At 43.1% G+C, this 72,089-nt stretch overlaps 1 protein-coding gene across 2 annotated transcripts; it reads left to right on the top strand.

Annotated features, from left to right (window-relative positions):
- The first annotated feature begins 16,039 nt into the window (after window positions 1–16,039).
- midn (midnolin) lies at window positions 16,040–44,977 on the top strand. Of its 2 annotated transcripts, none has more exons than XM_041205245.1 (8): window positions 16,040–16,219; window positions 17,900–18,461; window positions 18,735–18,822; window positions 18,947–19,009; window positions 31,565–31,951; window positions 33,484–33,601; window positions 34,036–34,320; window positions 41,887–44,977. In XM_041205245.1, exons 2-8 carry the CDS (start codon window positions 18,250–18,252, stop codon window positions 42,147–42,149), a joined length of 1,416 nt encoding a protein of 471 aa, XP_041061179.1. In that variant the 5' UTR covers window positions 16,040–16,219; window positions 17,900–18,249; the 3' UTR covers window positions 42,150–44,977. The 2 variants fall into 2 exon arrangements, with proteins under 2 accessions (XP_041061179.1, XP_041061180.1); XM_041205246.1 differs by lacking the exon at window positions 16,040–16,219 and adding an exon at window positions 17,620–17,635.
- The last annotated feature ends 27,112 nt before the right edge of the window (window positions 44,978–72,089 follow it).

The raw sequence follows: 72,089 nt of genomic DNA, 5'->3' as shown, positions 1-72,089 counted from the left end.
GTAACTACACAATTGACCATCCCCCAATCACATGCCACCACCTCCCTCACTCCCCGGTCCCTGACTACCCCCCAATCCGACTACCCTCCTGACTTGACCGAGCATCTGATGACCCCCAGATCCAACTCAACAACACCCTGACCTGACCACCACCACCCCCCCCGACGATTACCTGACAACCCGCCCGACCCGTCAAGCCACTGACCACTATGACTGTCCCCCTAACACAACCATCCACTTACCCACCTACCGACCTACCACCCCACCCACTCTATCCACTTACCCAACCTACCCATTCATCCACCTACACCCCTACCCACCCCACCCATTCACCCGCTTACCTACCTACATACCCTCCCTGCCCATCTACCCACCTACCCACCCTACCCACTCCCCCATCTACTCACTTACCCATTCACTCACTCACCCACTCACTCATTCATCCACTCACCCATTCACTGATATGCAAAGACTGGACCGTTAAACTTACCATACGGCAGCAAGTTGTGACAAAAGGGGCTGCGTCTTCTCTCCCCCTGACTCTACTCTGCTCATAAGATCCCAGAAGAAATGCGCAGCTGCATTGGGTCGTGAGAATCGTCAAGCTTGGTGGCAATCTGCTCATCATTGCTGCTGCTTGGAAGATTCAGGCCTATGGTTTTCAAATCCTCAACATAAAGTCAGCCCTCCTTTTTTTGCCGTGACATGCTATACTCGCATTAGTAGTCAGCCTCAATTTTTCATCCCACAAATGTATGTTTTACTCACCGGTACCTTATAACTGGGCATAAGGGATCAAGCGGGTGACACAGTATGTGTTGCGAAGCTGCGCGGGACTTTAAGGTATAACCACTGTTTGCATAGGATACTGGTGACATTTCAAAATGGGGACCACCCAAACCATTTTATATGTGGTGTATGTGAACATACAAACATAAGAACAAGGAGCAGGAGTAGGCCATTCAGCCCCTCGAGCCTGCTCCGCCGTTTAAATAGATCATGGCTGATCTGACAGTAACCTGAAATCTGCATCCTGCTACCCCCGATAACATATCACCCCCTAGAATCTATCCACCTCTGCCTTAAAAATATTCAAAGACTCTGCTTCCACCACCTTTTCAGGAAGAGAGTTCCAAAGACTCAAAGCCCCCTGAGTGAAAGAAGTTCTCACCTCTTGTCTTAAATGGGCAACCCCTTATTTTTAAACAGTGACCCCCTAGTTCTAGATTCTCCCACAAGAGGAAACATCCTCTCCACATCCACCCTGTCAAACCCTCTCAGGATCTTATATGTTCCAATCAAGTTGCCTCTTACTCTTCTAAACTCCAGTGGATACAAGCCGGGCCTGTCCAACCTTTCCTCGTAAGGCAACCCACCCATTCCAGGTATTAGACTGGTAAACCTTCTCTGAACTGCTTCCAATGGCATTTACATCCTTCCTTAAATAAGTCGACCCTCCCCCTGTTTTTGGAGTAATTTTCCAAGGCTTCAAAGGTCGACTTTAATATGTCAACACCTATAGTCGTTAAAATTTCACCAGTTTTAAAAGCTGGTAAGCAGTTATCCAAGCACTTGAGTTAATAGATACAGGTATAATAGACACAGGTGTAATAGATACAGGTATACATCTCAAATCCTCTTGCAACCCTGTGTTTAGGAAGGTGCGAGCAGGCATGCGATTGCAGCAACTTGTTCTTGCCTCTTAAATGCTGCCAGCACTTCTCTGGATGCTGCAGTGTAAAGGCAGGATTAGTGATGTCCCTCCCTCGACTATTTATTTTTGTGGTGCCAGAGTTAATAAGAAGTTTATTGCTAAATATGTATTAAAATAAAATTGAGACTCATGTGTCACCATTACTTTCATGTTTATATTTTGGTAAGGATTCCAGAAAAATACGGAAGCTTTATTTCACATGTGTTGATTTTTCTTTAAACGTTCTCCTGTAGCCGCCTGCTGTCTTTTGGTTTACATGCTTCACATTTGAACTTTATTAAGAAGCTGAGGCGTACAGGTTATTTTGGGGTCAGTGGTTGTACCTTGGTTTCATTTGGAATGAATCAGTTTTGGCGGCGAATTGGTGGGTGTAGGATGATTTTGGTGTCAGATTAGTGCTCATCACTGACAAGTAAAGCAATTAGTGAAGAATTGAAGATATCCGTGAGAGAACCTGATCAGTTGGCAGTTAGAACACTACTACACTAATGTCCATGAACCCAATGGCACCTTTGTGTGCGTAGCCCCTTTTTCATGACCTCTGAATGATTTTGTTTGTTCGTGTTAGAGAATAGAAGAGTTGCAAAAGTCAAAAAAAAATTGAAATACACATTACACGATGTCCATTCCTACATTACAACAGTGTCTGCACTTCACAAGTACTTCATTGGCTGTAAAGTGCTTTGGGAGCTTCTGAGGTGTGAAAGGTGCCATATAAATACAAGTCTTTTGCTTTCTTTTAATACGTTAGCTGAAATGTGTATTTGTGGGTTGCAAGTGTATATAAATATATCAAAAAACATGTGATATATATGCATTTATACATAAAGTGGCCTTCAGAAAATTTCAGAGATCAGGAAGGGCAGAAACTGAGATTGCGGAAAGCAAAGGCCCAGATTAAGTTGGTGAAGCAAAGCTGTGGTGATTGGTGGGGCTGTAGCAGTGGCAGTATGTGTAGGGTGGAGGGTTGTGGGGTGGGGTGTAGGGGTGCAAAGTGGTGGCCAGTATCAGCTCTTTGAATGTGGAGTTGAGAGGAACATTCCTGCTCCTCCCATTATATGTTCAGGTGAGTATATTTAAAGAATTTACCTTCTTGGTTCCAGCCTGTAATGATCCTCTAAGAACTACTTGGTAGGCTGCATGTAGACCTGGTTTTCTGAGTGCAGCCAGTAGTCAGGCCTTAACTCTTGCTTCAGAGATGGGCCCAAACCGAGATTTTTGGCCTTTTCCAATATGATGGGTAGTGTACATCTAGCTCGTAATGAGATAAAATAGTCTTCCTGCCTATCATATTAGTATCTTAGGTGATTGTTAGTGCCTGAATTCCTGGGCTGTTATGCCACCAGCATCTTAACTCAAATAGATCTTCAGGTTATTTTAGGATACACACTGGTCACGTGTAAATGGGACAGAGGTAATAAAAATTACTTGGGACTTCCCTTTGTCCTTGCAGGTGCCTAAGTGGCTTCAGTTATACTCATCTGATCCACCTCCTGGCCGGACTTTTCTGTCACAAGTAAGAATATTCTACATAAAATCCCATAAGCGTCTGTCAAAATGAGGAAATGGTTATTTTTGTTGAATATAACATTTCCTCCCTTTGAATCTCACAGTGGTTGGGAAATATTGTAACATGTTTTAGCTTGGTTGATTTTCTCTCTTGTAATGTTTAAGTCAATAGTTTTATTCTGACGTCGTAGTAATAATTTATTTATGAACACCAGGCTTGAAATTCCTCAGTGTGCTATATTTAACACACCGGGTATCACATTTGCGTCAAACTTGTCTTTACACTGTGTTAACAAAGCCATTTGCTGGTTTAAAATGAGAAAAGGGTAGAGAAACAGACTGGCAGTTTTACATCCTTTTGGTTTTAGGCTGTGTTTACTAAAGGTATAAATAATGACTCAGCTTAGACACCATTCCTTAATAAAATATTTGTTAAATGAAATATCAAGTATAACACGCATTAAATGCTTCAGTTAAAATTAATGAGCTGAAGAGCAATCACGTCATAGTGCATAGATCTACACTAATTAATGCCGGTGAGGCATAGTCATCTGTCAGTGACATGAGCACACAATAAAAGCCGTACGCTAAAGGGGCTAAAATAAAAGCAGAATACTGCAGACTCTGGGAATCTGAAATAAGTGCTGGAAGTACGCAGCAGGCTTGGCAGCATCTGAGGAGAGAGAAATGGATTTAATGTTTCGAGTCGAATATGATTCTTCTTCAATGAAGAAGAGTTGTATTTGACTCAAAACACTAACTTTATTTCTCTCTCAATAGCTGCTGCCAGACCTGCTGAGTATTTCCAGCACTTTCTGTTTTTATTACACTGTAAAGACTGTTGCCCACTGACACGATGAAGCAGAGTCTAGCCCGCCTGAATGCTCGCCAAATGAGGGAAAGGTTTTCTTTGTTTCAATTGGATCTAGCCCAAGTGCGTTATAAAGTAAAACTAATACAGGCTGCATTTTTTTGGCTCGTCAAGCTGCACCACTCAAAGTTACAGAAGTGACTGTGATTGCACACCAGCATCATTAACCTTTGAGCACAGATATCATGTCAGCCTTTTTCTCCTAGTGCGTAATGACAGTCTGCTGGGCCAGCCAAAGAAGGATTTCTCAAAGTCGTCTGTTATTATCAATGCCTCGGGCAGGATTTTGACCTCGTCGGGCGGGTCCGAGAGCGGCCGTGAGTCGGACCGCCGGCCACGATTGGGCCCTGACTGCGATTTTACGCTGGCTGCCCAATTAACGGCCAGCCAGCGTGAATTGCGCGCTGCAACGCTCAGTGCTGCCTGGGTTGGGGGGGTGGAGGGGTGGGGGGGGGGAGGCGGGGGGTGGGGGTGGGGGGGAGGAGGACGAGCTTGGAAGTCAGCCTATACAGGAAGCTCCCTGAAGGCGCAGGGCTGCCTCAGGGAGCTGAAGATTTTTAACATTAAAAATAAACATTTGAAAAATAAGGTAAACATGTCCCCTCATGTGACTCGTGAGCAGGGACATGTTAAAAATGGGTTTTGAAAGTTTTTAATTTGTTTTTAATCGCTGATCAGAAGCTCATCCTGCCCGAAGATGAAGCTTTGCAAAAAATGCAAAGGCTGCTTGAATTATTCGCCTGATTGCCAACTGAATGGTTGGAAGGGCAGTGAAATATTCCATTCAATTAACTAATTGGCTAAGGGCCTTAAAAGGCCTCTTAATTGTCCGCCGGACCTTCTGCCTCTCGCGTGCACCCTAATTCTGCCCATGATGTGCTCCTGGCTCCTGTTGGGCACGGTGCTTGGAGTTCAGCCTATCGGCTAGTCGGAGCTATTGGGAGAGGGCGTAAAGATGGGAAAATTCACCCGTTCATTAGCCTTTCAAAACAGCAGCCAAAATTTAATGGAATGTGGCCACCTATGTATGAATGCATTCAGAGGGGAGCAAGAATGATTTCAGCCAAGACGTTCCAAGTGTGTAAGGAAGTGAAATTTAGTTTCCAGCCTTTCCAAAGCCAAAAGTTTTTAAAATTTTGTGTAAAAAATGTAAGATATAAATGCAATTTTTTTTTTGTTAAAGGCACATAATACATTACATGTCAGTCAGTGCCTGTAAAGACAGATCGACGATCAGGTCACATTAACCTACCTTTGCAGATGATGACAGACTACTGGGTATTTCCAGCAATTTCTATTTTTATCCTTTAAAAGACTTGATTTGAAACCTTTTATCTTTACTCTCCCCTTTTTTGGTAAAACTGAACAGCATTCTAAATTTATTACAATTTAGCATTTCACTGTAGATGTATGATTTATCGTAATGCCAACATTCAGCACCTTTTCGTTTGGACATTTGGATCATAAAGCTATGATGCATCAAAAATATGAGCAGAGGATGTGTAATCGACAAATGTGTAATATGTTGTTTTTCAATGACAAAGACAGTGAATAATTGAGAAATACAGACAGGTATTGTGTAAGCAATCCTAAGCGGTGACTAGGGTGCCACCTTTTACCAAATCCAAAACAGGAGACAGGGTGACTAAGTGAGAATTAGGAAAAGACCTATTTAAAAATTGAATCAAAGCACAAATTATTTCAATTGTGGTGTGTTAAACGCATTCAGGGATAAGACATATTGCAATACAAGCCTTTCCTTGCTGGGCAGAATGAACTTTACTTCTCCGCTTAAGCTCTGGGAACGATTCACATCAGTCTGATTTTGGTGTTTTAATACAAACTTTACCATATAGGATGGTAAAAAGCATTGGGGAACCAAGCTGAAAGCTAATGTTGCCTTTTTCACATGATCATTTAAAAGAACACTGTACCGGCTCAAAGAAAGTGGATTGTGCAATTGAAACTTGAACCTATGGTAACCCTATCAGTGAAACTGAATTATTAATAAATTAAAAATCTTATATCTGTATGCATTTCCTATCAACCTTCTTCCCCATCATAAATTCTTATGCCCTCACTGAAACTGGAAACCTGCCATACTGTAATTACAGCCTTTCGTCACTGAAGGTGCTACTGCACCAACAGTGGCATGAGAGTGCAATAACAGTATAATATGTTTAGATAGGCAGTTTTATTACAATTATGGGCATATGAATTTAAAATGGAAATTTATAATAATAAGGACAGAATGTATGACTTTAAAATTAATTTAGTTGAAGTAACATTTGTGCCATGCAAGTGCTAGGCGATCATCTGGACCATCTCCAGCAAGAAATAATCTAACCATCTCCCCTTGATATTCAATGGCATTACCATCGCTGAATTCCCACAATCAATGCCTGGGGGCGGGGGTGGGGGGGGTGGGGGCGCGCGGTGGGGTGGTTACCATTGACCAGAAACTGAACTGGGCTAGCCATATGAATACTGTGGCTACAAGGGCAGATCAGAGACTAGGAATCCTGCGGCGAGTAACTCACTTTCTGACTCTCCAAAGCCTGTCTACCATCTACAAGGCACATGTCAGGAGTGTGATGGAATACTCTCTACTTTGCCTGGATGAGTGCATCCCCAACAACACTAAAGAAGCTTGACACCATTCAGGATAAAGCAGCCCACTTGATTGGTACCCCATCCACAAACACTCCCTCTACCACTGACGCACGCACAGTGGCAACAGTGTGTACCATCTACAAGATGCACTACAGGAACTCACCAAGCCTCCTTAGACAGCATCTTCCAAACCCACGATCACTACCATCTAGAAGGACAAGGGCAGCAGATACATGGAAACACACCATCTGGAAGTTCTCCTCCAATCCACTCACCATCCTGACTTGGAAAAATATCGCCATTCCTTCACTGTCATTGGGTCAAAATCCTGGAACTCCCTCCCTAACAGCACTGTGAGTGTACCTACACCACATGGACTACAGCTGTTTAAGAAGGCAGTTCATCGCCACCTTCTCAAGGGCAATTAGAGATGGCCTAGCCAGTGATGCCCACATCGCATGAATAATAATAAAAGAACTCTGTGTGTATATCCCCCTCTAACACAATTTCATCTGAAGACTACACTTGTTCTCTCCCTGTGTGCTGTGTGACAAGAGATTGATTACTATAAATGGATTTTGAACATTTCTTCATTACCTATTCTAATTGTATCACCAGGAAGTAAAACTTTTAAGGAAAACTATTCTAATTATTATCTTGATTGGCACAATGAAGGTAGATAAACTGCTTTATAATGAGGAAGCTATTGCAATCTCAAAACAGTTAAGAAACAATAAATAACAGTCAAATGATTTGTTTATATTTCATCGAAACAGTATCACTTGTGGTAAGAAGAACATGATAGAAGAGAAAGTATTGCTGCATTTATTTTACTATTGTGGCTTCTCACATTCAGACCTCCTCTGATTCTAGCCTTCAGCCTATGATGACATCAAAGCCTCCATTAATTGCCTGCAAACTGTCTCACCTCTTGCACTGACACCTTTACCCTCAGATCACAGATAGTCTCCCACCCCTGCAGCTCCCCAGGACAACAGCCAGCTCTGTAGTCTCAAACCTTGTGCATTTGGTGAGCAATTGACTTTTGACCAAACCAGCAATACCTTTATTTTAAAATTCTCATCCTTGTTTTAATATCCCTCCAAAGCCTCACCCTCCCGAGTCTGTAACCTCCTCCAGCCCTGCAACCTTCCGAGATCTTGGCATTCCTCCAATTCTGGCCTTTTGCGAGAGTCGGATTTATATTGCTGCACCATTGTCAGCGATGCCTTCAACTGCCTGAGCCCCAAGCTCTGAAATTCCCTTGCTTAATTTCTCAATCCCCTTCTCCTCCTTTAAGATGCTTTTTTAAAACCTACTTACCTTTTGATCGCCTGTCCTAATGTTTCCTTATGTAGCTCGGTGTCAAATTCTGTTTGATAATTGTTCCTGTGAAGCCTCTTGGGATGTTTTTCTATGTTAAAGGTGCTTAAAAAAATGCAAGTTGTTTATGTCAAATATGGCTTGACCACCACGTCCCTTAATTTCCATTAGCCAAATTCTCAGCTTATCCTAAAATTATCCTGGAAAAAAGAAATAGCTCCAAACTCTTCTACAATTAACTATGTATCTGACTCTGTGCAAGGACCTTATGAAATTCTTTGTCTACAGATTTGAAATGATCCAATCCATTGCCTCTTCTGATTATCGTTTTTGATCTCAGCTCTCCTCCTGACCAACTGTCCACCTCTTTTACACTTTTAACCCTGAATGATGCCAACTTGATCAGGGATTGCTTCAGAGATTTTCTGGATTTGATTTCCTTAAATTGTTATTGGCATTCATTGTTAGCAGTTTATTTACTACCCGAGTTGTTGAACATTTGAATGCTTCAAAGGCTTTGTTTGAAGAACTTCACTTTTAGATTTTATTTGTCATCTGGAAAAATCTGTGCCAAAGCATCAATATTCTATGATAAGTGCATAGATAAACACTTTATGTTGATTAACATGTGACTACCACCATTCATCTTGTCAAAAGCTTCCCCATGACAATTCAGTGTAGCAGCATTGTGGTAAAATTAATATTCAAAAACCCTCATCACCCTGTGGGCAAATGCACAGAACACCATGTGCTCAATTACATAAGCCAGGAAAGTTTGAGGTTTTATCTTTGGGATATATTGAACTTACTATCTCGAGAAGCTACTATAAATGCTCCCTGGATTAGGGAGGGGAAGTGTCATTGCCCCAGCCTGAAATACACAAATGTGGATCATGGGGCTGGCTGGCATCCATAAGGTATGTAATAAGGCAAAAATCTTGATTTTAATTCTCACCAATTAAGTCATTTTGACCGCCATAGTGTGAGCCTTACAAGACGGAAGGCTGCCACCAAAAGAAAAAGATTTTAACAACAAATTGCCTTCAATGGAGTGAAATGTCGCAAGGTGCTTTCTAAAATGGAAGCTTGTCTGCAACAATTCAAGGGAGAAGCATTAGATGGCCAAAAGCAGCATCGGGGAAAAAGGTTCTGTAAAGGCTTTCTATAGCAGATATACCAAAGTTTAGGAAGATATCTGCTGAGTGCAGAAGTGAATTGGCTGAAGGCTGTGTCACCAATGTAGAGCAAAGAAAGGGCAAATATACTGTGGATCACAAACTGTGAGCAAAAATGTACCACTCAAGGATGTTGGAAAGGTAGAGTAGAATGACACTATAGACTCCTGGAGCCTTTGTAAAAGAGGATGGGGATTTTGAAATCTGCATGGTGGGAGGGGAGCCATGGGAGGACGATACGAAGAGAGTACTAGGCGAGCAGGACTTATTGTGCAATTGGATGCAAGCAGCAGAATCCTGGATGAGATGGAGTTTATGTACATTGGAGATCAGGAGGCCACCATGGAAAGCATTGGGAAAGTTGAACCTAGAGATGACAAAGGTGTAGATGAGGCTTTTGGTGGCAGTGAGATGAGGCTGGTTTGGAGCTGATTAATAATTTAAAGATGGCGATGAGCAGTCTTCGTGATGGGATTTAAAGCTCAGCTCAGGATCAAATAGGGCATTGAAATTGTGAATCATCACCTGAGTAAGCAATGGAGAAGGTAAAGTGCAATGGCAGAAACACAACACGATAGCCTGGATTTTGCTTTCAAGAATGAAATAATGGTTTCTATTGTTCATCTTGCATAAAGTTGCCACCGACTTTTTATTTAAAAAAAATCTGCAACATTAATTTTCTTCTCAGGGAATAAGACTCCTAACTAGTAAAATTAATTTTTCAGGTCTGGAGAGGTTGTTCAGCAATAATGATTTCATAGGATTACATGAAATAGGCAACACAGATCAGGCAGTTTGGTCCACCCAGTTCATGCTGGCATTTTTGCTTCACCCACGGCTTCTTCCATCCTTCCTAATCTCACTGTATCAACATACCTCCCTTATATGCTCATTTAGCCTTCCCTTAAATGCATCTCTACTATTTGCCTCAACCTCTCAGTGTCATAGTTTGTTTTGCATTCTCCACTCCCTGGGTAACAAAGTTTCTTTTGAATTCTCTATTTGATTTCTTGTGATTAACTTATATTGATGGCCTCTAATTTTGCTCTTCTCTACAAATGGAAACAATCTCACTGTGTCCACTTCATCAGAGCCTTTTGTAATTTTAAAGACCTCTATTAGATTATCTCTCAGCCTTCCCTTTTCAGGAGAAAAGAGACCCAGGCTGTTCATCCTTTCCTGATAGGTATGATCCTGCAGTTCTGCTATCATCCTTATAAAACTTTACTGCAACTTCTCAAGTGCCCCTATATCCTTTATTTAAATGGAGACCAGAACTGTGCACAATACTCCAAGTGCGGTCTAACTAAAGTCTGATGCAGGCTTAGCATAACGTTTCTACTTTTCAAATCTATTCTTCAAGAAATAAACCTTGGTTTATGTTTGTACGACCTTATTGACCTGAATCACAATTTTCAAGGATTTGTGTATTATCAATCCTCTACTTCTCTTCTTTATTCCTCTAACCCATTTAGATTTTTAATTTCCAAGTAATATGCAACCTCCTAATTCTTCTTAACAAGATGTAATACCTCAAACTTATCTATGGTGAAATTCACTTGCCAGTTATATGACTGGTTGATTAATGTCTGCTTGTAATTTGTTGCAGTCCTCTTCAGCGTTGACTATCCTTTTCAATTTGGCATTTGGTCTCAAATTTAAAAATTAGATTCTAAAGTCTAAATCGTTAATATAAATTGTGAGTAACATTGGTTCCAGTACTCATCCTTTCCACTATCTGCCACTCTGAATAGCTACAATTCACCCCTATGCTCAGTAACTATTTGCACTTATTATGCCATTAAAAACTCCCTTACACCTAAATGCACCAGCACTAAACTTTTCAGTTGTTATTGTAGAACCAGTGATTAAGTGTCCGAAACCCATGCCATTACCAGGATTTCAGCACCTGGCCTATTAGCAAAGACTGCAATAGTGCACCCTGTGCAGGAATGAGATATCTCTGACAGCAACCTTTGGATTTCTGCATTTAACAGCACTTTTGCTGATGCCAGATGTTGCTGTCAGATTTATCCTATAATAATAGCTGCATTATTAGCATTGCTGTTATTGTTACAGCATAATCCGGACCACTAACTTTGGTCTTGCTAGTGTTAACTAAGTTTTGGCTCGTGCACAACTTGGCATTGGAAACCAAAAGCACAGTAATAGTTGTTACAACTGACCTCCAGGCAGAATCCCCCAATTTGTTATGATCCCGGACATGATACCCTACATTGTTATGCTCCCGGGTGAGAAGTGATGAACTGACTCCCCTTCTTTATTCAACCCCCTTGGGCGGTTGCAACAACATTAATTTAAAAAGGATTCCATCCCTTGTGCATACCTTTTTCTAGTCCAAATGTATTTATGTTTTAGAAGGAGCTAATTTAACCAGGCTTTCTTGAATCAAAGAAAGAGTAAGTTTTTTAGTCACTAAAAACCTGAGAAAGAATAATAGAAAGTAATACACATACACACAGATTAGAAATGATAAGTTGAGTCCAAAAGTAAAAGTTAAAGAAAATAAATGCATCAGTCTTTGGCTTGTTCATGAGGACTAGATGATGAAACGTTGCGGCCGTAAAGTTGGGTGATTCTGGTAGAGATGACTTTGGCAGTTGTGCAGTTGGTTTGGAGACATTTTTTTCTGCTGGTTAGCTGAAGGAGTTGTCCTGTTTCCTTTTTGACTGTGGCTTTGCTGACTTGTGACTTGCCTCCAACAACAGAGAGAGAGACTTCCTTTTACCTGGAAGTTTCAGGGATGCTTAGTTGATGTTCTTCAGCTGTGACCTTCACAGCACACCAAAACTAGAACACCAGAACTAACACACACAGACCAGGTTTGCAGCTGCATTAACGCCTTTTCTTGTGTATTCCTGGCAGGGAAAAAACAAACATGTCTTTCGCCCAGAATCTGTTTTCTTTCAGCTCAGATCATGTCCATATTCTGGGATATAATTCAACAGGGCATGGTTTCTGCTGAACTGGTAATCTGTCTTCATTGTCCCTGCAACCACAGGAAATTAGAGTTTAGCCTTTTGCATTGCATATCTCTTTTGAAGTGTTTCTGTCTGTAATAGGCATTGACACCTTTTTAGGTGCAACATTCCATTCTCTCTGGACTAGTCAGTCAAGTGTAATCCACATAGAAATTTTCCAACAAGTGATTGCTTTACATTCTGAGCCAATTTTTGCTTGTAGGTCTTTTAAAAAAAAACATCTTCCTTAAAAATGTCCAATATGCTTGTAAGTAATTCGAGGCTGTGATCTGCTGTCATGACACAGTCATGAAATTAATGGAAGTGACGGAGAGATAAAACTGGGTTTTGAGGGCATAAATTTGGAATCATGTTTACTGATAATGTCATCACATGATAGCATTTAGACAGGACTCTGTAGCACCTTAAGGGCAATTTTTGTGCCAACCCGGACCAAATTCCTTTGGTGGGGCCCTTCAAGGATGAGTGCTGGAACCAGTGTTAATCACAGTTAACTGGTGCATGTAGATTCTGCAGCAGGTTTATCCAGTTTCTAGGACTGTGCTGGCTTTACATATTTGTGTTGCCATGAAGGAGTCACTATATTCATATCATGCTGATTTTATATATCATAGGCTGGGTTTCGGGGTGTAAATACACCATGCTTTGGTATTTAACTGTGGAACCAGCTGCCAAGTGCCTGGTGCGTGGACAAATTAACTAGTATGTGCCATGCACAAACACAAACTACATTGCTACTGGGATTCCACTGTCACTGGGCCCAGAGGCACTGGCAGCCAGGCTTATCCATTCTTAAAATGAACCATATGAGTTTAGCTCTGAAAGCAGCACACGTTTAGAGAAGGGTATCTGACTTATGAACTTGCAACAGCTGTTGAGAAAGGAAATGAATAGACTAACGCAGCAGGGTAGGAACTGGAGCTCCCAGTAGCAGAACAGGAAACAGAGACCTGGAACAGTCAGCCAGCTTTGTAGCCAGCCAACTACCAGAAGCCAGACAGCCACAAAGATCCAGGCAGACCTCAGCAGCAGCCGGCTTTCAGCAGTCAAACATCAGAGGCCAGCACCCAGCAGCAGAGGACCAGAGGCAAAAGGGGGCAAGGCACAAGGGTGGTGTCAGGCTCCTCCGGTAATGGACATAGGAACAAGAGAATCATGATCAGGATTAACAGCAAAACAGAAGGCAGGGCAGAATCATATGTTAGAGAGGTATTAGCAGAATCAAGAGTGGGAGAAATATAAGAATTGACAATAGGAAATGTGCAAGGAACGCCGGCAGAGACTCATAAGGAATACACTAATCATTTCAACCCTTTTCTATTTTTCCTTAGTTCTGTTGAAGAGTCATACGGACTCAAAACGTTACCTGTATTCCTCTCCGCAGATGCTGTCAGACCTGCTGGGTTTTTCCAGGTATTTTTGTTTTCATAAGGAATACAGTTGGCTTTTATAACAAACTTCTAAATACAGAGTTCTCATGGGACTAGGGACACAAGACTTATTTATAAGCGACGAGGTTTACTATTTAAGGATGATTATCTCTTGTCCATCTCCTGTTGTTGATTGTCCCATCTCTCCCATTCCTGATTTTTATCCCTTCCCACTAGGTTAAATCCTGCAGCAACTCTGCAATGCAGAATCACAGTGTGCTAGGGGACTTGCAAATATCTGACCAATACGAGGAGATCAAAGATGCAGATTTGGTGGTGGTGGTGGTGGTGGGGGGGGGGGGGGGGGGGGGGGGGGGGGGGGGGGGGGGGGGGGGGGGGGGGGGGGGGGGGTGGGGGAGGTGGGGGGGGTGCGGTGGGGGGGGGTGGTTGTGGGCGGTAGTGGGGGAGTCTATCTGAGATGACCATAGGAGGAGATGCACTTCCTGGATAAGTTCCTGCTATGTTGGGACAAATAGAACAGCAATCATTCAAAATGGAAGTGGGCAAAATGAGAGGTGGGGGAGTAGGAGTGTTTGACTGTGCTGCAGGCCATGGGGAGATTGAGTGGGGTCAAGGAAGAATAAGGTACCACAGTCCTGATCACACAGGATTTGAATAAGGGGGAGTGGGAAGGGTCGGCATGGAATTGAGTGGCAACCATGCCCCCCCAAAAAAATATGCACACCTTGACCAACTCCCCATTGATGAAAAGCTCTTCTGAATGGTGACATTCATCAAGGCTGTCTTGTCCAAAAACTGCTGCTCTATGTCAGTGTGCCCTCCTTCACAAACCAGTTCAGCAGGTTGTTGCAGAGGGACAGCATTTCCCCAGATTTGTCACATCCTGTGGCTCTGCATTTCACGCCAGAGACATTACTGTGTCTGCATCAGTGCCCGTGGAATTGCAGGGGGCAGCTGGCTGTGACTCAGTGCCGAGCTGGCAGCTGGTGATCCATTGGGCACACTATGTGCTCGGTATCCAGTTAAATGTTTATAGAGTCAGAGTTTGGCTTCAACTGTGATTTTTTTCTTGGCCTACTAACAGGAACTCCCACCAAATCAATACGAGCAGCCCCCCTTTCACCCCAAGTGCTCAGGCAAAACACATGTTGAAGCACCAAGGACGGCAGCCTAATAGCTGACACCCTCTCATCCTGTACCAGCCAGACAATCCCAGGGATAACCTTCTAACCAGAGGAGAATGGTATTTATCAACCTTTCCAAAATAAAATCTCCAGGAACATGTCTCTTGGGCTGCCCTAACAGGAGTAATTAAGTTGCCTTGTTCTTACTATAATTATTTATTTTACTTTTGATTCAAGCACCATTTGTTTAATAAAGCAAACTGCTGTGTTATGCACCAGCTAAAGTCCTCCCCTCCTGCCCCGAATGCTTTTCTACCTTAAACTATATCCAGTGTACAGATTTTACAGGCGAACCCATAGCTTAAAAGCTTCGTCCAAAAGCAGCTCTCTAGTAAAAACAGTGCAGTGATATTATAATGTGAAAAATGTGTTCCTGTGTGAGACATTACTGCCAGTAACAGGAACGCCTTCTCCGCTCAAGTCATTCCCCAAAGTGCTGACTTTAAAATGACAGTAACTGTGAGTCACAGAGAAAGTTATTTTGACCAACCCTGAGACAAATTATTAATGTACTGTTGTGAGAGCATCAACTGAATGTGCACGAAAATGCTTCCAGCTCCTTGCTCGAGTATATTATGCAAATCAGAGATGATTCAATAAATCTGTGTTTGTCATAGTATTAAAGGCTAATAAACATTATTGATCTGTACTCCCATCTAAACCTGTGGGATTAATCCTGCTTTCGATTTAGAATAGAGCACTAGATGTATTTGATTATTAGAATTGCCGGCAGGCAGTAACGCTTATTCAATATTAAATACTTTTATCGGAAAGAGCGGGCGAACAAAAGCAGATGTCTCTGTAACGCCACTGTTTAATTGCAAATGACTTTTTATTTGGGAATGTACACTTCATGACGCGCACAGCACAAACCCTAGAGGTGCGTTACTAACGTCCCAGGTCGGATTGATGTTAGAAACAGTTGGTTATGACACCACCTAAGAACGTAATCGCGTAACTATGTTCTGTGCCAAGATTGTGCCCTCGGTGCTGCCAGTCGCTAGCCAGCTCGTTGTAAAGTTGCCCTTAATTGCGTGGACCGATTCAAAGGAGGCGAAAGCTTCAGGCTTGGTCTGATCGAGCAGGGGGTCGCGCGATCCACCAGAGAATGTCTTTCGCCCGGTGATTTCTAAAACTGAAACAGCGGTGGTTGCTATTGCTGATGATGTCAGCGGGGTATTGTGGCTCCGCCTTTGTTGCTGATCTCTACCAAACATTTCCTGCACTTTCAGACTCCCACCACACCCGGGCGTCGGCGTCACGTCTATCTCTTTAAATACCAAGACAAAATCCTGAGCCAACCACTTAAAGCAGCAACTTCAGGAGGATAGCGATCTGCCCGACCTTAAAGGGATTTACAATTTGTACCCCTAACTCAAGGAGTCTATTTATGAAGTGAGGTTACCGCTCAGAACAAGCGCGATTTAATTAAAACAGGTAAGTAATTAAATTGTTGTGCCTCCATAACTGATAGGTCACCTCAGTCGCGTGAAGAAAAGATCTAGCAAAATCGTTAATTAGTAAAAGACTTAAACAACCATTGAGGACGTTAATGCAAAAAAAAACCCTGTACAGTGTATAAGTTTCACTGCACAAAAATAAATGATTCTAATTTCATTGACACTGTAGAAACACTGTATTCAGAAAAGCCGATCTGTTCGTTCAATCTAATGTATAAAAGGACATCGTATGTAATGTTTTACTGAGTGTAATGTGTGGATTCTGAATGGGATGGCTTCCAGTTTCGCTGTTCTAACTGCACCGTTTACTGTTGTGTGAGTGCACTCTCCCACCCCCCCCCCCCCCCGTACTATTTTGTTAGACCAAATCTACGTGTTTCTGTTGTCTAGGTCCGCAAACGGATGTTTCTTCCAGCACGAACTGTTTGAAAGTTTGAGGCATTGTCATTTGATTAGGTCACTCAATATATATCAATCGTTGTTTGTTTCAGTGAAGTAGTACCACAGTTTGTCAGGAGGTCGCGTTGTTGCTCGTGGACTGAGAGTTGGTGGTGCTTCTGTTAGATAACAGCCCAGTGCTACAGCAAACGACGGAGGTTTTCATCAGTACCTTTATGGTGCTGATGCACCGAGAAATAATAACTCGAATAATAGTTTGGGCTTTAGCACAAATTATAATGACTGCCGTGCTATACCTCCGAAGCTGGGGTCTCTACGTTGGGAGTATTCCGGCTGTTTAATGTTAGCTTACAGGAATGGACTCGTATTTAAATAAAAGGGCTTCCAAACTAAAGTCGCTCAAATTACATTAGAATAAAGTCTAATTTGAATTCAGCGTTTTGTTTTTGTCTGAAGCGGCAACATGCCGGACAAATACACTCTCGGCTTGCAAATTATTTAGCTCGGGTCCGTAAGCTTTCTTGCTGCATGTGAAATCATGCAGCTAATTAAGAGACCAAAAAATATATTATATATATATATTTGTTATTTCCCTGGTCAAACGTTGTCGATGAGAATTGCACGGATGAAGTTTTATTGCTGAAGTATTCCGGCTGCAAATGCATTTGCTTGGCTCCCTATGGGGGACGGGCAAGGCACGTTTGATTCATTCTCAAGCACAATGCGTGCGTGGTTATTGTGATTCAATAAATGGAAAATCGAGATTTCTAACAGTCGGTGCCTCATTGCAACCTGTGTGTGAGGGTGTGTGGGTGGCTGGGTAGGTGGAGGGCGCTATCCTCAATAGTGCTGGCTTTTTTTTTGGGGGGGGGGGGGTAAACGTTTCCTCCCCCCCCCCCCCCCCCCAGTGGAGTTCAAAAAGATTTGGGAGTGAGCGCTTGCAGCTCTCCGAACATCAGCTTTGTTTCTCGATTCATTGCGAATTTCAATTCAGGTACAGTCTGTGTGTGTGTGTGTGTGTGTTGGGGGGGGGGGGGGGGGGGGTTGAGGAGGAGGGCGGGAGCCTACTGTCACGTGGCAGGCGTCGCAGTCTTTTTTGAATGGTCGAAACTGACGAGTGGGCGGCCTGCCTCTGGCGTGACGTCACAATGGAGTGGCGGCCGATTGGCCGCTGCCGGGGAACAGGTGGATACTTTTGGGGGAGGCTGAGGCGGCGGGGAGGCGCTGATTGGCTGACGCTGTGTTTTCTTTGTTGCAGACGTTTCTATGAGGATTATTCTCCCGGGGATCGCGGTGGAGTCAGGCTCGTAGGCAGTCGGCAGGGGCTGAGAGAGGCACGGTCTAGAAGCTCTGGGCAAATCGCTTGTGCTTTTTTTTTATCCTTTTTTTTTAACCCTTGTCTGAGAGACCTTTCGAAGACAAAAGGAAACCTCACACGGAGAAACCCAAACAGATAGAATCGCACCCTTTGGTTAATCTTTCAGCAGAGAGCGTTGGGATTTTTTTTTAATTAATCCACATTCTCTAGCACGCACAATATTGTTGCATGATTCCTTTAAGTGTCTGAGGGACTCTTTTGTGACTCAAAGACCGATCAAAGGTAATCGAATGGACCATACAAGCACCAGGAGCTGCAGCCGAGCCCCAACTTGCGAGGCCCATCAAAACGAGCCTTCAATGCGTGTAGTCATCAATACGACGACCGGAGCCCAGTATGATCTTTCTGTTCCAGTAGACGAGACAGTAGAAGGACTCAAAAGGAGGTTATCACAGCGTTTGAAGGTTGCCAAGGAGCGTCTAGTCCTCTTGCACAAAGAAACGTACGTACACCCCTTTGTTCTGAAGCAAGCCCACCAAACCCCAATCCGAATTCCTACGACCGGTTTATGCGCCAAGCAGTCGTCATTCATAATCCAGTGTTACTTTGTTAGTTAATGGTAGTAAGCAATGTAAACTTTCCATTAGCATGTACTTTTGAACTCATTGGCGAAGCTCGTGCCATTTTGCTGTGTTTATGCAATTAAGTGATCGTTCCATGGAGGTGGATTTCTGAGCTTTAGATTGTATCCTGTGCTTTTTAACTTTCCTATTAGGCGTTTAAATTCCGGAAAGCTACAGGACCACGGAATAGCAGAAGGAAGCAAACTAACCCTTGTCCCTACCGTAGAGGCTGGACTCATGGTAAGCTCGACGTCTGATCTGGTTTATTGAATATCGATGCATTCACTGTCTGCCGTCTCATTTTTTTGTGTGTGAAGAGATTTGTGCTATTAATTGTATTAATCTTCCTTTTTGTCTCCGCAAGTCTCAAGCTTCTCGTCCGGAGCAGTCAGTAATGCAAGCTTTGGAAAGCTTAACGGAAACTCAGGTAAGGTTTAAAGCCGGTAACACAGCCAATGCAACACGATAAGAAAGTCAGCTGATGGTTATGCGTAATATATTGAATACATATTAAATTGTTTGACAATTAAATGCAAATTTGCCATAGTGCCGAAGTTCTATTTCTGTTGCAGTGCTAATTTGGACCTTGAAGATGCCAAAATATATATTATTTATAGATGGATTCGTGTTTCATAACGCAGATTCACACATTTTTTTTAAAAAATGCGTTTATTAAAATTATGCTTGCATGTTACCATAACACTGTTGTGGAATAATTTATATTTCGTCAGTTATTTATTGGTGTTGCACTACATTTTTATATCAATCGCGATTCTTCATGGCTAATTCCACTGTGTGAAGCCTCTCGGATCCGGCTCCAGTGGTCTGAATGTTTTACAACGCCCCTCTTCAAAAAGTCCGGAGCCTCCAAGCCTCTTGTCCCTTTGTATTGTTCAGGGCGTGCGTGTTTCATGCAACACTTGGGAGTTCCTTGGCGACAGTTCAGTGTTTAATCTACACAGAGAATATTGTTCAGACCCAAACCCCTCCCTCTAGTGACGACATGCAGACCTCCTCCTGTAGCGTGACCCAATAGTGAAAAGCTTCTCCCTTTTTTTTCAACGAGATTTTCTGAACCGTGGAATTCACCTTTCACCTTTTTTTTAAATTGACGAGCTCCGTACATTTTTTTTAAAAAAAGAAAAATCCTAATTACCACCATTGTTCTCCCGGATAAACTGGAACTGCTAAATAATTCTCCTTGTCTCGGTTACCAATGAATGTGACTTTCTTTTTTGGAAGGTTCCGACTGGTTTCAGTGGTTAACTGTAGATAACTTTTTTTGGCCGGCCACTCTGATTGAAGTGTGACCACCGGGAGCCTTTTAAACTTGATAATACAGGGACAGCACCGGATTCAGTGCGACGCTTAACTTTGCGGGGCTGCTGCTCCTTTAAGGCTTCCTGCTTGGCTCGGATGACGCTCATGCATTTCCTTTGAAGTCATGTATGGTTTAAATGGACAAACCGCTGATGGGGAGGGGTGTGGGTTCGTGACGCCGCGCAGCTCATACTCGCTTGCAACCCAGACGGCTCGCTCTGTCAGACGGCCGAAAGCGTCTGCGACATCTCTTGGCTGCTTAAGCCGCCCCTTTGTCTCCCGGTGGGTAAAAGACCGGATCTGAAGCCAACAAAACGCCACACAGTTAACTCTTAGGCAACAACCTTAACCTCTCTCTCTCTCTCTCTCACACACACTGCATTGCTTGCAGCAACAACAACAAAAACTAGCTAAACTCGAACTGAACATCCAAATCACACAATGTAGATCGAGGAGACACAAAGGGTGTATTTCAGCTACTGTACATTGCTCTTAATGCAATTGTTCCGTATCAGGGTTAACAAGAATGTAGCAATGCATGGTAACACATTTGGGGACCCACGGTTGATTTTTATGAACAGCTAGACCGTATTTTAATTTTAATTAGTGTACAGTTAGTATCAGATTGAGTCACACACCAATGACTTTTTAACATCCTCTGAATCAGTTGTAATGTTTTATTTATACAGGTAATGAGGGTCTCGGAGGCTAGTTGATTATATGTGAGAAATCTTAAACCCGGCCAGTCACTGTCTTAATCTTAAATGTTCATTCATATATTTTGCTCATTGGTTACAGGGAACATATAAAGCTGAAAGTGCTTGTTTAATCATTTGAGCTTGACAGTATTCATTGAAAAAGTAGCTTTTTTAATATGAATGTATAAATTAATGTCTCATTGTTCCTGTAACCAATACAATGAGCTTAATCCCTCCTGAAACTCTGCTCAGACTGGTCTGGCATATAGATAAGCATATTTCCTTGGTTTCCTGGGGAGCATGTATTTTTAAACTGGAAATCCTGCATTCTTTGAGATCGATTGGCCAAGTCAGGCTGATGGAATGGGGGTGGAGGAAGTACATTTCTTGTAGTCAAACTGTTATCAGCAACTGCACCACATTGTCTTAATGATTGCATGAATAATATCCACTCAAAATAGCATTGTTCTAGGGCCGTCAGTATGAAGTGACCTCTTGATATACTTATTGTACATCTTAACTGGGCCTATTATTCCACCTTGATCATGATCCTTTTTTAATCAGGTTTGTGTGTGTAGTAGCTGTCCTACCACCAGCCAATCTTGGCATCACAGCTTGTTCTTGCATTTCATGGATCTTCGATTCAAAGAACATTTAAATTCCTGGTAGAATTCCATTTATTGCAAGCTGATGATTTCTCCTCCCACTCCTCCCCCTCCCCCTTAGGGAAGGACAGACATCCTGGAAATTTGTAATCCAGAATAGCAGAGGCATAACAATGACGTAGGTTATAGCTGCGTCACAGTTGCCAAAACACACACTTTGTTGTCAAACATATGTGGAATAAGCTAACAAGTGCGCCTACTTTAAAACTGAATGGGGGGGAAAATAATCACCTCATACAAAGGATAATACTGGCTTGCTCCAGTATTATTGCTAGTTACAGCATTTGCCAATAGATGTATTTAAAATTTTCACCAGCTTTCAATATGATTTGACACTTCTTTGGATTAGTGGTCTTTGCCTAGCCAAATCCATGCAATTTATGGTGCAAACAGAATTTGGGTTGTTTTGATCTGCCATGTACACCAGCAGCCTTTGTCTCTTTAATCAAGAAATGGAATCTAGTTCAGTTACAAATGAGGAAAAGTTAGGTGATCAATCGTTCAAGTTCAGTCACACTTCAATGCCTTTGACTTGGGGGGGGGAGGGGGGCTCAATTTTAAAGTGGGTGGGGGCATCAATTTAAAGTGTATGTTAATGTCACAGCTTTTCTGAATGCTGAGCGATTTATACAGTCTGTAAGTACCCAATTACACACAATCTTGTTCATCTGCAATTTTGTTAGTGCAAAAGTCCAGTTCTTGAAATTAAACTAGTTCTTGAAATTTAGTACATGGCTGGTCTGGGGAGATTTTTGTAATTTAAAACCTGATTTAAAAAAAAAATACACAATCCTGTAAAGCTACAATGCAAGCAAATCTCTTGCCTCACTAAGCTGAACCCATTTCCCTCCCCCCATCACCCTCAGAAGTTGTTTATTTTTTTTCATTTATATCTCTTCCTCTAGAATGCAGTTGACCGGAAGACCATTCTGCTGAGTGCTGGACTATTTTGAAAGCTGGTCAAACAAAGCTTAATAGTTGCCCTGGTGCTACCTCCACTGCGGAGAAGCCAGTATACTAAGTAACAGCGCACACTGTGTTAGTTTGAGGTTTTAGGGGAGTGGTTTTCAAACCAAATGCTTGATCAATGTTTCTGATCAGCCAACTAATTTTTAAAATGGAACATTTTTTTAAAAAATGAAAAATCTATTTCCCATTATTTGGCCAAAAGGTTTAAGCAGGCAATCTTGTTTTTCTTTTCTTTTAAAAAATGAAAAGTAAGTTTTTGGTCCTAGGCAATTTTCCATGCACTTTTACGATATAAGTAGGAAGAGACGTAGGCCCCTTGAACCTGCCCAATCCTTCAGTTGGATCAGAGCTGATCTGTAACTTAACTTCATTTATCCATCTTAGCTCTGTATCCCTTGATGCTCTAGTATAGATATATGTGGAGAAAGTTTTAGAGGCTTATGATAGATTTAGATGAGTGAAGATGGTAGAAGGCATGAGTTGAGCATAAATGCTGGCATAGGCTGTTTGGGCCTAATGACTTCATGCTGTGCTGTATATCCTGTGTAATAACAAAATGTTTGGTACCTTCACTACAAAGACTTTGTACCATTTGTTTAGAAATAAAAATGAATAATGCTGCTCCTTGACCATTGTAGTCATATTTATATGAATTTGACATATTTGACCACTCCTCGTCCTCTAACATCCAACTGGGTGGGATTACTACTCCTCATCATCATCTATAACCACCTCCTCCTCATCTATAACCTCCTCCAGCTCTACAATCCTCCAAGATCTCTACTCCTATTCTTGCATATCTCAATATTAATCGTTCCACCATTGACTGCTGAAAGCATTTCAGCTGCCTAGGCCCTAAACTCAGGAATTCTCTCCCTAAATCTCTCCACCTCTCTCTTCCCCCTTTAAGACACTCCTTCAGGTTGACCTCTGACTAGGCTTCCAGTCTGACTATTTCCTTACAAGGTTCAGTGTCAAATTTTGTTTGCTAACACTCCTCCTGTGAGCTGTATTTGGGATATTCTGCTACACTAACGGTTTTATATAAATTCAAGCTGTTGTATATGCAATGAATCTTTTTTAAAGCATCAGACAGAATTCATTACATATACAACAGACTGTAATTATATAAGCATTTAAAATAGCTTTTTATTCTTGAAAAAAAATTGATCTTGCAATTAGTTTTAGAAAATATTCCCTTTTAAATTGAAATTCAGGTTAAGGCATTGCTAAATGCAGAGCTTAATCAAGGAATACTTCTACCTGTAGGAAGATCCTGTTTGCACACAGCATTCATTTAATTAGACTCAAGGATATGGTTTTTATATCCAGTCTCTGGCCTTTTCAAGTAACACAAGATTTTCATTTTTGTCTCCCCTCTTAATGTGTCCATGGTAAGGATTATTTTTAGCAGCTAGAGTATGAATGAAAAATGAGTTTGTGCTGGTATGTGGGCTGCAATTCTTTTCTTTCTTCAGCTAATGATGGCCAGGGAATAGAGCACTCAGCTGAATCGTGGCATTTAAAAAGAGATGCTGCATTTTAAATTGCTCACTGTGATGCAAGGTTAAAAAGAGGCAAACATACATATACACCAAATACTGATTTTCATATCTCTGAAATGGCCATTGTTGGAATAGCAGCAACACAAACTGAGGGATTCAGCAATGCTTCTTTAGACAATGTTTAAATACAAAGGCGGCTTTAAAATGAATACTGAAGTCCTGACCTAGTTAAAATTGTGTCAAACTGAAAGAGCACAGCAGAAAGGAGGACCTACTGTCATATACTGTTGTTCTTTATGTAGGAGCCTTATTTTGCTTCTGATCCTCCAGTTAAGGCTAGGTCATTGGAAGCACCAGCTTTGCTTCAATTACTAATTAGTGTGTTCTATAGAATAGAGCCAAATTTTGAGCGTCTTTTGTTATTTTAATATTATTCACTCCACCTTGCACATGTAAACCATGCATTTTAATGCATCATGAATGCCATAAATTTTAATTGAATTAACATTAAGCAAGCCCAAAAAGCCCATTCACTCCTTTTTAAGGCTCTTGCAGAAGCCATTGAAATGGTGGCATTGTATTCGGGCAGCTGAAGGGCTTTTGTAGCGATACATTTTTAGACCTCTTGAGGTACCTATATATGGTGGCGAGAGAGGTGCCTGTGAAATTCTTTGTTTTCATGCGGGGGCGAGTCTACATGCCTGATGGGTTTACATCTAAGGCGGATGGAGAATCTGCAATCATGACGCCTGAAAGTTTGATACTGCGCCTCTTTTGTGAGTGAAGTGGGTTGAGTCGTGGCTGATTAGATTGCAGGGGACCACCTTCGAGATCCAATTAGCACTGGCCTGTGGTTGTGGTTTTTATTGTGAATGTGGCTGGAAACTGGGTTCAGCATTTGAATTCCAAGAAAATATTTTGAAATAAGAACAGCGTTTTATCGACCCAGATTAGGAAAATGGCTCTTTTTCTTTAAAAAAAAAAGGTTGGTTGTGTATTTATGAATAAATGATATGACTTAGTTCTTAATTTAAGCGTGTTATTTTAATATAGATGCCACTTTACGGCAGCTATCTCCTTGTGGCTAATGTATTGCATGGTGGAAAAAAGACTAATACGGTTTGCAATTTAAGAGCATACCGAGGGAAAATACACTAATATTTGGAGCTGAGACAGTCTTGGGTGTTGAGCAGTTACATACCGATGGGTGCTGCAATACAGTGGCTGCAAATGAGTTTCTGTGAACTGTGGGGACCTCTATAAATGGATCTGTCAGCAGTGAGTTTTCAGATGGCTGTACTTTAGCAGACTTGTCACTTTGTGGTTGCAAATATATGCTTTTCAGCTTTTCTTTCAATTTGATTACTACTGGAACAATTTACAGTCAAAATAAGATGAAACCAGGACTGCAGTGGAGATCTTGCAATGGAAAACATGCCAGCACACAGAACCTGAGCTCTAAATGTGTCCTTCATGTTTTAGTGGCTACTGTGGCAAATGCATTTGCTATTTTGCAACCAACATTTCTTTGTGTCACTTGCATAGCAGATAGAATAGTGTGGATAGAAATAGTGATTGTTCATACTGGTGTATCTTCAGCAGAAGTTTTTGCATAGTTGGAATAACCCTATGCTAGCAATCCATGTCACAAAAAGGTTTTGTTCCCAGCCGCAACATTAGCCAGCAGTGAAAGCTCTCGTGTCCTTGAATAAGGAAAAGAAGCTTTAGTGTGGGCCTGCTTCCAATTAAAAGCTGATTGTTGGCTTAACTAACCTGGTAACTAATGGTTGCATCGTGACTGCAGTTACATATGGTGCATTTTTGTGTGTGTATTGTTACTGCTTGGCTTTTTCAAAGAAAATGGAAAAGCACAGGAGGGTCAAGTCTGCATCTTAAATTTCAAAGAGCCTTCAGTTAGTCTTTGGCAGCTGGTAGGTTGAAAAAGCCAAGATGGCTTTCAAGGATGCAGGGGGAGGTTAGACTGTGTTCCTTATCAGCCTGCATCATACTGGCCTAGGATTTGTATAGGTCTATGTTACTTGATCAATACGTTCCAGGGTACTTGATTTTAGCAGCATGCTTAGAATTCTAAGTAGGCTTCCTCCCCTACTGAGGGGGAAGGGGGAAGAGAGAGAGAGGCCAAGAGCTGCAAATTCCAGAGGCCCCTCCATTGAGCAGATGGGATGAGATTTATTATTTGATTTGTAGGGACTGGATGAGCGATGAGGTTGTATCACATCTCTGTACTCTGCGTGTTTAGTTAAGGTCAGGCCACTCGGGTTCTGCAGCTCATCACAAACTTGGAAGTGGAATTAAACATTCTGAATGGCAAATGGAGACACTTCCACTTCAATCAGTGCTTATTTCAGCAGAGCACAAAGAGAAGGCTTCAGTTTTACATTTTGTTCCTAAAATAGGAGGAAAGTTAACCTCTGAACAAGGGTACTGTTTTTCATTGATTGTGATGCCTACAGATCTGTTAGTCATTTCTAGACTGTATAAAGCATGTTTAATGCAAATAATGCACTTTAAAATTTAACCTTTTGCATTTAAGAAAAAAAGATGCCCAGGTGTTTGCAGTAAAATTCATGAGTACTTGTCATGTACCAGTTCCACAGCAAGATACCATTTGAATTATTTTACCTTGCTTTCCAAAGACTTTCATTTCTGGATCTAGAGGCTAGAGATCAGTGTAACGTCAGATCAGTTTGACTAATGTGATTTCTATTTCTGACATTCCAGAGAGATAGTGTCATTGCACAAGGGCGTCAGTAGGTGGTGAAACAGTTTAAACTCATTCAAACTTTTAGCTTCCTGATAGCACTTGGACCAGACATGAGTACTTCCTTTAACACTAGCTTTTTTTTAACATTTTCATTTGTTTATCAAGCCCCTAAATCTAAAACTGAATTTGGTGGCATAATTTGTCATCCCTTTTTGTGTAGTTGAGAACTAGGAAAATGACACTTTTTTTCCACACTTTTTTAAAGGTACTCCTAGTTTCCTCATTCAACCTCCTCAATACATCACTGAGTAAATCATTGATTTTATGGGGGTGGGGTTGGGTTATTGTGCGGGTAGAAAGACAATCTTCACCTTTATCTGCTGGCTGGAAATAAAAGCAACTGTTCTTTGTGCTGTGCCTTAATCTGTCCCCAGGCTCCTAACTCTCTGCTGTAAAGACTAACCCCACCCCCTCCTCATTCTCATTGAGCTGAACTACAGGGCATTAACCACCCATTCAATGTCACTGGGGCTGACACTTTTTTTTTGAAATGACATTCCTCATTCCACTAAATCTGAGTACAAGGAGTATTCAACTCCCTTTATTTTGTTGGGTTGTCCCACTTTGAAGGCTTAGCTGTCAGTTTCACATTGCTTTTATGAAATTTTAAAGCTGGCACATATCTATGTATCTATCTATCTGGGATTTTAGATTCACATTTTCTTTCCTCCTGCCCGCCCTCTCCCAATCTATTTGATCTTACTTTCTTACCTGCCACTTATTTCCTGAAAACTTTGATTCACGCTAGCTTATGTTTTCATGGGCAGTATTGGCTATTCTTCATAGGTGAGCCAGAACTGAGTGTTGCTGACTGATTCTACTATTAGAAGCCTCACCAAAGGTCCCATCTAATACGTACTTGGAAGGATTTGCTGCATCACAGTTGTTATAGCCTGGACTGCTGCACCCATTTTTAGGAGGTCCCACCACTGCCCAGGCTAAGATAAATGTAACAGTGCAGACCAGGGCTGACCTGGGATCTTATGTTATGCAGTGCTTTGATGTAACTCAGTGTCAGATTTTACCTTCTAAAATAGCCAATGTGAAGGTGGGACAGGGTTTGCTCTGTTTTTCTGAATTTAATCCTATGGTTATATGTATGGAAAATCTGTAACACCATAAGAATGGAAAGAATTCACCCAGAAAAGACATTAGCATTTTGATATTAACCACTGAGGTTACTATTGGATAGTCTATGTATGTTTGAAAAAGTATTGCTATGAACCACAATCAAATCATGGTATAATAATAGTGAAAAATAGCCACATACAAACCAGCATTTGGCAAGGGGCCAATTAACAATTGCCTTTGCCATTACATCCAAACCAATGATGTTTTGATAAATTATTTTTCCTTTTAAAGTGAGGAAGCAGATATATGGCTCTGATTGACATGCACTGGCTGAAGGAATGCAGGAGGGGAGAATGAACTAGGCTTAAGTTTGCTTTGATCTTTTATTTCAAAATAGCCCCTCTCACCACCACCACCCACCCGCCCCCCCCACGAACAATCCCCTACTTTTCTTCACTTGCACACTCTGGTGAAGGAGAAGTTTACTATGTATACTTAAACATCATTGAGTTGCAAGTGTATTTTGGTGGATAAAAAGCTTTGGGTATAAATGTGTAGATGTCTAACCATAATAAATTAGCAGGTGAAAGCATTGATTTGTTGCTTTTGCTGAAGCTGTGTATAACCTTGAAACATGGCTGTTTTTAAAAAAAAAACACATTTCACCTCATTGCACAGGCATGTGGATCAAATTTTCATGGATCGTGTGACTTTACAGCTCTTATCCTAACTTTTCACTATAACAATTGAAGTAGTTGTTTATTTCCTAAAACCAAGAGTGTGTGAAAAAACAATCCTGTCCCCATCATACAAAACAAATCTTGCTTTTTATGCAGCCAGTGTGTTCCTAATTGGGAATAGATTGTAATAATTAAGAGTATACAGTTTTAGCTGAGACACCCCCCCCCCCCCCCACCCCAAAGCCTATCTTAGCCTTGTGAATAGGAGGAGTCTGAAAGTTTTTTAAAAAAAAAAAGTAAATTGCCTACAGCATTGCATAGAGCAAGTTTTGAATGACTTGGGGTTTTAGCTGTTGAAGCAGAAACCACAGCAACCAGAAGAGAAGCAGAATCAGCGAGTGGCTGAATCTGCTGTAGGGCTGTTCAGGTTCATTGAGGAGGTTGAATCCATTGCCATATATGGTTAAGGCAGTGTGTGTGCTTATATATACGGGCAGTCTGCTTTGAGACCCATCAGACTGTGACTACGTTTTCTCTTCCCCATTGCTAGTGTATGACTTGTCCTAGCATGTTTTTGTGAAAAGGAAATATGAGCAACCTCAGGATTGTCGGAGTAAGTGTGCTGCCAAATGCTGAATTGATTGTGAACTCCATATTAATATATAGGCCTAATATGATTGTCATTGTACCACATGATTTGGTTTTCCATCAAAAGGATAATAGTGTATAAAATAAATATTTCTTACATTTTTATTTAAATTAAATAAGTGGAGAAAGGGTGAATAACACAGCCATAAGGAACTTCGGCTGAAATATCTGAGTGCCAAGCTCAGAGCAAAAGGCTTGTTTATTAGACTGTCCAGAAGATATCTTTCTGAATAAAGATTAAATCTTCAGTATCCATTTCTGCAACTTCACCCCTCCTAATAAAATTAATATTTTCAGAATAGTTCTTGGATGCAGACCAATGTCTTCCAGAGATTACTGTTCCGTTTCCAAATATTGAAAACAGGCCTTCGATTCACATTAGTCTCCGGCCACAAAAGATGTAAAGAATGTGCCACGAGGTTGCTTGTGAAATGTTGTCTCACCTCTACGGAGGTTGGCAGCGTGCACCTGTGATGGGCCTCGCCGTCTCGAATGACTGACAGACGTTGAAAGGTTGCTCTGCCAAAGCGGATTATATTTCCAATCTTTGGCCATCTGGTTTCCCTAACAATCGGGTGCCTGGGCTCAGGAGTTGGAGATGAATTGCCGTTAGACAGTGGAATTCTTTAGATTCCCCGCCAGCTTGGTAGTTGTTATTGAAGCTTAAACTACAGCCATACTGGAGTGCAACTGTTGGATGAACTGTACACCAGTGCAGTTTATAGAGTTATTGCTTAGTGTTGTGGGGGAAGCAGAGGACCGAGGGCTCCTGGAGATGTCGATGATTGCAGTGAAGAGCTGCAAGAATCTTGTGTACAGAAAACCATTTGGCATTATCTCTTGGTTGTTGGTTCTTTTCAACACCCTGGTGCACAGGCTGTATTGAAACAGGCACAGAACAAACCGTTCAGCCTTTTCCAATTTGTATTCCCCAACGTTTGCCTCTTCCAGCCATTTTCTTGACTGCATGTGACTTGGGGTTCCAAGCAAGTGAGAACTGTAAATATACACAGCTGGTATAAATAAACGGAGACACAACTGGATATAAAATCGTAACGGGCGCAACATCTGAATCTGTGCTGCAGTTTTGAGCTGTTGCAAGATCACTGCAACCAGCCGTTGGTAATTTAAATAGACACAGTTGCAGATGTATAGACCAGCAATGTATGCCTATTAACTCCCTAGAGTACAGGCTGCAAAGGCTAAGCAGCAGCACAGATGATTTTGACATTAAAAGTATACAGGATTAATTACTGTCAAAATGTTGGAGAACGGAAGAACATAAAGCCTTTGTCAGACACCAGTCTATATAGATGCCTCCCTCAAGCAGAAAATCAAGCAAAGATAAGCATGCTTTATTACCACTTTATGTTGGTAGAGATTCTCATCAACTTTGACCTTTTTTTTAAAAGCAAAATTGTAACAAGTCTAGTTCAAAAAAAAATTCCACTAGCAGCCTGTTTTAGACCCAAGTTAGGTGGTCTCTGTCATGTCACCATGGATTCCAGCACTCCTGTGCTAGGAAGGGAAGAAAAACCAACATGTTTCATGTTCCTGCTTGCTGCCCAGTGACTTCTATGGGAGGGTTCCATTACAGACATCAGTTGAAGACACTTTAGTTCAGTTGGGATCTCTTTCCCATGAAGTGGCCTGACAAAGACATTTAAAGAGCGACGAAGCTCTCATGCCCATGGAGCAATAACCCAGAATTGAGCCACCAACTTCAGGAGAGGGGCAGAGAAAAGATCACATGCTCCAAAGGAAATATTTTCTGTTGAACAAATTGAATCAAAAATTCTAATTTTAAAAGTCCTCCCAAGTTGAGATTTCTGAACATTATATTCAACAGTAGCAAGCAGTGACCCTTCCCAACAAAATGTGTCGAATTCTGCTGTCAATAACTTAGTCCTCTCTCTCTCTGTTTTGAAGTGTGTTCTTGCCATGTAGGATTAAATGATAAAACACTACTAGGAAGAAAGTGCTGGAAGAACACCTTGAATATTTAAATAGATGTGTGCCAAATCTTGTTTTCTGTGAGCTCTGGAAATTGTAATGTAGAAAGGGTGCATAAATATTTAAGGTTTAACTTATCATCTTTGACTATTACATAGAACAGGTGTAAAGTAATTCATTTGCTACAATGGACCATGATTCTGTTGTTTACTTCAACTAAGCAAAAGTTTGCCACTTTAAAGTAGTCTTCAGACTCTTTTTTTTACAGTAGGATTCCTTTTGTTACTCCGGCATTTAGTATTGTCCTGATGCGTTACACTGCACAATCATGATTATGCCTTACTGTACCTATCTTTTCTATTGCGCATTTGTAGAGTTCTTATTTTCATTTGGCATTTGTACAGAGAAGAATTTGAGTTAGACTTGCGTTGTGTGTAGACAATTTCATTTAAAAAAAAAAATACCAATTCTGCTTTTTTTAAAAAAAAAACAGTTAAACATAATTCCACTTAAGCTCATTAAAATTCAGATCTTCTGATGTGATGACATGTGATAGAACTTGGCTGAATGACTTCCATTCTACGTTAAGCTCAATAACTCATTTACTTTCATCTCTGAAAGGGTTAATGTGCCTTAAGTAAGATCAAAGTTTTTTTTTAAGCATGCTTCATTCTCTCTTTCCCTTCAGGTCAATGACTTTCTGTCGGGACGGTCACCTTTGACACTCGCCCTGCGGGTTGGAGATCATATGATGTTTGTTCAGCTCCAGTTGGCAGCCCAGCAGGTTGGCAGCCAGCTCCAGCACAGGCACGTGATAGCCAGCCGGGAGAGCAGTGGAGGGGCAGCAGCGCCCAGCTTTGCTAATGCTCAAGGACTTCACAGGCAAACTGTTGGAGCCTCAAACTGTAACCACATATCAGCCTGCCAGCAAGCGATGGCAAGCCCTAGCCCTGCAGCTGCAGCCACCTGCTTTAGCACAGCTCGCCCACCTTCAGTCACCGCTGGATCGTTCAGGTCACATGGGGCCAGTACGTCAACAACCAGCCACAACATTGCTGCTTCATCTTGCACTGAGGTATGCTAATGGATCTTGGTGGTATTGCACAATATAATACAGGTGCATCTTGTAACTGTCCAAAAACAAAGTTTTTAATAGTCCACCCAAAATTTGACTTCATAACTTTAACTTAACCTCAGTTGGGATGGTCGAAATTAGCCTCCGCATCCCTGGGCCAGAGAAGGGATGAAAGTTCCCAGCCCTCATTGCTGTCTTGTCTGTCTGGTAAAAGGCTGCTGGAAGTTTGCATACATGGACATGGGGTGTGCTAGAATCAGGCTCCACCACGATGTCCCATATGGTCAGTCGATTGCTGACACTAGCACATGTCAAATGGTTTGTCCAACTGCATTGCAGTATAAACTTGAACTTTCAGGAGAGATTAGGAATGTGGAAGTTGGAGGACAGGGGCTGGGGGAGCTGGCTTTTTTTCCCTTGGAAATAAGTGTCAGTTCAACAGAGAAAATCAAGTCCCTGGGGGAAAACCAGTAACGTTGTTACTGAACTTCGAAATGTTACTTCACTTCTTTCCCACCCCACCTCCCACCTTAAGCAATCTATACAGCAGTGTTTGTTTCTTTCATGACCCTTTTTGAACTTCTGCAGCAAATAATTGGTAATATTCTGCAAGGCCTGGACAGCTCTCATGTTATGATCGCTATTACACTTTTTTTGGGCACTTTAAAGGCATGCTAAAAATATTAACCAATGTTGTTCTCTTTGCTTCAAAATGTAATGGGAATGGCAGAATGTTTTATTCATATCTCATTGCTGATGGCCAGGTTCCCGGCTGTCTTTTGGGAATAGTCATCTGTCTTTATGCTCTGCCTGCCAAAAGCATTAACGGAGTTGAAATTAAGATAATTTACTGTAGCGCTGTGCTTTCCCTGATTAGCTGTAATGACCAGCTCAGATGGGTCCATGAGTGAACGCAGTTACATTTAACTGGTGATATATAGTTTTGCATTAGCATGGGCCTGCCCTGTTAATCGGCCCAATTAACCATTGAACACTTCAGACAGTTTGAAAGTGGCGAAAGGCGCCAGATTAGGTAGAGCAATACAATGGAGCCGGGGCAGGAAGCGTTTCCCTTGTGGAGAAAGAAGGAGCGCACATCATCGCTCAGCTTATCTGCAAGTCTCCCTGTTCTCCCAGCTTCCTGTTTGGCAGTAGCATATCAGTGATGGATAGTGCAACCCACAAAGTTCTATCCATTGGCTTAATTGGATGCAGGGGTTGGAGAGTAAACAGTTTTTGCTGCTTGTAAATGCAAAATTGCTGCATACCCATTATTATTAAGCATGATCCATAAATAATGACTCCCAGTTTATCATTTGCTTCAGCATGTTGATTTGTAAATATGCCAGGTATATGAAACTTGATGAACTGATTTGTAATAAATGGATTGCAAAACAACTGGGGGAAAGGACAAAAGATGAAGAAAGCAAAAGAAGATCCATTTGTATTCTGACTGTGCCTTTGTAGTTCTCCATTTTTCTTTTTATTTTTGCTACTGGCTGTAGTGACATTAAATAATTACTTTTTTCCAGGGTGACTGCAGTACGAGAAGCAGTAGTCCAACTACTTCGAGCAAGTCGAGAAAGCCAGGTGCCATCATCGAGAGCTTTGTCAACCATGCTCCTGGGGTTTTCTCCGGAACGTTCTCGGGTAATTCAACATTCGTGTATTTTGTTCAAATCACCTTAGCTGGAAAGATACATTAGAGTTGTCAAATGGGAAAAACTGATTTTGAAAAATAACTAGATGTTTGGTCTGCTGTAAGGAAAGGTTTTGGCTTTAACTATTCCTGTTAGTATTCCTTTTTTTTGATTCCCTTCTTTCTCCTGTCATAGGGCTTTTGTGGGTTTTTTTATTGTATGTAGAATCTGGAAAATTTGTTCTCGACACCCTTTTTGTGTCTGTTTGCTTGTGACATTAAAATAATTTAATTGGTTGCACTGTCGCAACAGAAGGAAGTGCTCTGGTTTCCCCTTCTGGTGGGTTTGTGGCATAATAGTGGCTTGAAACTCTTCCTGTCAGTATTTGTTCACTTTTTTTTTTCTCCCCCACCCCCACTCCCCCCACCCCCTTTCCCGAACCAGGCACTTTGCATCCAAACTGCCAGGACAGCACCGGAAGGCCCCGCCGGGACATCACCACAATCCTGCAGATCCTGAACGACCTGCTGAGTGCGACCCGTCACTACCAGGGGATGCCACAGTCTCTCACGCAACTGCGCTGCCAGACACAGTGCGCGCCCAGTACGCCGTCACCTTCGCCGCCTTCCCCAGGCTGCTCAAACAAAACTACCTCCGAAGACACAATGCAGCAACCGTTGCACTCCCTCGTCCAGTGCCAGAGCCAGATCAGGATGTGCAAGTCAAGTGGTGAGTCATGTGAGAATGGCCAAGGAGCCTGGGAATGCCGTACAGCACAGTTGGTAGACTTTTTTTGTTTAAAAAAAACTCACTTGATCCAAGTCTGTATCCAGAGCATTAAATCTTCCTATATGCTCCAACTAAGTCAAATTTAGTTTGGCTGGAACAAACCTATGAAATGCTCGCGGTTAAATTTTTAATTTGAAAGAAAGTTCTTGCGTTTATATGGTGCCTTTCATGACCTCAAGATGTCTCAAGTGCCAATGTAATGTAGGAAACATGGCAGCAAATTTGCATGCAGCACTTTCTGAGCACAGTGAGTCTTTGTTTAACTACTTAAAATAGTTTTCTTTTCTCCCAAGTTTCCCTCCATCCTCAAGGCTTCCAGTCGAGTTTTGATGGATGCTGTTAGTACTTTGTCCACATGGCCATTTATTCGTTTTGTGAGCATTAGGCTGTTCCACCTAGAAAGCATCACAGGCCGGCCCCATTCTGTCATTGGCTGATGTGCGCACTGTTCCAGCCAGGGTCAAGGGAATGCAATCGTGTGGAAACGTTGTTCTACTCCTTCCTAATCCACAGGAGCTGAGGCTGAGTGCCGCATTCTTGTCACTCTCTAAGCTGAGGCCGGTTTGGACCGGGAGTTGGGGATTCCTGGTCCATACAGCTCAGCTACTCACTGGATAATTGCATTGTGAGGAGTGCAAAAAAAAAAAACCCTATAAAATATTCAATCTTAATTTTTGCCAGAAATGTAAACACAGTTCGCATAAAATGATGCGTTGTGAGACGAATACTACAAATACCTGAGGAGCAACTGTGTAGCTCCCATCAGGCCATTGAACCATATAAAGTAAGACTTGAGTTTGTTTGTAATTCTGTGATTGGGTAATGCTAGGTTCCCTTGCCCACAAAGTATAAAAGTTGGCCAGAGTATATATTTTTGACTGCGATCTCACTGGCTCTGCTGCAAGTCTATGTCTGCAAGTGCAGATTGAGAAAAATATCTGGCCCCACTGGTTAAACAACTACCAATACTTATTCTAAGGATCTGGTGTGTGAATAGTAAGTAGCTGGTTATGGTATTGGAGAAACAATGGCCCGGAATGAATCGGCTTCAGGGAGGAGTGACAACAGAAGATTAGGAGGAGGGGAGGGGCAAAATTGTTGATGAGAGGAAACATGTTGGAACAGAATGCTGACTAAATGCTATACTGGCTCGAACAATGATCTACATGCTTTAGAGCAGGATGTTCATTTGAATGTTCTGTGCTTGGTAGTTTTTAGTCCAATGTATTCTTACCAGAGGCTGTTTTTAGGCAGAGAATGCTAGTGGTAGTGGTAGCATGTGCTTTTCTTGTGCTACAGCAGCTGTTGATGAAGTCAAACCAGAGAGAACAACTATCGCTTGGGAGCTAGAGGAATTAGTGAGAATGGGTACCATGGGAATGCAGCAGCATTAAAGACTGGTCATAAATTGGGCTTGTCTGTACCTGGGCTGCTTTTTTTTCCACCCCCAAGTTTCAGCAGCTTCTGAAGGCTCCAGGGCTCCACGGCTATAATTATCAGGTTTCTTGGAACATCTGTCACTTGAAATGAGAGGAGGGCCTCTTAATGTGACTCAGTGACTTCATGCTGAAAGTATATCATTCAGTGTGATGCGGGTAGTAAATACAGGAAAAAAAATATGAAAGAGAATTTGTTGAATGTTTTTTCTTCTTGTCGAAAGCATGGAGCCTTTTGTAATTTTTTTTTTTTACTATTTAAAGACCCAAACAAGGCAACCCTATTCAGACACGTGGAAATAGCTGGCATTGTAGTAGAGGAGGTCAGCAATTTGGAATGGAATGAGGAAATTGCAGGAAAGGCCATTGACTGCAACACATACAGCCATGAATAATTTAAACCTTCTTGAAAGATTTTTTACAATGATGCTTTTGCAGTCAAAGTAGCAACACAGTCACAACCACACAGTTGTTTTTCTATATTTATAGAAAGAATTCTGAGCCTAATTGTTTCTTGGTATCAATTGGAGTATTCATTGGTTATTCTGTAGCCTAAATCTAAACTAAGGCCATGTTCTCTTCCTTCCCGCTTTCTATTAACGCTAAGTCTTAAGCTTCGCACTTTGCATATGGTCTTGCTGATGATACTGTTTCTTATTTCTGATAAATACAGAAGGGCTAAAAGTGGGGCAATGGTCTCCACCTTCTCTGACCACAAATAAAAATCTCATACAGTACGTTTCTAACGTTGCTAAAGCTGCCTCCAAAAGAAACAGGTCTTTTTTCTTTTTGATTCAACACTTTTTTATTCCCTCTCAGCAACTTGTCACATTCTCTGAAAGCTCAAGTTTAAAGAATGAAACGCTGCAAGCATTTGTGGAGTCTTCCTGTACTCTCTCTTACTGGCTCGAGGTGACCAATTTATTATCCGGTCTACTCTCCAGCTTCCAATCCCTCTCACCTTTGCTACCTGCCTTGTCTTGCTATGTTTGTAAAATTACTGTGATCATTCCAACATGTACATCCTCCTGACCTACCAATTATATTGAACTCCAGGCTACTCCACAGCCTCTTCTCAAAATGTTCCAGAATTTTGGGGTCATCAGAGTTTATCTTTGAGTCTCAATTTCTACAATCTGTTTTTTTTTAAAGAAACAAACACAAGCTTAGCATGTCATCTAATCACTGCTTCCTGATCTAACTTCTCTTTACTCTTGAGTCCAGTACAATGAGCCATTGCTTTCTTTTTATTTGTAGCCTATGTTCTTCAGGAGGGCTCAACCCTTTATAGTTTGCCCTGTTTTTTGACAGTCAGTGAGCAAATTTCCCTCTATAATTTTTGTTTTGTTGTGCACTGCCTGCGACCCCTTTTTTTAAAAAAAATTTTTGCACAGCTGCACATGCATGTTATCTTAAATGGGAAAACTTGAGTGGTCTCTGCAGTGCCTTTTGGTTTGCTGTGCATTTGTCCATGCACTTCGCAGGGAACATTTGTTGGGGCCATATGGAGGTGGTGATCGAGAGAGATTGCAATGGTGCCGGAGTTCAGCCTTACTGTGAATCTGTAAATGATGTGAATCGTGGATGCACACTTGTTCCAGCACCTTAAATGTTAAAACGAAGTGAATGAATCGGCTCCAATAACAAGAGATCTTTCCTGACCTTGCACTTGGTGGAAGAATGTGCAACTATCAAGAACAGTAGAATCTTTCAACCCCACGTAAAAACAAAGAACACAGCACCCACCTCACGAAAGTTCATTTACAGCAACTGCCTGTGATAGTAGACCCTGAGGCTATGTTTGTATCTTGAACACAGCAGATGGCAGTGATTCACAGTATGTAATGGTGAAGAACAGCCTGCACATGCTACAGACCCAGGTTGACATGGGAATCGAGGCTCTACTAACATTTAAGTTGCTGGAACAAATATGCATCCATGAACTGTCTTTGGTCATACATCTTGATAGTATGCCAGTGCGAATCAGTTTCTTAATGGAAATTGTGCAAAGTTGGTGCGGGCGGGGTGTGGAGAGAGAGACTGTATCAATGTTGTAGCCTTAAACAAATACAATTGAATGCTTTGGATCTAGAGGTATTGCATTGCTGAGAAATGTTTCGTTATTGTAAATGCTTCTTTATCTTTGCCCACATTTGCAAAGCTGCAATAATAGAATGAGGAAGAGAAAGTAGCTCCTTTGCAACAAAAAAATGTTAAGTTCCCTGCCTCGATAATTTGCCTAAAATGCACGCTGTAGGAAAGTAATGACTTATAATTTGAAACGCAACCAGTTTAGGCCCAGATTTGCATTTCTTGTGCCAGCCTAGAATCTGTCTGTTTGCGCACCGAAGTCATGTCTAGATGGGAACCATAAACGAAGGGAAACAATGGAGCATTTTCTTCACTTTTGTTTTTGGCAGATGTGGAGAGCCTGCAGGGAATAGCTTCAGTATTTGCATTCTATCCACCCACACAGCAGGCAGTAGCAGTTGCATTGAAGGAAGGTGGTTTGTACAGGCAGGGTGGGGGGGGTGGGGGGGGAAGTGGGGGAGGAGGAGGAGGGCAGTTGGGACAGGAAGACGTAGGAGAGCACAGCCACTGTGTATGGTTTTGCTGTGCTATACCTTGTGGTTTCCACCTCATGCTCTTGTACTAAAGAATACCATTGTGTTCAACATTTAAATAGTTGAAGTTAGCTGGTTTCACAGTGTAATCGGTTGCTGCTTTCCTGCCTGAGTACAAAATCACTTGGCAGAGGACAAAAGTATAATAAATGCTTAGGGCTGGTAACAACTTCCTTCCCTTTTGCCCTCCCACCACCATTCACATATTCATGGGCATGCACATTAGGCTGTGTGCCCTAATTGCACAGAGCTCAGACCTATTTATTTCACATGTCTGGCTGCAGACAATGAACTGTTGCTAAGGATTAGTTTGACCGTGGCTTCTTATTGGGCAATATTGAAGAATATTCCAGCCCTCCTTAGAGCCCCTGATGGGTGGAAGACTTTTAAAATTTGCCATCAGGTGTTGCCTCAATTACACAGCAGACTGCCAGGTATTTTTAAACCTGCCGCAGCCAAACAGGAAATTGCTTTTTTAGCAACAGCTGAATATAAGCACTGGGGTTTAATTGATGCTTTTTGCTCTCCGGGTTTGCAACTGTAATGAAACTGCCATAATGTATAATTAAGGATTTCTGATTCCCATAGCCTAAGGTGGAAGGAACAGTAGTCCGAAGCTCCACTTATTAGAGGTCTGCCTGAGGAATGCTTCTCTTTTTAAGAGCTGTCTCTGTAGTAACTCTGACTCTGATAAAGCATCATCACTGTGGCTGAGATCGGCCAATTCATTACAGACCAGACATTGACTCTGGCTTATGTGGCTGAGCGACACAACACCTGCAGTTACTCTAATTTGGATGTTAAACCAAGATGCTATTTGCCTGTGCAGGTGGATGTAAGATCTTGTGAAATGCAGTGCTGACCTGGTCCCCTGACCTGTAATTCCTCCCTTAACCAGCATCGCCAGTTGAAAATTGGATAGTCTGGCCACTCATTTGGATCCTGCTGCGAGCTGATTGGTTGCTGCGTTTGGCCCTGTAGAAATAGCAGCTGCAAGTCAAAGATAATCCATTAGTTGTAAAAAGTGCTTTAAGATGGCACATGATCACATCTTCGGGATATGTAAATGCAAGATCTTTTTTCTGACATTAGCTTTTCACTGTCAATGGGTTCATTTATGTAGAGTCAGCATTTGGTGAGGTAAACTGGGACCTCTAAACATAGATGAGCAAGGAAAATAGTAGATGAGACAGTTGCCACAGGAATAAGACTAAACTTGCAACAGGAAACAATTGCCTCTTTATTTTAGAAACTGCAACATGACTTAGCCACAGTGAAGTTCAGCCTGATTAGAAATAATAAGCTCACTTATAGCATGAGCTCTGATACACAAGAAAATTAATGTATTTATAAGCTACCCCCTAGACTACTCTTTGGGATCCTTTGCCCGAGGTTAACAGTAGCAGTGAAAATTTGAATAACACCACCTTGTGCCCACATGGTACTCATTCTAAAAGGGACTCAAAAGACAACATAAAGACTGAATGGAAGAAGGTGTTAAAGAGTTTTGCCATTTCTTTTCCTCCAAATAAGGGTTTGGTTTTTTTTTGTATTTGTTTGCTGGTGGCCCTCAAAGCCAGGTTTTGTGTAGTTGATGACAACTGCAAATTAAGTTCACCAAGTTTTTTTTTAAAAGGTCAATGGGGAGGAAAACCTGTTGCTAGATCTTCCCAATTAGAGCTGGAGGACTTCTCTGGAAAGATCCTGTTCTGGCAGCAGCAAGCTCCCTGTAGCCCTGGCTTTGTGCACTCTTTCATAATGGGACATTATGAAGTAACATGATGGCAGTGTGTCAAGCATGCTCAATGGCTGTGCCTTTTATGCCAATCAGTGCTTGAGTAATACTATCAGAATCCACTTTGCCTTTTGTTCACATGAAAACTGGTTGCACTGTTTAAACATAACCCCAGGAAAGACCTGGCCTGAAATAGGAAAGTAGCTCTTGACTCTCTGCTGGGATAGTCAATAGATAATGGCCGTCTTTCAGTATCTCATCCAACTGGCTATTGGATGTGAGAGTCTTGACAAAGTACCTCTGGAGGTTATTTGTAACCATTAGTGAGCATCACAGCTTGATTTTTGCCTCACCTGGTAATTACAAATGCAGCCTTTCAGAAGTAGTCATTGGATCTTGCTCAAGAGCAGGAATGCTGGTTGGTCTCCCCTTCTGTTACTTGGGTAATGCAGTCAATTGTAGGGTTCATACAGTTGGGATCATCAAGGCCAAAATCCAATTGAGGATTATACTTGGGATGTTACTGTCCTGTAAGTTTCTGCAACATGGTTTCAATGGGCCTTCTATGACTCTAAGTAAACCAGCAGAGCTACTGAAGGAGGTGGGAGCTAGAAATTTGCATGGAACCAATTCCACAAAAAAAGGTCTCTGCTTTTAACAGCTTCTGCAAGTGCTTCCCAATCTGTCCCTGCCTCAAAAAGGTAATTGAAAACTGATGCATTCCCAACTATGCAGTTGACTTCAATTCTTTCTGCAGCACCGCATTTGCAAGCTTCCCAAATTCTAACCAATTAGAAACAGCCATTAGTGTGTTTCTGAATCCTGCCACTTCATGTCTCCACACAAACTTAAAAACAAGTTGAGACATTGGGATCTGAACTGGTTCTTTTGAATTTCCATTAGCTTATGCATTCTGTCAGATAAAGATCAAAAGAGCTATAGGGATAACTGTTACCTCTGTTCCCATGGTAATGAATGAATGCACTATCACTGATGTTTAATCAATGCAATTCCCATGAGTTTCTAATGTAAGATTGATCTCCTCTAATGTACTAGCATTATTTAATTCCATTCAGTGGGGTGAAGCCAGAGCTTTGAAATGACTTAGTTCACAGTGAGAAATGCACCCTCATTTAGCGACTGGCTCTTAACCCTTTCCCAGCCAGTTAGGCCCAAGATATCCGATTTGAGATTTAAAGGCCTGTATTGGAAAAGCAACTCAATCAATATGGATTTGAAGGCAACAGTGAACAAATTCAAGAAATCAAAGGCTCTAGGCTGTGGATTAATAACCAAAATATACTTTAAAAAAAAAACAATCTTAGTAATGGTCTAGAATTTAAAGTTGATGTGATAATGAAGTCAAGCACAGCACCTTTGTCATCATTGTGGATAATCAATGTATCCTAGTCTGTAGAAGTATTGGTAAGTGGCCAGGCTGATGTACTTCACAATGATTAAGATTGAATTATGTTAAGTGTACAACAAAATCCTCTTAATCATTGTGAATTGTACAACAAAATCCAAACAAAACCACCCTCGTTCCTTAGATCTACCCCATGAAACAAAACCAGCCTTAGTCCATTTAAATATAATGGAACCCACTGGTATGGGAAGATATTCCATTCATTTGTATTCCGTAAGATAGATCAATTTTAACACCATGTGAAAACTTTATTTTTCTAACTTTGTTTTTCTCTTCCATTTGTAGGTGACCGACTGAGACAGACAGAAAATCGTGCTACCCGCTGCAAAGTTGAGCGTCTGCAGCTGTTAATGCAGCAGAAGAGGATGCGCAGGAAGGCCCGGCGAGATGCCAGAGCACCATACCAGTGGCTGCCCAACCGCAAGTCCAGCCGGACAAATAGCAACAGCAGCGTCTCTAGTGACGGCAGCCTAGACTTGGACTTTGAGGACTCTGTGTGGAAGCCTGAAGTCAAAGCTGATATGAAGTCTGAATTTGTTGTGGCGTAGACCTACCTGGTAAGGGAAGGTGACATGCAGGACTTCACTTTTGATTTCAGCGGCCCAGTGTACTCTGAGCGAGCTTTCAGAGATTGCAGATGGGGTTTACGAAAGATGAAGAGAGGGGGAGAGCGAGCAAGCACAAGGTCTCCTGAAATCAGGACTGTACATCTGAAAAAAAAAAACATTTAATTCCCACACAAAAAAAAAACAGAATGCCGTCTGTAGTTCAAGATGGAAAGAAGTGACAGGATTAAGTGGATCTAACAAACAGCAGCTAATGTGTCTGCAGTATCAATAAACAGCTGTGTTACAAATGGTCAGTTATGACGGAGATTGGAGAAGACTGGGCGTGTCCAGACAAGAGGATGCCTTTCCTCATGGTGGTAAAAGCTGCACGATTAATGCTGCTTGTTGCCGTGGTTGCATTGTTCTTCACACGAAGGTAGCAGGAGAGCTGCAATCACAAAAAGTCTTCTTTGCTTCATTTGAAGGCCAATGGGGGTACTACACTTTTATTGGACAGAAAAGAAATGAAGTCATTTGGAAAAAAAACTGTATGTAGCATTGTTCACCGACACACTCTCGAAGCATTCAGTTACTGAAATTTTGCACAATTTTTAACAGCGTGACAACAGGTAGCTTTTCATTTTGAGCAAGTCTGTCCGATGGTGACTGCAAGTGTACATGGCAACACATGTCTTGTCAGCCCTGATGAAGCTCTGGATTTTGGAGAAAAGGATAGCAAGTTTTTCTCTGCATCATATTAATGGTGGCCAGCATCAAAGGGGGAAAGGCTTAAATTGTTGGCACAAGTAGAACTGTTCTGGGGAAACTGTGACATTAAATACAGTCATTTTTTTTGCCCTGTTCTGGGGAGAGGGAAAGGGTGAATCAATCCATGGGAAGTCCAATAAACGCCTTTTTTGTAATTTTTCCTACACAACTGAGCCAGATCATTTTGAGGTACACTTGTGGTACAGTTCTAGCTAGTGTAGACTGTAGATAAGTTGTGAGATCCATCATTCAATTTGTCTCTTATTGCATTTTGCATACCACACCTTGGCTTACCAGAAGACAGAAGCCATGTTGGTTCTGTTTTCAGTGCAGTCCAGGCAATGGGCATTGAACTGGGCCTGGGAGCGAAGGTAATTCTTATAATGTGGACCTTGGTTGGCACAAAACCTCTTACTTGTTTGTTCTACACTCTACAAATGTTATCTATTTAGTCCAATGGTACAATTTCTAATTTTCTGAGGAAATATGCAGAGTTTCCCATCATTTCTTTTTAAATAAATCTGTATTTTGGGGTGTGCGCGTGTGGGGGCTGGGGGGTGGTCATTAAATCAAAATTTGCTGCATAAGCCTATATACTCTTTATTAAATTCAGTACTTAATGATATTGGCTATTGCTACCAAATGGTCCAATATCCTCAAAACTGAGTGTTAGCTTAGTGATCCTTAGTGGAGCCCAGTTTGGAATTAATTTTAAGTATGTGGAAATTGCTAAACAGAGCACAATGCCGTGTGTGAAGTGTTTCTAAAAGTTTTTTTGAAATAATTGGGTTCATGCTTATCTGGCAGTGTAACTACGGTTGCAATTTAAGTCAGAATATGAGGTGCCCAAGGTCCTACCATTGCAATACTGTGATGTCACAATATTACACAACCCAATCTCTTCCTCACCAGTCTCAGTAACACAAGTGCCTTTTTGTTCCCAAGTCTACTTCTGTGTCCTTGGCCTATCAGCTGGGAGAATTCCCCATCTCTTCCACCTGTGCTCTTAAGGTCTGTGGAAAGGCCACTTTTTTTTTTCTGTCTTCCTCATGTTGCTGCGTTCCTTGTCTTTGTCATAGAAGTGAAACTTGTTTATGCTTGCTACTGTACAAAAGATGTCAGAACACTCTTCTCCAAACTAACTCTGGTTTTCATCCAGATGCCATAGGGTATGCCATCTGGACCCCTGTTATGTCCTGTACCATTGTGACTAGGCACACGTTGTAACATCCCACTTCTGTTTGTGAACCTCCTGCTCGTATTTACTGTAGGTTTTTTATATATATACATACACATATATATATATATATATATATATATATATTTAACTGACTTTGTATTGTGTGCTATCCGTTGTGCCCCTATCCTGGTTTTAAAAGAGAAACATAAAGATGCATTAATTCACCAATTTGTTGGTGGGGATTAAATGTATGAACACCTCATTTAAATATTCTGTATTCTTGTAGCCAATTTAAAAAAGATACAATGTTCTAGCTAGGCTGGTGTAGCACAAATGTGACTGTATTAATTTATAAACCAAAATGGTGACTGTGAACTAGGTATTTATTTGTGCATTTGAAAAGTTTGGGGGAAAAACGACATCACAGCTTGAACATGGCCAGGGTTGATGCAATCTCCTCCATGGAATCTGCACCAGTTTCCATTATCGTAAGCAATACATTTCATTGTGACTTGGAATGGGCCCTTGTAGTTCACTTGGGATGGGATTAGTTACATGTAACCAAACTTTTCTTGTCACTTGGGATTTTGCATTTACCTCTGCCTTACACACTTGGCAAGACAAAAGGGTGGACACACTGTTGCCCTAAGCATTGGAATGAAGCAGAAAACAGTAAATTATAATGTATTGGTATGTAGATAAACTTACATGCATGTATCATTAGGACTTGACAATGGTTTGTGGGACATACAGTAATTGGTTGTTATGTGGTAATCTGAACATGTACAAACTTGTATTAGATTTTTGTATAGCATTGGAAAAAGCGACTCCACAGGTATAAATAATAATAATAAAAGACCAAACATTGGTGATAAACATATGTCTTGTTTCTTGTTTTTTTTTTTTAATTGCACATTTGTATTGTCCAGTTTTTCTTCCTCTGCCTGAAGGTACTGACTGCCAGTCTTTTCTGATTGTGAGCCAAGATGGTGTTGGGAAGGTTCTATAATCTTTCAGTCCATCAGTGTTCAGATTGCTCACCTGATAGTCTTACATATGTACTTTCAAAAGGAGTCATTGGACAGCCAATGGAAAGCAGAACATGGTTATGTAATCTTCACCCTATATTGATTGAGTTGATAACTGAGCACAAATATGGGATCTTCCTATTCCATGTCACACTGGATGATGCATTTACCAACTAGTATGCTTTATTTAAGTGTTTTATAGCCCCCAAAGCATAGTGATAATTATATCCAACTCAATCTCTCACACCTGTGAAAAATGTATAACAGTATTTAAAATGAGGAAAAAGCTGACCTCACCTGAAACTGAAGAGCACTTTCCATTTTATAAAATTTAACAATTTTAAGTTTTGATTCATCTTAATTTCTGTTTATTCAACAATTCGACATTAATGATCTTTTTAACATTTAACTAAAAGGATTGACAGACTGACCTTTTTAACAGACCAAGCCATTGATCTTGAGAATGCAGAACAATTACACCTCCCTGCCTTAACCAGGCACATACCTACCTACACTTTAGCAGCATAAATGGACTGTGGCCTGGAAAACTGACGTGTCAGCAGCTCCCCCCCCAATCCTTTCTCAACAGGTGGAAACCATGGGCATCTGACCTCTGTATCAAGGTTGAAGTGCCTGGGAAGGATTCTGGCTATCCTGGGCATTCTTTACATTCTTGAAGCACTGCCGTGCCCAGGCTTAGCTGGAGTAATTGCTTTATGCTGTTAGATTTATGGCTCCCATTGGAACTGAAGATCTGTCCATGATGCTTTCTCTTCGGGTCTGAGGCCATAACCTAGTGTCAGAAGAGCCTTTGGGTAGTTTGGGTGCTGCTCCATCCCGCAGGCAGCATTGTGTGAGCACCTTTATGCCCTTGCAGGGCTAATGAAACCACTCCTGCAACTTAGGGTGGGGGTCCCTCAACTTGTGCTCTGTCTAACTTCCAAAGTGGGCCAATTTGAATTTCAGATCAAACAGACCTATAAATACATCATTGCAACAAAAAAAAAATTTTAAGAATAGAATTTCAGTCATTGTATTGGCACCAAAACATTACAAGCAGTTACACAACTGGCCTCTCACTGACTGGTTTTTCTGTAGCCACAATAATCTTAATTTGTATGTTTACAGCAGCAACTTTATAAAAGCAGAACATGTTACCAGCCAATTAGCCTAACCATGTTCCAGATTGCAGATTAACATGTCTCAAATGCCATAAGTGATTTCACTGTCCCAATTCTTCTTGGAATGTAATAAGTAAAAGCCTACTGTTTAGCATGGTATAAGATATAAATTAATGTGACCTTTGTTTCAATATCAATGTTAGTTAATGTGTAACGTCTGTAATAAGTGGTATATTGAAAGAATGTATACGTTGGCTGTGAAGGGGATGAAAAGCAATGGATTAAGTAAAATGGCTCTTGCTTTTTGTGGTCAGGAGGAGCAGGTGTAATGAAAACTGGGGCCTCCCTTTGGTAGCCCATTCTTGGCAGTTCTCACCACCTTCCCTCCTGGATTGGAAGTGGACGGGCAGAATTATAACAGGATCTGGGAGTTAAAATACCTGGGCTGGAAATCAAGATGAGTGCACATCAAAACCACTCCCTCTGCCCCAGTCAATCTAAACTCGTTTAGGGGATTACAGTGGACATGGCATACGTGGACTTTCAGAAAGCCTATGACATGGAGCCATAGAGGAAATCGTTGGAGGAGAATAAAGGTGACAGAATTAGGGGGAGGTAGCAAATTGCATTTAAAAACTAGTTGAAAGGAAGAGAGGAGGAGTAATGATCAGTTTTTCAGTGTGGTTGGAAGTAGGTATTGTGTCCCACAGGGTTCTGTTTTGGGGCTGATTCTGTTCATTATGTACATCAATGATTTTGAATATTGAGCTAGTGAGATTAATGCCCAAATTTGAAGCGATACTAAAATAGAGGTACAGTGAACAATCTTAAACAGTAAAGAAAGCCCAAAAGGGCTAGTGTTAAGATGGTGGAATGGGCAAAATGTAACTGATAGAATTTGTTAACAGCTTATTTGAGATGGAACATTGTGTTAAAAATAATAGTTATTATATTACAAATGGGAAAAAAAAGTAGTGATGTGTAAGAGTAGAGGGATTTGCATGTCCAGGTTAACAAATCTCCAAAAGCAGCACCTCAATGGCGTAAGGCCACAAAGAAAGCTAATAGAATGCAGGACTTTATAGCAAGAGGTGTAGAATACAAATGGTCAAATGTCTTGGCAAATCTGTATAAAGCCTTAGCAATTTGACCACAGTAGGTGTATTGTGCGTAGTTTTGGGCTCCACACTATCAGAAAGATTTTGAGGCAACCTAGAGTATGGAGCACAGATTCACCACGGTGGTACTTGAATACAAAGGAGGATTGGAAAAAATTGACCTATTTATACTAGACCAAGGAGATTAAGGAGTGATTTGCGAGGTATTTCAAATTATGTTGGGGCAAAGCAGGTTGTTTCCAGTGACAGAGAGGTTTGAGAACCAGGGAACATATTTGATGTAAGCGCTTTAGGACAGCCAGCAGGGAAAACTGTTTTACATTGTGCATTGTGAGGCTATGGAATGCACTACTAGAGTTGGTGACTGAAGCAGACACCATGTCAACATTTAAGAATAGATTGGATAGATGGACAAAAGAAAGACTATGAACAGAGTGACACATGGATTAAAACTGCTACTTATGTATAGGATAAGCACTAATTTGGGCTGGTTGGGCCAAGTAGTTTCTTTTCCATGGTGCAATCGCTATGTGATTCAATAGGTGTGTCAAAATATTACTCATAGTCATACAGTTTGAATGAGTATTTATGACACTCAGAAATGAGACATACAGCGATGGTGTACCCACCATGATCCATAGGTGTATAAGTGGCAAAACATTTCTCCATCTTTCCTCCTACGCTCTGAAAACACTGACTCCTGCCAGGGAACAGTCAGATGGTAATCTCTAATTCCTTGCTTAAATGCCCATTCTTAATACAGGAGTCCACACTGAATGTCAGCTGGGAGAGGATAAGTCAGCAGAGACCAGGAATCAATACTAGATCTAGTTGGTCTGTTAGGCTTAGTTACGGGCTGCATGGTGTATTAACCACTGAGCCATGGCTCAGGGGTGGGGTGGGGCTACAGCCAAACTTCAGTTTTATTTTGATCCTTTTTTCCTGTCAGTTCCACCTCTGGAGCTGTTAGTATTTTATGAGAATGTGGCTCCAAAGATGTTGGCACCCACTGGCACTTACCCATGTAGCCAATGTTAATGTGCAAACCCAGATGCATGTCAGCAAGTATTTGCTTACTACAGGCATCAGAACTGAGCCAGTTTTGACCTGATACTGATACATATACTCTGTTATTACAGGTTGCTGGACAGGGAATAGGAACAGAAACCTCCCTGAGCCCAAAGGTGCTGAGTAACAAATTCTCATAATCCTACCAGTTTTCCAACTGTAATCAACACGCATCCATGACCAAACCAGCTGAACCACCTTGGGAGATCTAAGCCTGAGTCTTGTAATGCGGAACATAAAAACACAAGAATTAGGAGCAGGAATAGGCCATTCGGCCCCTCGAGCCTGCTCCGCCATTCAATAAGATCATGACTGAGCTCATTATGTCCTCAGCTCCACTCCTATCTGTTGCTCATGACACTTGACTCCCTTGTCAATCAAAAATCTATCTAATCAGCCTTGAATATCTTCAATGACCCAGCCTCCACAATTCTCTGAGGAAGAGAATACCAAAGACTGATGGCCCTCTGAGTGAAAAAGAATTCTCATCTCAATCTTAAATGGAAGACTGCTAATTTTTAAACTATGTCCCCCAGTTCTAGACTCTCCCTCAATGGGAAACACCTTCTCAGCATCCACCCTGTCAAATCCCCTCAGTGTCTTATATGTTTCAATAAGACCACCTAAACTCCAGTGGGTATAGGCCCAACTTGCTCAACCTTTCCTCAATAGCTAGCCCCTTCAACCCAGAAATCATCAAGCGTACTTTCTCTGAACAGATTCTAATACAATCATATCCTTTCGTAAGTAAGGGGACCAAAATTGGGAACAATACTCCAGATGCCCTTTCGCTAAGACCCTGAATAGCTGTAGCAACACTTCCTTACTTTTATACTTGATTGCCCTTGCATTAAATGGCAACTTTTCATTTGCCTTTCTAATCGCTTGCTGTACTTGCTGTCACGAACACAATTTATGTGTTTTCTTATTGCCGGTGATGTGTCTTGTATGTGAGATGTGTGAATGTTCTTATTCTCAGAGTGATTGTCCCAATATAAATGATTCCAGCAGCAAGCTTTCTGTGACTTTTAAAATAAAGAAGGTTATTTATTACCCCACACTTGCCCCGGATGCATTGTCTCACTCACTCAGCTCACACGTACACTGTCACTCACACAAGCATTAAATACAAATGAAGAAAAAAACATGATTGCAATGTATAATTGTCTCACTCTCTCTTTCATGGCAGGCTTGTAGTTTCTTAGATGAGTTGATGCCTTTAATTGAAGTGAAGGTCTTATAAGCAGAGGATTCTCAGTAAGTTATGAGGCTTCTTGTACTTGAATTTCCAGGAGGTTGGTTCTCAGGTTAACTTCAAGTTGGGGAGAGTCCTTCTCCTGCTTTCAAGGTATTGCTGTTTATTACCTTGACTGCTTAGTTGACATGTAGTTGGTTCGGTGGCTTCTCAGATGGACTTTGATGAAAACTCCCTCTGCAGGCAGCTTTTGCTGTTTTAAAAGCAGACAGAAAACATGGCTGTGCTCATCATGTGACTTGTACAAGTTCATAGTTCTTTGTCCAAAGAAAGGTGGAGTGCTGCTTACATATCTGTGTTATTGTTTGACTCTTGGAAATTCATTCTGTCTAGTTTAGATAAGCGAAACCATCATAATACAATGAAAGGTTGATGGGTTCCATTTCACTTTTGTCTAAGCACATTGAATTTTGATGTTTCTTTTGCCCATGGTAAAACAGCAAGACGTGTCAGCTGGAATATTATAGTTCTTTGTTGACTGTCCGTCCTTAAACAAAGGGATGTGTGAATTTCCTGACTGGTTGTGAATGTCTGTGTTCAATTAAGTATTTGCTTGAGACTCAGGATTGTCTGGCTCAGAATGCCAAAGGTCATATGATTTGCAGTGTCCATTTTAACAGACTGTTTGTACCCAAATTTTAAATGTATTGTCTGAATGCTCAAAATATACTGGAGCATGACACTGCATGCGTACTAATGTTTTGTGATGACCCTCTGGATACTTCCAAGTTATGCATCATGCTGGCTTGACCAAATATCATCTTTTCTTCATTGCCCTTGGGTCCATATCCTAGATGTCCAAACTAAGTGTTGTGGGAGTACCTTCGCCACACAGACTGCGGTGGTTCAAGAAGACAGCTCACCACCCATCCTCATGCGCAAAAAGGATGGCCAAATGCTAGTGTTGCCAGAGATGTTCGCATCCCAACAATGAATAGAAGAGTAATAATGGTCAAAGGGATTGATTGAATGTAATTGCATTAGGATGAAATATATTTTTTAGATTCAGACTGAAAAATGACTAAAACAGAAGTGGAACCATTTATTCACTTCTCCCCGACTGCCTCGAAGTAGTAGGCTAATTTTTTGATAACCTTGTGATAATTTATTTCCTTGCCAATTAGTAAATTTTGCAATTAAAAACCAAAACTGCCAAATGTTTATGTAACAGTTGTCAGGCAGCTCCCTGCCAGACAATTCCCTTCACACCAGACATTCTTAGCTATGCTTCCGATTACTGACTGCAAATTTCAACAATCAGTGTCACAGTGAATTCCAACATATCTATGCAGAAGCAAATACCTCACAAATGTGCTATGTGCCGCGCCACAAAGTATTGGCTGTAGAAAGAGCTTATGCAATTTTCACTAATCATTTGAGAGCTCCACATGCTTTAACGTCAGTCTCGAAGATGAGGGAGGCAGTTCACATAATTAAACATGCAGATCTGAAATGACTTAAAAAAATCCCAAATTATTGTCGAGACAAGAGGGATAATTTTCAATTCCAACTTAAATTTTTTTTTTGTGGCTGGGCCTCACGTTCTTTGCTTTGGTGGTGAAAGACAGTTTGCTGATCTGGGGTTCAGGAGTTGAACGGGACAGTTGATTTTGAGGGACCTTCAGACAGCGGCTCCTTAAAGGGGGGAAGCGGACATATTGGGAGTGAAAAGCAGAGTATAAAGGGTTAACAGAATGGATATGCTAATCTATGGGGCACATGATGATGTGGCACTGATGTCAGGCAGCCCTGTGTGAGGTACTGTATGGAGCAGCCAGGCTGCCCTGAGGGGAGATGTGCCTTCCCTCACTACAAACGTACTGTAAATTTTGTAAATAAACCAGGTTTAAGAAGACACCCTGACAGACCTACGGCCCTTCCTTGCTAGAATCCAGGCCTAGCGTATTCCACAATGGTAACAATGGTGGTGGGACCAACTTAGTCCATTGTTGGTGCCGTTAGACAAATACCCACGCTCCAAGATGACCATGATCCCGCTTTGGCAAGATGCCTCATCAAGCATCCTAGTGACACACTCACAGAAGATGGATAGCGATGGCGACATTGCAAGAACAGTCATTGTCCCTACGCCACTTGTTTTCAAGCCCCTCATAACACTCCTCACTTTCACAGAGATTGTTAAGATCCCTATCCGTATTCAACTATTTTGCCTCTGGTTGATGCGATACCATTATACAACTATCTATGTCCCAGGCAAGTCACAAACCACAGCTGATGCTCTCTCCAAAGCCCTGGTCAACCATGCTGTTACCCTCGATTCTGCAGCATTTCGCAGCATTTTCCTCTATTGTCATGATCCGACTGCCATATCCACCCTGAATCTCCAGGATGTTCGACATGCCCAGAAAGAGATGCTGAATGCATTCAAATGTGGGAGTTCTGTCTGCAAGGGTGGTCCAAGTACAGTCCTACCGATCATCTTATCTGTAAATACAATGAGCAATGAACCCATTTGACCATTGTGGATGACCTTCTAGTTTACAATCAATGTTTGGTTATTCCACGTCGATTGCAACAAGATATTCTTCACAGCTTCCACAGAGGTCATGTTGGCATCACTAAATGCAGAGTGTGAGCCCTGCAATTGTTGTGGTGGCTGTGTAGTGGTCACACAGGTGGGCCATCATTTTGTCCTATCCTGTCACACCTGCCACACTACACTCTGACACCAATGGAACCCCTGGCACCTTCTGTCTTTCCTCACTGTCCATGACAGAAGTTGGGGCTCAACCTCTTTGACTTCAAAGTCAAAACATACCTCATGGTTATTGATTATTATTCTCAATGGTTAGAGATAACCAGGCTTCATACAACAACATCTGAGTTCATTATCAAGGTGTTACAAACTATCTTTTACACCCATGGGTTTCCGGACAAAATTATTTAAGATAATGGGCTCCAATTTGCAAACAACTATTTTTGGCAGATCACCATTGATAATGGGATCTCCCATGTCACCAGCTCCCCTCTTCACCCACAAGCCAACAGGGAAGCTGAGTGAGTAGTCTGGACCAGTAAGGATCTGATGTCCAAGATTTCGGATTGGCATGCAGCTCTCATATGGCATTGGGCCACACCCCTGGCCAGTGGATTCTCTCCAGCTGAATTCCTTATGGGTCATTGTACAAAAATGCAGGTTCCTCTTTTGCCTGCAAACCTTCAGCCCCATATCACTCCCGCTGACCATAACACAGTGAGAGGGAAGAAGTTGAACCTCCAGGAAATACAACGCTAATTGTACAATACCGGACACAGAGTGAACGCTTTATTACCTTTGACTTCAGTCCAGTGAGTCTGGATCTGGGACCAAAAAGCCAAAGGCCTCATTCTCAGTAGCGTGGAGCACTCGTGCTTTCAGTAGGTCCACATGATATCTGGTACCATCGGAAGAAACAGGTGAGATCTCACCACGCTCACTCCCACCAGACCAGAGGGTTTTGACTACCATGAGCTGTGGACCAAAGACTCCCAAAATGCTCCAGATGCTCTGAGGGATGTTGATCCAGCCCAGGGCCCACTCTCAGACCTCTGACCTAGTGGAGCAGTCACCAGGGCATGCCCGAAGATTGGTGAAGGCTCCCCAGAGGCTATATCTTTAGTTCGGCGACTCTGGAGGGGGACTGGGGTTTGGAGGGGGGGGCGGAGAAGGAGGCAGTAATTTAAATAGTTTAAAAACAAAGGCCATGTAAATAATTAAAGAGATATTTTCATATTGTTGTTAAAAAAATAGCGTACTTGGGGAAAGGTGTACTATAAAGGATTAAGAGAATGGATATGCTAATCTATAGGGCACATGATGATGTGACACTGATGTCTGGCAGTCATGTGCAAAGCACTGTAGAGAGCAGACAAGCAGCCCTGAGGGGAGATGTGCCTTCCCCGAACTCACTACGTAAATAATGTAAATAACTAGTTTTAAGTAGATACCAAAATGTCGATGGCTCCTCCTTGCTAGAACCTAGCTTATCAGATTCGACAACTAAAGGAACCACCAATTTAGAGCAGCAGGCAGAACTATTGAGCACCTATAATGCTGTGAGGAAATTAAAAATGAAAGTTTTTTAAGGCTGAAAACCCCAAGTGACTGCAGTTAGAATGAGTGCCAAACATCATTCCCTGACTCTAGTTAAAGATCCCTTTAATGGATGCTCATAATGGACGTGGCTGACCACCCCCCCCCACCCCACCTTCTACCGCCCCATGTTTGACCGATGGGAGCAGCGACGATGGTAGTCCGGTGGGCAGAGATGAAAATAATGGCAGAGTCGTAACTACGGCCAGAATTTTGGCGTCGGCATGTGGGGGTGGGCCAGACACGCCGACACATTGAATGACGCGCGGTGACTTCGGGCGTGCGTCCCGAAGGTCACCGAGCATCATTGAGACCTTTCGTTCAGCAGCCACGCGCCGAAGGCGGCTGCGCACCCGCCGAGCTGTCAGAGGCCTGTTAAGGCCATTAGGAAACTAATTTAGATAATTAACAGGGCTGCCCGTCCATCCTTAAGGTTGGCGGGCAGGCAAAAAGCCCAAGCGGCCTTCAGGAAACCTCATCTATGGGCGGGATGAAGTTTCTTGAAAGTTTTATTAAATAAATCTTTTTTCTTCACAATTCATAAGCATGACCCAGACCTCCCTGTCGCTTGCCATTTCAACACTCCACCCTGCTCTCATGCCCACAAGTCCGTCCTTGGCTTGCTGCAATGTTCCAGTGAAGCTCAACACAAACTGGAGGAACAGCACCTCGTCTTCCGACTAGGCACTTTACAGCCTTCCGGACTGAATATTGAGTTCAACAATTTTAGATCATGAACCCTCCCCTCCATCCCCACCCACTTTCCGATTACCCCCCTTTTTCTAATAATTTATGTAGATTTTTCTTTTCCCACCTATTTCCATTATTTTTAAATGTATTTCCATCCATTGTTTTATCCCTACCTTTTAGCCTTTTCAATCCCTTCCTTCCACCCCACCCCCCACTAGGGCCATCTATACCTTGCTCGTCCTGCTTTCTACCCTTAATGTCACCTCTTAGCACATTCCTTAGATAATATCACCACCTTCAACACCTCTTTGTCCTTTTCTCTAAGACATCTTTTGTTTACCTCCACCTATCACTGGCCCTCTATCCAGCTCTACTTGTCCCACCACCTCCCCCCCCCCCCCGCTTAAACCAGCTTATATTTCACCTCTTTTCTATTTTTCCTTAGTTCTGTTGAAGAGTCACAGGGACTCGAAACGTTAACTGTGTCCCTCTCCGCAGATGCTGTCAGACCTGCTGAGTTTTTCCAGGTATTTTTAGTTTTGTTTTGGATTTCCAGCATCCGCAGTTTTTTGCTTTTATAAAACATCATTGAATGGGGTGCTAAATGGGAGGTCATGAAACACAGTTTTTTGGAGCAGTTGTGTCCAATCGCAATGAGTGAGTCACATTGGACATTACTGTTCATCAGCTGGCTGGAGCAACAGTTTTCAAATTTTTTCTGTTTAGGGAGCTGCTGCAAATATTGACACATTCTTGGCTCTCCTTACCAGTATTGATATATTGTGGGGGTCCTCATGCTAATACTGGACACACACTTGAGGGCTTCTGTCCAGGTACCCGAAAAACTGTGGCAGGTCCCAAAAGTGATAACAATTATTGTCACTAAACAAAATACTTTTACATTAATAATAGCTGATCTCTTGCTCATGCATAAGCCGGCGTGTGGAGCACAGTCGTGGTGTTTAGCTGCTAATGTTACTTTACTTTGAAGGCCACTGTTCAGTGGCTCCATCTGGTAAAGTGGCCTAAGTAGGCAAATCCAGGCAATTATGGTGACCTGTAAACCCTTAAGTCAACTAAAGAACGGATGTACTTGCAAATTTCAGACTCCTGGGTGTCGTGTCTCCCTACCCACCACCCCCCCCTCTCCCACGTATATGACGAGCCATTTAAATCTCCATTCAGTTCGGTAGGTCAGTAATTTCCCAGCAGGTGGGAGGGGCTGTAAAATCCTGGCCCAGACCTCCAGAGCCCAGCATGAAAATAGCTGACTCTTTGCTTAAGAATCCGTGGTGAGAGACAAGAAATGAAAACTGGAAATAAAATGAAGCATCACCTTTCTTTCACATTGATGCTTAACTTGGGTGTCTCTCTGCGATGAACTGAGCGGGTTTTCAAACTCTAAGAGTGAGGCTGTCCTCTCCTGTCATACAGTGACACTGGCTACCAGGGATGAGTGGGCTGTGCTCTGCAGCAAATCACAAAAAAATGTGTTGGTTGATGTATTTCTGTCATTTAAGTGTCCTTTCGATATGCCTGTTTATACATGGGCAGAGGTATTAAAATGCCATCATCCATCATGTTGTGGGTGGGGATGCAAAAAAGTTGTATCTCATTTTCCATCCCAGTTCACCGGCTCTATGTTTTTTTGCGTGTTCTTCCCTTCCAAATTGGGACGATCAGATTTTCCAGTTGCGTCAGTTTATATTTTGGCTGGCCTGTCTCACAGTCCTGGTCGCTTGTTATGTGATGTCCTAGCGTTTGATTGAAAGCACTGGTTTTGGAGAGGCACTGCCATTAAAACGATACATATATCTTGGCTGGTTTCTCAGTTCAAAAGTCTGGTCACCTTGTTTGAAGTAATGAACCTTGAGATCCACAATACTGGTCTCAGCAGTGGCCATCATTCTGCACTAATGCATTAAACAGAAAATTCTGAAGAGTCCCGCAAGGATCGCGTTAGATGTAAGACTTCTCCACATGATCACACACTATTAGTAAATCAATAAGTCACATGTTAGTATAAGCTGCATGCTCTTTGTAGGACTTTGGTGACACTTTTACGTGACTTGTATTTTACACCCTCCCCCACATATTTTGACCTATGGGCTCACTGAAACATTTTGACTCACTGCATCTTTCCTTACAATACTTGCAGTACATGTCACTTTAATTAATGACAAAATATCTCCTACTCCAGGCCAACATAATACTTCTGATAAGGAGTTAGCTAATCTAATGTGTAAAATTAACTCAGTACCTAACATTTGTTTGAAACGTTCTTGTAAAAAAAAGTCAAGTGCTCCTGGTAGTTTACAGAAACATGGGGAAGTTTCTCAGTTGTTCCTTTACCGTCAGAAGAGAGCTTTCAACCCTCCCTGATTTTATTCAGTTTTTAAAAAAACTTGACCTCTTTACTCCTTGTCAGGGTTCAAATGACATAACTGACGACTGGTTCCAGTGGAAAGTTAAATCTGGATTCTGTGACCAACTTGGACCTCAAATGCCTCAACACCCCCTCCCCACCCCCACCCCCACCTTCCCTCCTCCACTGGAAATGTGGTGTGGGTGAGACTCCTGGCCACCAGTTTGCTTCTGCCTTGACCCTGTCTCGAATTACAGGGATTGAGCTGTTTGCACAAAATAAATAGTTACCTATGATATTTGCGATGCTCTTTGAGCCTCTGTGTGATGAGGCCAAATATTTAAGAGCAGCAATGATCTTGATTTATTTTTTTTTAGAAAAGTACGGCCTAAAAAAGAACCTCAATTAGCTGTCAAAGTGGCAGGAATCCCTCCTGTTAGATAATATAAACCTGTAGCGAGTGAAGAGTTCCCAAATCCTCTTTCAATGGTTGCTTCTAGCGGATGGCACAAATTTCTGTTGTTGAAGGTTGGCTTTTTTAAAAAATGTTAAATTCTAGCAGCCTTGATTCCACTTGATATTCCCAGCCAGCTGTATCGCAAAATTCAGGTTTTCTGACAGTTGAGTGTGGATAATGCTAAAGTGTAAGTTGCAGTTCAGCGAGTGGAATCCTGCATGCACAGTGGTTACGTGTGAAGAATGTGCTATATTTCAGTCCACTTGTGGAAAAAAAATTCCTCATATTTCATGCAACCTTGTGCCGTATCAGCTCTTGTAATGCATTTTTTAAAAAAAAAAATTGCTCGACAAAAGAGACAAGCTGTTGACACTTTTCGTCTTGCCCTCATCCGGACAGAATGGCAAGAATGACCGAATTTCGGAGGGAGCAATCGTTCCTGCTGCGTGGTCAGTGAGCGGACTCGGATTGGCAGAGGTGCTGCCCTGTTCTTGCGAAACTCAGGACGTGGGGCAGAATTTTCCTGTTGGCGGGCGGCGGGCGGCGGGCGGGTCCCGCACATCCGGGTATAAAATGATGCGCGGTATCTCGTTGGGCTGGCGCGAGGTGATATCCGCTGTGTGCCTGCCTGTTAACTAACGGGCCACTTAAGGTCCTTGACTCACCAATCGATGTTGATCTCTCGGTGCCCGTGCGATCGTCGGGTTGGCGCATGGGCACAACGGGCAGGTGGGTAGGACACATTTGTATTAACCTCATCCACAGGTGGGATAAGAGGGCTCATTGGGGTCGTGAATGTGTTCTCTCAAGCATTGATTTTTCAAAGTTCTTGAAACTTGCCCGTGTGATCTGCAGGACTTCAAAAATACACCCCAGCTGCTTCTTCTGGACTCTTAACCTTCAGGTCAGCACTCTGCAGTGAGGAATCTTTTCTGGGCCTGCAGGTTTCAGGAAGCCTCCCCATAGCCTGGGAATAGGAGCTGAATTCTCCACTGGAGGCACGTCTTCTGAGGAGGAAGGGAGGGCTAGAGGGGGCAGGAGGCCAGGAGTGCACATTCAGACTCCCGGGGGAACCACCTTTGGGAGGACAGGCGCAGGCACAAGGGGCGCAGGGCCAAGAGGTAGACCAAGGCGAAAGGGCCAGCAGAAGATGCCACTATCCTGCTGCCAGGGTATACAGGTGGAGAAGCAGCTACCTCAATATGTCTGAGGTGCAGTGCCGAAGGAGGGTCTGCCTCTCAAGTGAGATGGTCAGCTATATCTGTCAGATGATGGTCCCTGAGATCTCCCCTAACTGTGTGGGTGGACACCCCATGCCAGTGGCTCTGAAGGTCACAGCTGCTGTCAACTTCTATGCTTCTGGCTCCTTCCATGGTGGGTGATCTTTGCGGTGTCTCCCAATCAGCTGTCCACAGTTGTGTCAAGCAGGTCACAGACGCTCTGTTCAGACGTGTATTGACCTTCATCCACTTCTGCTGCGACCAGGCCAGCCAGACACAGTGAGCCAGAGGCTTCGTGGTCATTGCTGGCTTCCCCCGTGTCCAGGGTGCTATAGACTGTACACATGTGGCCATCAAGGCACCAGCAGGTGAGCCCGGTGCCTTCGTCAACAGGAAGGGCTTCCACCCCATGAACGTGCAGATAGTGTGTGGCCACAGGATGCTGATTCTACAAGTCTGTGCAAGGTACCCAGGCAGCTCCCACGACACCTACACTCTCAAACACTCCCAGGTGCCGGGGCTCTTTAGTGCTCCAGCCCGGCTGGATGGATGGCTGCTGGGTGACAAGGGCTGTCCCCTCAGAAGGTGGCTCATGACGCCTCTCCACCATCCAAGAACAGAAGCTGAGCAGCGCTACAATATGAGTCACATCTCCACAAGGGCTGTGGTGGAGAGAACCATTGGTCTTCTCAAGATGCGCTTCCGATGCCTGGACCGCACTCCAGTACCCCCCAGATCCTGCCTCTGTGATAGTGGTTACATGCTGCACTCTCCACAATCTTGTGCTGGAAATGGGGTTGCTGTGGATGATGAAGATGTTGATGCAGTGGCTGCAGCTGCACATGATGAGTCCAGCAGTGAGTGCGAGGATGAGCACACAAAGGGAAATGCTGAGGGGATAGACGATGACCCGGGACTACCCCAGGGAGGCAAGAACACCTGGGAGGCTTTAATCCAATGAACCTTCAGCCAGCACAACACATATAGACCACCAGGACAAGCCTGGGCTGTAGGCTCCATACTCGATAACTAAATACAAAATCTGCCAGGTTAGGAACAGTAGCTAAGGGCCTTGTTATTAAAGCTGAGTATCCCACACAGCACTCATAACATTTTTGGAAACCATCCACCTGCAGAAGAAAGAGGCAGCCTCAGCCATGGTCACATGTCTGAATTTAATATCACAGGTAAAGAAACTTAAGCCAAAAAAACGACAATCGTGTTCTAATTCAAAGCAAATTATAGAGACTTCCTCTCGGGCCAACACAAAAGCACCAGTGAGAAGCCCATGGAGTGCCTAATGTGCCTTATGTTTATGTTTCCAGGTGCTACGTCTTGGTGCTGCCCCCTCGGGAGTGGTATCTGAGCCAGCCTGCTGACTCTGCTGTCCTGTTGGCCTCGATGATCATGGCAGTTGTCCTCTGGCCCGTGGAGCCTGTGCTGGCCCCGCCTGGGAGGGAGCTGTCAGTTCCACAGCTGGCATCTCCCCAATCGTCGCAGCCTCACTGGATGTTACGGTCACTGGGAGAGGGGCAGAGGAGCTGCCGCCCTCACCCGGAGCGCCCTGAGAGGAGCCCACAGAGATGCCAGGCAGCTGCAGCGCTGACGCGAAGTTGCTTTGGATCTCCCTGCTCACCGTGGATGGATGGGCACCGTGCCTGGAAATTTGGGTGCCCGCCCCATCTCCCACACTGGCACTGACCAGCTGAGGTCAGTGTCGATGTGAGAGCTTGTTGGTCAGAGTGCATCCCCAGGAAGCCCTGATGGGTCTCCTGGAGGAGCCTCTCCACGAGAGTCGCCACTCTCTCCATGGAGGACGTTTGGTGCTTGGACATGAGGCTCGTTGCTTCGGCGATCGTCCGCGGAGACCAAGCCAATCATGTATCTCCCCCAGATGCTCCCGCACACCCGGCCGCATTTACTGCATTTGCTGCGTCGCGGACGACTCCAGAGGCACATCAACAGGCACCGACTGAGCATGTGCCTGGTCCTCTGCAGTCCTCCGACTGCTGGCACCATGGGCACTCTCTGTCTCTGCCAGCTCCCCCAGCGACTGTGAAGTGCCCTCACCACTGTGCCCCAGGACAGTAGCCAATGTTTTAATTCTCACCGAGGTGCTAGTGTCTGCGCTGGTGCCTGCCTGGCAGAGATGGTGTGAGGCTGGTGAGACTTCAGGGCCCTCAGGTGTGAGAGGGAGCCTCTGCTGCTCCTCCTCCCGGCCCTGCTCTGATGATGCTGAAAGGAAGATCAAGGACAGTGGATCAGTTAACGTGGAGACAATGTCAATGTGTATCCCTGTCCCCCCAGATCATTATGCACTCATCCTTCTATAAGCAATGGTCAAGCCATGTTGCAAACTTCCATCATTGAACATTCAGCACTGCTATTGCTGTTGGGAGAACAATGCTGACCTCACCGCTGGGCAAACATACCTGCCCATGTCACCCCAGCCTCACCGACACCAATGGACCTGGGCACATGGCGCCTCTCCAGATCCAGGGTTTCCTGCTTGAAGTGGCTCCAAATGACAGTCTGTGCCTGACCACCTCCAGTCCTCACCCACTCTGCTGCATTATGAACGTTCTTCTCCTGAAAATGAGAGACGAGCGTTGATTAGTGCAAATTGTACATGGACTCTGTTCGTGCACAGCCCACCCCGACCAGAGTGGGACATATCAGGGCTCCAGACCCTCTTCGTCCCGCTGCTGCTGATCACTCACACAAAGATGCTGGGCCTGTTCTCCACCCCCCACACCCCCTTGGCCACATGCTGCCTACATCACATTAGGCACCACATAGTATATCCTCCCATAGCAAGGAGGCGCAAGCACGTGGAGCGCAGAGCGCTGTAGATAGTCCGTTGCCTCGTCACCTTGAAGCTCCCCTCCCAGCATCTCATCACCCTGACTTGGACATGTCCTGGAGTTCCTGCACTGCGCCCGGGTGCAGCTCCTCCAGGTTGCCCCCAAAACAGTCATATGGGTCTCTGTGTACCACATGTTGCAGGTGCAGAACCCATGTCTTCACCATCCTCTCGGGCTGACCTTGGCATGGGCAATATCCGCTGGCCCACCCAGCGAAGGACACATGCCGTCAATGATTCAATACAGTCCCTACACTCAGGCTTGGAGGGGGGGATGCGGCAGCAGAGGGGGGTAAGACGACCTGCTGGGTTAAGTGACCAAAGCCAACATGGTACTCACCCTTCCTGAACGCAGCAAGTCATTGAAGCGCTTGCGACACTGGATCCAGGTGCGCCCACCACGTAGCGGGAGCTCATCACCTCTGCCACCTCCTCCCAGGCACGTTTCATCATGTTGGGTGGGGGGGGGGGGGAATGCTTCCTTCTCCTGTCCTGGGGAACCAGGACCTCCCGCCGGGCTGCCACCTCCTCGAGGAGGGCAGCAAGGCAGTCATCGGAAAAGCGAGGGGCACACGGGGCACCCCGCCCTACCTTCTGGCCTGGCCTTTCCCAATGGCCTACCCTCAGGACTTGCATCACCTTCATTGCCCCTCTGCAGAGCCCTTCACCCAGCCATTGCGAACAGCCTTTCCAAGGCTGCCAGGCCTTCCATTATACAGGCCGCCAGGTGGTTGTTGGACCCGGTGGGCTGAGCCCGCCCACTCCCGCTATGCACAGGAGTTGTGAAGTATGATGGGTGGGCCTCCATTGGTCTGCCCGGGTAAAATGGCAATGCGGACCTGGTCCGCGCCCGTCCACGCCGGCTCCTGTTCCTGCTCCCGCTCCGCTCCACACTGCCCCCACCCCCACCCCCCACCCCCCACCATCCAGAAAATTCTGCCCATAGTGTTCAACATTAGATGTGATTCCACAATTGGAAAACACTTATTAAACAATCCCGAGTGTGCTAGGAATTACAATAACAACCAATTCAAGATTGTGAATCGGGCTCGTAGTGTGGTTCACTTACGCTTGCTGGCAGCTACATATATTCACATCCAGGGTCTTTTCATTTGGAAATAGAAAGAACATGTCTGGGTATTACGGCTTTTCCCACTAAACAAAAGCTTGGGGGATAACTGTTTCCTTGTGCATTCACCATGGCAACACCTCTACCAATAAGAGTCCACTTGCTAAACAGTCAGCCCCCTTTTATCATGCAGTATAAATTGTTGCTCTCCTGGAAATTTGGTGTTCTTGTGATTCTGTCTTGATGAGTGCAAGACAAAAGCTTTAACAGCATGTCCCTGTAAAAAACAATAAATCACTGGTTGTGAAGTATTCTGGCACACCTTGAGGGCATGAAAAGCAATATAAGCAATGTTATGTATAATGCACACACATACACACACACACACATGTAGACAAGCTCTTTCTTTAGTATCATAGCAATACTGTAGCTGTTTTGATAAACACAGTGTGGTCAATGTACTACATCAAATAGCACATGGTTTTAAATATAGCCAATCCTAAGCATTGTTTCAAATTAAACTAAATAATAGGGCCAGAGGTGATGCCAGTTAAAATAAATTGGATCAAATAGTAGAGAAATTTCTCCATGCAAATAAAGTGCCAAGTAGGGTAGGACATTAGGACATTCATAGGATGGTTGAATGGGAGGCTGGGAGACCCAGAGCACCAGAGGGATGAGGTGTGGTGAGCTGGCTGGCCTTTCCTCGTCCTTGACTTTTCTCCAGATCTTCATTTAATCCCCTTATAGAGGTTTGTTTTTCACAACATGGTACTAAAATTTAAGGCCGATGGATTAACAAGCGCGAGATTTATGAGTCACGGCTGCACATAGACGTCAAATGAATTACACAGTACTGATGTAACCCGCGGCAGCGGTGTGCTAAAACAAATTGCGTCATGGATTTGCAGAAATGTAACCCCTTGGACTTGTAACTCCTTGCAGAGATCCAGACACTCCAGTGAAGCAGAGGGACAGTTCTTCTTATTTATTATTGTCAATAATGTGGGCTTTCCATCAGAGCTAGTAGTGTCAGATATCAACAGTAGCACATTCATGTTGGCTATGTGAATACTGCCATCATATCTCATTCATTGTAATAGAAATTGTCTTGGATTGCAGGGCTAAATAGGAGCTACTGCATCTATCACATGTTATACGCTCTGCTTGGAGTTCAGTTCTATTCAAGTCAATGGAGCTGACTATCAGACGGGGTGTATAGTGAGGCCATGAGTACATCAGATTCTATTCACCAGTTTTGCAGTACTATCCCAGACAAATTTCTATCACATTAGGCTTATCCAAGCAGCTTTGTTAAGAAATCCATTGTCTGCCTCCAATCCCAAACGGAGCTGAGGTCACCTGCTCTTTGCTGGGGCTTTACTAAAACGGGCCTCAAGAAAACTTTCCTGCTTCTGATCACTTTCCAGTAACCCCTTGCAGAAACTGTGATAAGTGAGCTTGTCTGCACCACCAGGAGTAGACAACATTATGAGAAAGCTTGTGATTTCCGGAGTGAATCCGTGAATGTGTACATGAACAGTAATATCGGAATCCCTCATCCCAACACACCTTCTTTTCAAGAAGCCAGTCTGCCCTTATCCACCAACACCAGTGTTGCTTAGCTTAATGACAATCAAGGATAAGTTTCCAAAATGATTTCCCCTCTGGCATTAGGCTGGATGTCATCAGAAAACAGAGTTGAGACCTGTAAAAGGAGGAAAAGAAAGATGTGCATTTATATAGCACCTTCTCATTAAATGTTCTTTCATGACCTCAGCATTGTCCCAAAGTGCTTTACAGCCATTAAATACATTTGAACTGCAGTCATTATTGTAATGTAGAAATACTGGATCCCTTCCAATTTTCTGCCAAATGTCAAAATGGATGGTGGATTCGCTCAACCAAATATATCGTGCAGACTTAAATGAAATGCTAATGGTAAACGAATGTCATATAATAACATGTTTTATTAATAGCATTTCATTTCTGACAGATATTAAGAATACATAACATCAGACATCTGCTTTGCTAAATATAGTTGCAAAGCCAAAGGCCTTTTAAAGATGACAATGGGAATTTCATACGTCCCAGGGAATGGGAGCTCTCATTAATAATTTCCTCTCTCACCAAGGGCACTTCGGCTATATGCCATTTCCAGTTGAGTCTTTGTATTGAACTTAGGACCTTGTTGGTCTATGTGCTTCAGCTACTCACTGAATATAGTCATGGAGCCATTGAGGAGGACAGCTTTGAATTAGTGAGCACTATTTTCAAGGTTACAATTAGCAGTATCTATCAGACTGGAGAAAGTTTTATAATGGAGTTCCCCAGGCACCAGCCCTTAAGACTCCTGCTCTTCTTGAGATATGTTAATGACCTAGGCCTTGGTGTGCAGGGCACAATTTCAAAATTTGCAGATGTTACAAAACATGGAAGTATTTTAAAACATGAGGAGGATAGTGTCAAACTTCAGAAGGACATAGGCAGGTTGATAGAATGGGTGGACAAGTGGTTGATTAAATTTAATGTGGAGAAATATGAAGTGATTCATTTTGGTAGGAAGAAAGCGAGAGGCAATATGAAATAAAGGGGACAATTCTAAAGGGGATGTAGGAGCAAATGGTCCTGAAAGTATATGTGCATAAATCATTGAAGGTGACAGGACAGGTTAAAAGAATGGTTAGTAATGGATATGGCATCCTTGGCTTTATCAAGAGGGGAACAGAGTGCAAAAGCAAGTAAGTTGTATAAACCCTGGATCACCTCAACTGGAGTATTGTGTCCAGCCCTGGGCACCACATTTTAGGAAGGATATGAAGGCAATAGAGAGCGTGCAGTAAAGGTTCATGAAGATAGTTCCAGGGAGGAGGAAACTCCACCATGCAGAAAGATTGGAGAAATTGGGAACAAAAACAAAAACAGAATTACCTGGAAAAACTCAGCAGGTCTGGCAGCATCGGCGGAGAAGAAAAGAGTTGACATTTCGAGTCCTCATGACCCTTCGACAGAACTTGAGTTCGAGTCCAAGAAAGAGTTGAAATATAAGCTGGTTTAAGGTGTGTGTGGGGGGGGCGGAGAGAGAGAGAGAGAGAGAGGTGGAGGGGGGGGTGTGGTTGTAGGGACAAACAAGCAGTGATAGAAGCAGATCATCAAAAGATGTCAACAACAATTGGAGAAATTGGGACTGTTTTCCTTGGAGAAAAGAAGGCTGAGAGGAGATTTGCTAGAGGTATTCAAAATCATAAAGGATCTGAACAGAGTAGATAGGGAAAAACTGTTCCCATAAGTGGAAAGATTGAGAACCAGAGGGCACAGATTTAAAGTAATTGGCAAGAGAAGCAATGGTGACATGAGAAAAAACTTTTTCACGCAGCGAGTGGTTAGGATCTGGAATGCACTGCCTGAGAGTAAGGTGGAGGTAGGGTCATCTGAGGCTTTCAAAGGGGAACTGGATCATTACCTGAAAAATGCAGGTCTATGGGGAAAAGGCAGGGGTGTGATACTAGCTGAATGACTCCTTCAAAAGGACAGAGCAGGCACAATTGACCAAAGGGCCACCTTCTGTGCTGTATCCATTCTACAATTCCCTGATTCCAAGAGTCCTCATACACAAATGTTCCAGCTGGCTTAGTGGATAATAATCAGGAGTAAGTACCCTTGGCTGATTTTATCTCATTATTGCTAAAACCAAACCCTATTGTACTGGCTTCACCAACATTCTGGTTAAGATCGGGTAAGATCAGAAAGGGCCACTGATATGATCTGAGGGTCTTCCCAGTCTGGATGAATTAGTGCTACACTGGGTGGTGTCTTCACCTTCAGAACTATTGAGGGTGCCATATATGGGATTCATTCCAAAAGGCAGCATTTCTGCTACCCAGCATCACTTGCAGGCTGGGCAGTGTTGGATTCAGTGCCCTGGTTTGTTGGGGCTGAAGGATCCAAATTGCATGCTTGTTTTGGGATGACTGAGTTGCTACCAAGACAGAAAAGATCAGTAGAATGTTCTTAGGAGAAACACATTCTGTTTATTTACAAAGGAACTCAGCAGCTACGCTTGTGTGCCTACAACTCAAAACTCTGTCTTTACTCTTCAGACTCTAACTCAAGGCTACTGACTGCAGAGGTAGCCTGCGCTATTCTGTTATTGGGTATGAAGATCATGTGATCTTACATTACAACATTTGTCTTAAAGGTATACTACACATCAGATTACTACAACAGACTATAACTGCATCGTCCCGGCACTTGCAATCTCACAACAATCCTCACACCCAGACAACATAGGCTCACTGTTCTGTTTTCAGGGTTCTGTTGAAGGGTCATGAGGACTCAAAACATCAACTCTTTTCTTCTCCGCCGATGCTGCCAGACCTGCTGAGTTTTTCCAGGTAATTCTGTTTTTGTTTTGGATTTCCAGCATCCGCAGTTTTTTGTTTTTAACATAGACTCACTGTTGCATCTGCAGCTGGCATTAGAGAAAAGTGACATTAAAGAAGCATTGGACAGAATGCAGGTTACAACTTTTATACATTAATTACGCAAAAAAAAGAAACAATTATCAGGCTAATCACATTTTGCTCTCTAAATGTAATACTTTTAGCAGGGCTTAAATGAAAGTGGAAAAACCATACTGGAAAATGTCCTCATAACTCAAATGCTTCATGCGTGTCTTATTTCTAGTGAAGTCATGTTTACGACACTACTAACATTTAGTGACCGGGGGAAGTCATCTCCTCCCCTTGCAAACGTTGGCATCGCACCAGGTTGAGGGTCTTGAGCAAGAGGAACTTGCCACAGCGCCCAAATTAGCACCTCCACAGCTAAATCTGAAGTCACTTTTTCCAGGAATGGAATCTTTCTAAGAACTGTCTGATAGGACACTGCCTTGGTTGAATCAGTAAACCTCACTGAGGCAGATGAAGTATTAAGCTGTTATGCACGCATTGCAAAAACATAGAAAGAAGCAGCTGATTAATGATGCTTAAAAATACTTAGGGGCCATTCGAACCACTTGCAGGTCAAGGTGAATCTGTTTTATTTTGATCACAAGGAAACCCTTTCAAGTTAATTTTTTTCAGTGGATCATGTCCCACATGTGCTTTGAATGGTCATTTTGCTTTCTTAACATCGCAATGCCAGAAATTTTGGCTATTCTATTTTTGTTAAGCACACGCTCTTATTAAAGAAAAAGATAGACATGCATTTATATAGCACCTTTCATGATTATTTCTAAGCGCTTTACAGCCAATGAAGTACTTTTGAAGTGTAGTCACTGTTGTAATGCAAGACATGCAGCAGCCAATATGCACACAGCAAACTCCCACAAACAGCAAAGTGACCATGACCAGATAATCTGTTTTTGTGATGTTGATTGATTGAGAATAAATGTTGACTAATACATTCTTCAAAATAGTGCCATGGAATCTGTCACATTGATTTGAGGCCTCAGCTTTAATGCCTCTTCCCGAAGGTGTCATCTCCAGCAGTGCAGCAATCCCTCAGTACTGCACTGGAGCGCCAGTCTTAATCTTCATGCGCGAACCCTGGAGTGGGATTTAACCCACAACTTTCTGATGCAGAAGCAAGAGTCCCGGTTGACACAATGCAGCCCCAACAACTGCGAGACGGCTTTGGAGGGCATTAAGAATCAATTATAGGGCAGGATTTTCACCTCCAGACAGTGTGAATCGCATGCAGAAACACTCAGAGCTACTTGAGTTTGGCGGGGGTGGGGGGGGGGGTGGGGGTGGGGGGGGGTGGGGTTTGTGGAGGTGTTGGAGGAGAGCTAGCATGGATGTCAGTGCATGCGTGCGCGTGTACTTACACGAAGCTCCCTGAGGGCACAGAGCTGCCTCAGGGAGCTGAAGATTTTTGACAGGAAAAATAAAGACTGGTAAAATGAAGAGAACATGTCCCCTCGTGTGACTCTGGATGAGGTTTCGCAAAAAAATGCAAAGGCCACTTGGCCTATTTGCCCACCTGCCAACCGTAAGGTTGGACGAGCAGTGAAAAAATCAATTCGATTAATTGACTAAGGGCCTTAATAGGCCTCCCAATTGTCGGCGGGCGCACTACTGCCTCTCGCGTTTGCTCGCTGACTGAAATATTGTGCAATAATGTTGGGACGCTCACCGGACATCATCACGCACTATTTTTCTCCCGCCTGATGAGGGAAAAATTCTGCCCATATGGTCTTGTCATTTAAGTCAGATTGGGTAGGGATGGTCGGTTCCATTCCCTGAAGGACACTTATTAAACAATTGGATTTTTACTACAATGCAGCAACTTTCACGATCATTTATTCCGGTGGCATTGCACCAATTGCAAAATGTTTCGATATAAAAGCAAAATACTGTGGATGCTGGAAACCTGAAATAAAAACAGGAAATGCTGGAAAAACTCAGCAGGTCTGGCAGCATCTTTGGAGAGAGAAATAGAGTTAATGTTTCGAATCTGTATGAAGAAGGGTCTTATGGACCTGAAACGCTAACTCTGCCTCTTTCTCCACAGATGCTGTCAGACCTGCTGAGTTTTTCCAGCATTTCCTGTTTTCAATGCAAAATTTATTGAACTCACTTTCACAACTTACGTGGTACCCTGTTAGAGGTGTGTTTATGTCAAATGAGCATGGGGATTGATAGTGCTGTGTGCCACAATGTTGATTAGCCTATTGCAACTAGAGTAGGTCTAGACTTGACTGGAATAGGACTAGAGTAAAAGAATAACCACTATGGTGAGATACTTGAAGGGGCTGATAACTACTGTCAAACTACACTGACATAAGTCAATGCAACAACAACTTATTCATTTAGCAATATATATGGCACCTTTAATGTAATAGAACATCCCAAGATTCTTCACAGGGGCGCTATCAAGCAGAATTTGTCACCAAGGCACATAAGAAGGTATTAGGGCAGATGAGCTTGATCAAAGAGTTAGATTTCAAGGACCACCTTGTAAGAGGGAAGAGGATGAGAGATTATGGGAGGGATTCCAGATCTTAGCACCTTGGCAGCTGAAGGCATGGCTAGATTAGTGAGGGTAGAACACAGTGAGTTGGCTCGAAGTGCATTAGAACAGTCAAGTCTAGATTTAGCAAAAGCACCGATGAAGGTTTCAGCATCTGACAAGCTGAGACAGGGGCAGAATCAGGTACTGTCATGGAGGAGGAAAAGACAGTCTTAGTGATAGCGCAGATATGTTGGATCTCGGGGTCAAATATGACACCAAAGTTGCGAACGGTTTAGTTCAGCCTCAGACAGTTGCCAGGAAGAGAGATTGAGTCAGTGACTAGGGAACAGGTTTTGTGTCAGGGATCACAGACAAAAATTTTAGTCTTCCCAATAATCAACTGGAGGAAATATTTTGCTCATCCAGCGCTAGGTGTCAGACAAGCAGTCTAACAATTTAAAGACAATTTAAAGACTGGCCCACCCCATTCATCCCACCCCAACCAACCCCACCATTCACCTGTGGCCTGGGGTCCACCAATGATCCTTGGCCTCGGGTGAGTGTCATACTGGCAGCAGCTACCACCTCCCTGGTGGTGCTGCTGTTCAATACAGTTGCCAAGCTCTGACTGGCTGGCAGTTCTCAGCAGGTGGGACATCTGCCCCCAGGGTCCTTGATCCCAGGAAAACCCCCTTTAAATTGCTGAGAGAGCAGGAAAGGAGAAGGAAGGAGAAAAAGAAAAGAGACCCCCACAACCCACCGGCCCACCCCACCCATCCCACCCCAACCAACCCCACCATTCACCTGTGGCCTGGGGTCCACCAATGATCCTTGGCCTCGGGTGAGTGTCATACTGGCAGCAGCTACCACCTCCCTGGTGGTGCTGCTGTTCAATACAGTTGCCAAGCTCTGACTGGCTGGCAGTTCTCAGCAGGTGGGACATCTGCCCCCAGGGTCCTTGATCCCAGGAAGGCCCCCTTTAAATTGCTGAGAGAGCAGGAAAGGAGAAGGAAGGAGAAAAAGAAAAGAGACCCCCACAACCCACCGGCCCACCCCAACCATCCCACCCCAACCAACCCCACCATTCACCTGTGGCCTGGGGTCCACCAATGATCCTTGGCCTCGGGTGAGTGTCATACTGGCAGCAGCTACCACCTCCCTGGTGGTGCTGCTGTTCAATACAGTTGCCAAGCTCTGATTGGCTGGCAGTTCTTAGCAGGTGGGACATCTGCCCCCAGGGTCCTTGATCCCAGGAAGGCCCCCTGGTGCCCAGTTTAGTGTCTGGGTGGCACTTAATTAATTCAGCAGGCCTTCCTAAAGGAGGTGACGCAGGGCTCTTGCTAGTTCCGGCAGGCAAGACACCTGTCTCCTCTATTAAATACTGCCCATAGTTTCAGTCTTTTCTCTAACTATGCTGCTGTCTTTGATTTACCAAGACCTTAGTGGCATTGCACTATGTTATATCACCGGGGAGTGAACAAGGGGCTGCATTAAATCCCTGTTTCTGATGATAGCCATCAACTGATCGGACTTGACCCTTGTCAGTTTATAATTTCACATGAGATTCTTAATTAAACTGTTGGCTTATGGCTCACTCAACATGAGTTTGGCCTGCTTGATTCCCCCACCATGTTTACTCACCTGAATTTGGGCGCAGGGAGGCTGCCTGTCCTTAAGCATATGGGGCCAAATTTAATTTGCACCGTTGCATCCTGATTATTATCAAACATGCACACTGTTTTATCCACTAAGGCCCTCATAGTGTTCAACCTGCCACCAACAAGGATATTTTAGGGCCTAAAGAGTCAGGCCCTCCCTTGCCCTAAAGGGCCCTCCCACTCTGCCGGCTGTGAACTTGCCTACCTGTCCCTCCCCTAAGTTGTCGCTTGACTTGTTGGGGGGACAGTTTCACCCCAGTCCCCACCCCGGCTTAAAATTGGACATCTATGTGCACTTGCACAGTTTGTATTTTTACAAGAGAGCACTTTGCTGTATTGGAGGGTGTGAAACATGCTCTGCTTTCAGAAATCTCATTTTGTTTCCATTCACATTATAGTCAGAATGTCAAAAGCTTTTGAACTTTAAAAATACAAATGGAGCAGAATCCAGGCTGTTTGTTATTCGTTTCCCTGCAACAGAAGCCAGTGTTTTTATTATTCTGGAAGGCTGAACAGATGCAAAGCATTTGTTCTACCCTGACAGCCAAGTTGAGGTCTATTTTTGCTTTGGGGCTTATATTGGGAGGAACACGTTGATTGACTGCCCATGATTTTGAGGTCCTGGTTCTATTTAAATCTGATGGGTGAGTTGAAACACCAACCATTTCTCCCAGGGCAAATTGTTGAATTGAGAACCCAAGGCCTGGGCAGTCACCAGCAAGATACTTTGCAGCAAGGAGGTGGGAGAGTGTGAGTCATGAGACAGCAATGCTCCAAATTATCTTTGTCGACCACAATGGAACAATTGTGCTAATCTAGGGTCCACAGCCTCTTTGGTTCCATGGACCTGGCAGTCCAACCTGCTCCGATCTAAAATATTAATTGGTCCTATTTATTATTATTATTATTGTCCCACCCTCTGTCCCATTTCCAGATTAAAGAGCCTATCCCCTGAAGTAGACTTTGGACAACCCCGAGGATAGGCCCTTACAAAATGGAGCCAACCATGTTCCCTATGCTAATGGGATGG

Source organism: Carcharodon carcharias, chromosome 14, assembly GCF_017639515.1.
Source record: "Carcharodon carcharias isolate sCarCar2 chromosome 14, sCarCar2.pri, whole genome shotgun sequence".
Classification (NCBI taxonomy): Eukaryota; Metazoa; Chordata; class Chondrichthyes; order Lamniformes; family Lamnidae; genus Carcharodon; species Carcharodon carcharias.
Note: the sequence above shows the minus strand (reverse complement) of the source record. Positions and strands in the feature narration are given on the sequence as shown.

Bases quoted from the DNA above. Each gene is read 5' to 3' on its own strand.
- midn (XM_041205245.1), top strand. From the start codon at position 18,250: ATGGACCATACAAGCACCAGGAGCTGCAGCCGAGCCCCAACTTGCGAG. The intron at 31,952-33,483 runs GTATGCTAATGG...ACTTTTTTCCAG, and splicing joins CTGCTTCATCTTGCACTGAG to GGTGACTGCAGTACGAGAAG. The intron at 33,602-34,035 runs GTAATTCAACAT...TTCCCGAACCAG, and splicing joins TTTCTCCGGAACGTTCTCGG to GCACTTTGCATCCAAACTGC.